The sequence below is a fragment of the Pogona vitticeps genome, chromosome Z, assembly GCF_051106095.1.
Source record: "Pogona vitticeps strain Pit_001003342236 chromosome Z, PviZW2.1, whole genome shotgun sequence".
Classification (NCBI taxonomy): domain Eukaryota; kingdom Metazoa; phylum Chordata; class Lepidosauria; order Squamata; family Agamidae; genus Pogona; species Pogona vitticeps.
This window is the reverse complement of record NC_135799.1, coordinates 1,054,251-1,126,339: the sequence shown is the minus strand read 5'-3', so window position 1 is coordinate 1,126,339 and position 72,089 is coordinate 1,054,251. Positions and strand designations below refer to the sequence as shown.

Below are 72,089 nucleotides of genomic sequence, written 5' to 3'. Positions count from 1 at the left end.
CGGGGGGGGGGACTCCTGTTCAACCCCCTCGACCCTCAGCCTGTGGAGTGTTTCAGGTTTCCATTAATTCCCCATACCATTTCACAGAGGTATGAAAACCCGGAAAGAGGCTATCCAGAAGAATGTGATGGTCCGACACCCCCCGTGTGATGATGACACACAACTTCTGTCTGCTTTTTAAGACCTTCCAGGAGGCCCTTCGCTCAGCCTCTCTGGTCCCCAAGGTCTGGCCATCCAGCTGACCACCATCCCCTGCGCCAATGAAAACAGCAAGACATAAACAAGCAAAGAGGAGAAAGGCAGGATAAAAGTAATTTTCATTGAAAGAATGACTGAATTTCCTGCCTCTAAGAAAGTCTCTTCCTGGAAACCAAGAGGAGATTCAGACAATTTTCTGAGAATATTTTTTAACCAAAATCATCATCAGCAAACCTCACACAAGACTACACACACAGAGAGAGAGAGAATTTTCCCAGTGTAGGAAATGTGCAGCCCCTTTCCCCAGGGGCTCTCCTGCCCCCATTGCTCTGGGTGGGTAGGAAGGGGGTGGGGGGGTGTTGAGGGTCTGGGTTCAGGGCAGGGCCTGGTTCGCGTTCCAGGAACTTCCCTCCGTTGCAGGCTGCCATAGAAATGAAGTATCATCCTTATCTGCCACATCCCTCCCTCCCAGCCGACCCCCTATCTACTACCCCCGCCAAGCCCCATTTCTCTGTGGACCCCTCCTATAGTCCCCCATCCCCTACTCCCACCCCTTTGCAGCCCCCTCCTCTTTTTCCCCTCAAAAAGGACCCCTTCCCCAAATCTTTCCAACAAAAGTGGTTTTGGGGGGGTTGCGTCCAGACTTTGGTTGGAGAAGGTGGGGGGGAGGAGGAGGAACAACCACCAAAGGGGGGGAGGGAGAGGCCAGCCTGAGGGGACTCTGCAAGGAACACACACAGAAAGGGGGTGTCGCGGGTACCCCAGTCAGCACCTGTCTGTCAACAGGGAACCTTGGCAGGAGAGCCAATGAGGAGGACGGAAGGCGGGAGCAGGAGAGAAGAAAGGGGGGCACAAAAGGAGGGGTCTGGACAGAGAGAGAGAGAGAGAGAGAGAGAGAGAGTTTCAAAGGGGGATTGATTGATTGAGGGAATGAGAGATCAGAGCCTGGGAAATATATTGAAGTCATAGAAGGAGTTAAATACATACAGTGGTGACTCGCTAGACGATGATAATCCTTTCCACTGAAATCGCTGTTTAGCGAAATCGTCGCCTAGCGAAAATCGGTTTGCGGAGCAGGGAGCAAAGATCGTCCAGTGGAATTCCCCCCCCATAGGAATTGCTGTTTCGCGAATTGCGATCGCAAAAAGTCATAGCATAGGCATCCTTCAGTCTCGAGACACTATGGTAACATGCTCTGAATCGAGGAGTGTCCTCTCCAGAGCATGAATCCCGGGTAGGGTAATATGGAGGAGCAGCAGATCCCCCCTCTCCACATTGCTGAAATGATCCAATGGAAAGGCAAGAGCCAATAGAGGACTCCAGCTCCGGGTTTTGCCTCAAGGTTAACCCCTGAAGCCTTTTCCATGAGTGGATAAAGCCACAAGGCAGTGGAGGCTTGAAATCGGAGTTTTCCTTCTCCGAGATGGGCTGCCTTCCAAGGCTGACGAGCCCCACCTCCCCGGCCGGCTCTTTAATAGTGCAGAAGTATGATCTGATCCTTAAAACTTTCCTGACTCCCCGGCTCATTGGATTTCCTATTTACCCTATTAAGGCTAGATATAAAATTTGCGGTCCTGGGACACGCGCTTTTAAATCAGGAAGTCCCACTCCTAGGCCCCCCCCCCAGGCCATGTGCTCAGGAGACAAAAAGAAAGCCCAGGAAAAAAACCCAAAAAGTCAATGCCTAGCGAAGACCCGGTCCTGCGAGGCACCCCTGGGCTCAGGGACCTCCCTGGGATTTGCTGCCTTCATTCCCAGCCAGCCCCTCCACCCCTCCCTGATGGAGGAACGGAAGGCGGTTCTTCACGGGTCTGTCCCTGAATCGATTTGAGGTTGAAGTGAGAGCATCTCGGGGGGGGGGGAGGGAGGTTGATGATGATGATGATGAGGAGGAGGAGGAGGAGGAGGAAGCAGCCTGCCTCTTTTGTGAGGAACCGGAAAGAAAACAAAGGCGTCAAAGACGGAGTCGCCACGGGGGGGGGGGCTGAGGGGGGGCGCCTTGGTCGGGAGGGGGGGTCCTGAGTTCCCGCCTCTCTTTCCCCCCCACAAGCCCCACGAAAGATCCCCCCTCCCGCCGAAGATTCCACGGAAAGGCCCCTCCTGCGCCCCCCCCGACCGAGTATTTTCCTCCCCTCTTTCTCTCCTGCCCCCCCAAAAAGGCCCCCAAATCGCCCCCCCACCTCCGTTGGGATCCTCAGGCGGGAAAGAGGTCGGGAGGGGGGAGGGGCGAGGGAGGAAAAGTGGGGGGAGGGGGGGAGGGAGGGGCCCCTCCTGCTCTCCCCCTCCTCTACCACTTTCGCAGCTCTACGTTCTCTCCCTTCCCCAGGATGGAGACTGAAAGTTACCGAATCTCAGCGGCGATTGGTTGGGAGGGAAGGGAGGGGGGGGGAGAACGTAGAGCTACGAAAGCCGGAGAGGAGGGGCTGCGTCCCCCCCCACCGGAACCGGAAGTGGAGGCCGTGCCCCCTCCCTCCCCCCATTTCCTCTCTCGCTGTTTCTTTCCGGCCTCTTTTCCCGCTTCAGGATCCGGACGGAGGTGGGGGGGCAATTTGGGGGCCTTTATTTTTTTGCGGGGGAGGGAGGAGGCACGAGAACAGTGGGGGTGGGGTGGGGGTCCCTAGAAGGGGGGGCCGGACCACCACATTCTTCTGCCTAGACTCTTGCCGGTTTTTCATGCCTCTGTGAAATAGTACGGGGAATTAAGGGAAACCTGAAACACTCCACAGGCTGAGGGTTGGGGGGGTTGAATAGGAATCTCCCCCCCCAGCACCCCTGCCGTTCACAGAGCGACACCACGTGAGGGAACATCCCAGAATCTGACTCCCTTTTTTTCGTCAAGTGACCACTCCTCCCCCAGACGTAAAGCCATGGTCAGGGCTGTGAAGGGCAAAGAGCAGAAGAGGGTCTCCTGCAGAGTCCAGGGGTGCCCAACTTCGGGCCTCCAGATGTTCTTGGACTGCAACTCCCAGAAGCCTTCACTTCTGCCTCTGCTGGCCAGGATTTCTGGGAGCGGAAGTACCAAGAACATCCGGAAGCCCAAGGTTGGGGGGGACCCCCTGCTGTTAGACCCTCTGGACGGCTGCCTTGTGTGTGGCCACCCTTGAGACGCCCTTTGCTCTGTCTGGCTCAGCCTCCTTTTTCCAGCTGGCAAGGCGGGCACGAGATTGTGCAGCAGTTTTGGGCTATTTCCTGGCTTTTGGAATCGTGGGCATAGAAGCACACAATCTCCACACACACACACACACACACACACACACACACACACACAATCATAAACTGGAGGGTATTTTTTGAAGAATTGAATTCTCCAGATTGTCAGAAAGACAAAGGCTTCTATGCTAAGGGAAAGCTTTTAGTTTTGTCCATCTGAGAGAGGCTCCAGAATGATTTGTGTTTTTTTTCTTTTCTCCCAAGGACGAGGTGAGGTTCAGCTGATGCTCTCCCGACTTTTCTCTGGACGAAAAAGAAACCCAAAGCCTCCCTTAAAGCAGGTAAGAGCTCTTTCATTCTTTGAGATCAGATGCGACACTGTATTTGTTTATTCATTAAACAATAACTCTATGATTAGCAGGATGCGAGACGTTTTAAAGCTTAGATCAGTATTTCAGAGAATTTTAGCCCAATTGCAGGAAGCATCTGGAGCATTTCGAGAACGCCTTCTACCAGACCTTCCATGGTGCCTGGTGAGGGCCAGAGGGGCCACCGAGATGGGGCGTGAGAGTGCAAAGGACTGAATTGGTGTGAAATGTCAGGATTTGAACTGTTCTCCCCCAAGTTCTTCAGTCCTGGTGGAACAGAACTCTCAAACAAATAGTTCCTTTCATTCGTCCATTTCCAAACATACAGACAGAGAGAGAGAGACCAACTGGCAGCCTCTCTGTCTCTGAGGAAATGGGAGCTCTCAGAGCAGTTGAGTTCAGGATGGCATAAGCTCTCAAACTGAAGCAAATGGTGCATGTCTTCCTCCTCGTTTATATCCACATCAGCACCCGACAAATTACATTACATTGTTCTCTTACACCTTCCATCGTCTGCTGATACAGGATGACTTCCCAGTTTTCTTGGTTAGTTGCACCTGCCATGCTAAGTCTGTTTCAGTTAACAAATTTGGACCCCATGACAGTATCAAAATGGTGGTGCTGTCAGTGAGATTCCAACTCTGGACAGCCTGGCATGCCCCCACCCCCATTTCTCCTTTCCTCTTTTGGGATCGAAGAGGGTGAAGTGACTCCTGCATGTCGGGATTGTTGGAGAGGGAAAGATGGAGGAGTGCCTTCTTCTTCTTCTGGCTTCTCTGCAAGAGTAGACCTTTTTTTCAATCCATGGAGTCTTTTTGGTCAGTTCCAGTTGACTAATTGACTGATTTGGGGAGCATCCGTTACAGTTTTTGCAGGACTGATGCTGTCCCAGAAGAACACCCGCCAACCTTCTTCCTGTATCTCTTTGGCCTCTTCCTGCGACGACCAAGGCAGGGTCTCCCCTGGCCGGGCGCGGAGCCTCAGCTGCCCTTGAAAGGAAGGGAAGGGAAAGCCGGAGACCCAAGGAGGAGGGAGGGGTGCGGTCTCTTCCTCAAGAAGGGCTCCTGCCGGGAGGTTCTCACACGGAAAAGGGAAGCTTTGCACAGCCTCTGGAAAGAAACAGGAGGTGGGGAGATTGCAGGGTGCGGGTGCGGGCGTTTGTGCATTTATCAGGCCCCAGGCATGGATTTTAGAGAAGGTGCCACTTTAAGCAAGTGATAGATGGAGCACGTACATACACACACATACAGATATACACACATACAAACGTACATACATAAATGTGGGTTGAGGATTACTCTCCCAAGGTTCCCACAGGTTTTTTTTTAAAAATTGCCAAGATCTTTGTCCATCCTTTCCCCAGAACTTATTGAATCTCTTGCAGAAACATCATTGAAATAATGTTTGAGGATGATGGTCTTTGGTCATAAGGAGAGGACATCGAGGGAAAATGTTTCCATTTTGAATCCCAATGTCAGATGAAGGGGTGAAAGATATACGGAGACAGAGATTATAGGATCCGATGAACCTCCATTATTGAAAAGAAAATCACAAAGAGAAAATAAAGAGAGGATACAAATTACAATACACACCATCCCATCAGCTGAAATTAACCCACGCTACTCACGTCCACCTTTCTCCACCTCTTGCCACCTTTCCCTTAGGGACTTGGTTGGGGTCAGGATGATGGTTATTTTTGCATTTTTAGCACCCTATTTCTCTCCAAAAGCACATGGCGCTTACTAGTTTTCAATATCCCTCTTCTGATTTTTATTTCACTGGTCCATTGTCATCAGTGGCCACATTCCACATTTTTCTATACCGTTCCTCAAGGTTAATTTGATAATCGCTTTTCCTGTTCCTTGCAAAGATGAGCCTTGCCATAGGCACCATTTAATAGCTAATTCCTTTTCTTCTTTCTTCCCTTGGTTATTAACCATATTCAATAAGGCAATCATGGATTCAATCGAGTTTTTTCCCTAATCTCCTATAAAACACCTCCAGCACAGAGATGATGCATTATTATTTAATATATTCAATGCCACCGGAGTTAAGTGCCATCTCCATTTTACTCTATAGCAATTTTCTTTTACCCTTATGCTTCCTAATTCTGTTATTACTGCGAAGAGTGAGATTCGCAGCTTGGGGATCTATCTGGACCAGGCGCTCACCATGGAAACACAGGTGGCGTTTGTGGTCCGCTCCACCTATTTCCATCTTTGACAGATTACCCTATCTTTATGTCGAGATTAGACCACTGTAATGCTCTCTACGTGGGGCTACCTTTGAGATTGATGCGGAAACTCCGAATGGCACGGAATGCGGTGGCCAGACTTCTTAGTGGGTTGAGGAAACACCAACACATCACTCCCACCCTGGCCGCCTTGCACTGGCTGCCCGTTTGGTTCCACGTTGGTTTCAAAGTGTTAATGATTACATACAAAGCCCTAAATTTTAATTTTTTTATTATAATTGTATACATGTTCCTGTTAGCCGCTCAGAGTGGTATAGATTTACCAGATGAGCGGCATATAAATCAAATAAATAAATAAATAAATAAATGGTTTAGTACCTCGATACTTGGCCGGACACCTCCTCCCACCTAGCTCTACTCGTATCACCCGTTCTAGTCAGGAGGGGCGCCTGAGGAGCCTAACGTCGAGGGAGGTCCAGAAAGAAAGGACGAGACACCAGGCCTTCTCGGCAGTGGCCCCTCAGCTTTGGAACAGCTTGCCATCAGAGATCCCTTTGGCCCCCTCGCTGGGCATTTTTAAAAACCAAGACCTGGTTATTCAGACAGGCCTTCCCTCCGGGCACTATTTAAATTTCTTTTTATTCTCTCCATCTTAAATTACTATCTATGTGTTGTTAATTGCTAATTTATTTCTATTGTTTTACTTTGTGTTCTGTGAGCCGCTCAGAGTAGACTATGTCTAGATGGGTGGCATAGAAATTCAATAAATAAATACGTAAATAAATAATAAAATAAATATTCCATGTTTTACTCCAATCTTTCCCTTCAGATTCTTTAACCATGTCTTCCTTTTAACACCTGGGGGTTTATATCCTGCCTCTTCTCTCGGTTTGCACATTTCACTTACAATCTCCTTTCTATTTTTCATTGCTTCTAACTTCAGTCTTTTTTTTCAATAGTTTCCTCAAATTTCACATTTTTTCTACTTTCTTCCTTTTCCATTCTTTTGCCCATTTTCCTAACTAAACTATTTTTAGTCATGAAATCCTCCCTTCTCCCACCAGCTTCCCTATTTGATTGCTATCTTGTATCCGTTTCATCCAATCTTTTATACACCCATTTAAGAATTTATGGAAAATGTCTCAACCACTTTGGTCAGAGGGGTTAATCATCACTTGCCATTCTTTTAACTACATGCCAGTAATCTTTATTGGTAACATCCAGAATAGGAAATTTAATTTAAGGATCTGTTTCCTTTTAAGTAATGCAACAGCTTGGGCCCAGGCTCCCTGAAGGACGGTATCTCCCTATATGCGCCATCTCGGGGATTAAGATCAGGAGAGGGGGCCCTCCTCTCAGCCCCATTGCCAGGCCAAGGACAGCTGATGGGGACATGGGAGAGGAGGGCCTTCTCGGTGGCAGCCCTCAGGCCATGGCACGCTCTCCCTCGGGAGATCAGGAAAGGAACCTTCCCTGTTTATCTTTCTGAAAAAAGCTAAAGACCCATCTCTTCAGGCATGCTTTTAACAATTATAAATCCCTGCACCCCATTTAAGAAGATAATACTAATTTTTCCTATTTTAATATTTTAATTATATTTTAAATCATATATTTATTTATTTATTTATTTATTTATTTATTTATTTATTTATTTATTTATTTGATTCGATTCGATTCGATTCGATTCGATTTGTACCCCGCCTATCTGGTCTACTCGACCACTCTAGGCGGCTTCCAGTATAGGATAATACAATAAAACACAAAAACATTACATAATCATTTGATACAGTTAAAATAAAATTGAGTGAGAATAAAATAAGAAGGAATAGATAATAAATGAGGTATTGACTGGAGGGAAGGCCTGGATGTACAACCATATTTTTAATTGGGTTTTAAAGATTCCCAGCATAGGGGACGCACGAATCTCTGAAGGGATGTTGTTCCAGAGGCGAGGAGCCACCGCCGAGAAGGCCCGGTTTCGTGTCTTTTCCTTCCAGGCCTCTCTCAGTGTCAGGCTCCTCAGCCTCACCTCCTGACTCATGCGGGTGATCCGCGTAGACCTTGGTGGGAGCAGGCGTTCCACCAAATATTGAGGTCCTAAACCGTTTAGGGCCTTGCAAGTAAAGCATTAAGACTTTGAAGTCGACGCGGAAACGAATGGGCAGCCAATGCAATGCAGCCAGAGTTGGAGAAATATGTTGGTATTTTCTCACTCCAGTGAGGAGTCTGGCCGCCGCATTCTGCACCACCTGAAGTTTCCGCATCAGCCTCAAAGGCAGCCCCACATAAAGCACGTTACAGTGGTCTAATCTTAAAATTACGAGCGCATGCACCAAGGTAGTGAGTGCCCCCATGTTGATATAGGGCCGCAGCTGAGCGATCCGCCACAGATGGAAAAAGGCGGTGCAGACTACCGATGCCACCTGCGTTTCAATGGTGAGTGTCAGGTCCAGATGTACGCCCAGGCTGCGGACCCCACTTTTCGTGGCCAGGGTCACCCCCACAAATGTAAGAGAGTCACTAAAGCTGCCAACCACAGGGCCACCCACCCTCAGAACCTCCGTCTTGTCCGGATTCAGCCTCAGCCCATTTTCCTGCATCCATTTCAGTACGGCTCCCAGGCAGCGCTGTAGGGACAGGACGGCATCACCTGCAGTTGGTGAAAAGGAAATATATAGCTGGGTGTCATCAGCATATTGATGACACGAAGCCCCACAGACCCCTGATGACCCCTCCCAGCGGCCTAATGTAGATGTTAAACAGCATTGGGGAGATAATCGAACCCCACAATTGAGACTCCACGGGGCCGAGACCCTCTCCCCAAGTTGCACTCTCTGGGGACGGTCCCCCAAGAAGGAACGGAACCAGGCGAGTGCCAAGCCACCAATTCCCAACTCGGAGAGCCTACCCAGGAGGATAGTGTGGTCGACCGTATCAAAGGCCGCTGAGATGTCGAGGAGGACCAGCAGAGACATTTTATCCCTGTCGGCCTCCCTCAACAGGTCATCACACAGGGCAACCAATGCCGTCTCTGTACCGTGGTGCGGCCTGAAGCCCGACTGGAATGGATCCAGGGCATCTGTTTCATCCAAGTGAGCCTGAAGCTGATCAGCCACCACCCTCTCGACCACTTTGCTCATGAAAGAAACATTGGCGACGGCCCTGTAGTTGCCAATTTCGTCCAATAATTTGTATTCTAATATTTAACCTACAGTGTTTTTAACTGTGTGACTTAATGTTCTGAGCTGCTTTGGGTCCCTTCTTGGGAGAAATGCGGTGTATACATTAAGATAACAATAACAACAACATAAATAATAATAGTAACAGTAATAAACTGTGGAATTCCAGCCTGGTGTGTAAGCTTTGGAGACCTCCAGAGCTGTTCATCAGCCTCAGTAGTGCTTATGTCGGAGTGGCACAGTTTTTTTAGCAGCGCCTGTTGCTGAAGCTCCTTGTTTCACTCCCAGCAGTCAAGAAAATCAGTCAGAGAGACTAGACTTCTAGCAACTAAGTCTATTGCCATTTATAAACAGCAGCAACGGCGTAAAAGTCCACAACCCTCTCCATGAGCCAAGAGAAAGAAGTCATGACCCAGTGGCCATATAGACTATCCCACACTGTCCAGTCGGTGGTCAGAGACCTGACATCATCATCTTCACCCTTAAGTTGTGTATTCCAGTGTCCTTGTTGGACACACCTGCTGACACTGTGTACATGGTCTCTGTACCGAATGTTCATGGCTGTAAAATTCAGGTTCTGTTGTATTTGGCTTATTTTATATAACCTGACAGTCTGAATGTGGGATATTGTACTTCTGTAGCCACAATTTTTTAAAAATATGATCCAGTGTGTTGCCAGCAGGAGAAAAAGTTGCCAGGCTCCCCATAGGAAAAGGCAGCCTGAATATTAGGAGCAGGACTGGGAGCAGTGAAGATGGTCTACCCAGGACACCCTCTCTTCTGCTCCCTGCCATCCACACTTGCTGAAAAACAGCCCTGACCTTTGCCTTCAGTTTGGAAGAGAAGCGGTGGATTGTCGCACTGTCAGCTTCTGGGATTTCCTCTTGTGGGATTTCGCTCTGTGAACGGTAGTGGTGCTGGGTGAGTCCTGCTCCACCTCTTCACCTCTTGGCCTCTGGAGTGTCTCTGGGTTCCATGGTTTCCCCTGCTATTTCACACCGTTACAAGACGGGGGATACCTTGGTCAGAAGTACTAGGAGCGAGAAGGACCTTGGAATCGTTTTAGATCACGTCAAAGATGAGCCAAAAGTGTGATGTGGCTGCAAAAAAGGCCAGTGCTATTTAGGCTGCATTAAGAGAGGGAGAGACTCCAAATCCCATGAGGTGCTAGTTCCCCACTCCTTGGTCAACCTAATCCTCCTAGTTTCTGGTATTAATACCAGTACTTTTTATTAATCCTTGCTTTTTCATCACTATTTCAAAATCTGTTAATTATGTTTTGCCAGTCTGTCAAATCTTCCTTTATTGGTTTCATCCTAAAGAAAAAATAATTTTAGGTAGTAACCCTGTGTTACACATTACATAGTACATCAAATTAGGCTTTCCTTACTACGCTCTCTTACGAATTATTCTCCATATTTCCGTCATATCTTTCTCCGTTTTGTCTAATATATGTTTATGTTGTAAAATGTCAAGAACACTTTTGATATGTGGACACAAAGAAAATCCTTGGTGGAAGCGTAGATGTTCCCCCTCTGGAGGGAATGAGAAGAGAGCTGACAGAAACTCCGTGCTTTGTCTTTCTCTCTGGATGCAAAACCCTATGACAGGCAAACGTAATTATAAAAATACTTTGTATTTAAACATCTAATTTAAGGAAGTACAAAGATTGATACTATGGTGTAAAGAAAATCATCTCACACTTAACATCAAAAAAACTAAAGAACTCATAATTGATTTTAGGAGGAAGAGAAATGTACATTTACCACTGTACATAAACGGTGAGGAAGTGGAGAGAGTTGGTAGTTTTAAATTTCTGGGTACTTACATCTCAGAGGACCTCTCATGGACTATAAATGCCAACATGCTAATAAAGAAGGCACAGAAGAGGCTGTATTTCCTGAGAATGCTCGGGAAGTTAAATTTATCACAGCATTTACTTCTGTCCTACTACCGTAGCACCATTGAGAGTGTCCTAACCTATGGCATTCTGGCATGGTTTGGGAGTAGCTCTGTAGCGGACAAAAAAGCTCTACAGAGAACCATTAAAACTGCCCAGAATATCATCGGGCTCCAGCTACCAACCCTGGATGACATCTTCACATCCCGCTGTCTGAGGAAGTCACACAGCATCCTGAGAGACTCTTCCCATCCTGCTTATAACTTTTTTGAACTGTTACCGTCTGGCAGAAGATATAGAACAATTAAGACTCGGACCACACGTTTTCTAAATAGCTTTTATCCTAGAGCTATAATTGCAATTAATAATGAGCTTAAAGACCACCAGTAGTGAACAATTAGTTGGACTGTGTTACTTGGCCTGAGGTGTAGATGTTTGTATTTTTAGTGGGGGACTTCTAGTGGGTGGGGAGTGTTTGGGGAATGTTATGTGTGTGCATGTGTCTGGTCTCTGGATGTCTGTGAATTTCGTTGTATGGTATACTGTGTATATACTTACAATGACAATAAATTATATTATTATTATTATTATTATTATTATTATTATTATTATTATTATTATTATTATTATTATTATTATTATTATTATTATTATTATTAAATAGCTTAACTTCAGCATAACAGTGTGTACAGAACATATAATGACTTTTTTGCTCACGATCCCACTGTCAGCCTGACCGCCCTTAAGCAAAGGTGCAGCAACGAATGCTCTTACCTGAGCTGCTTTCATACAAACTTCAGCCCCCAGAATCCCAGGCGCCTACCCGTGGCTACGGCAGCCTCAAACTTTCCCAATGAATCACCTTCGGGATCTGGCTGACCTACACACACTTTGTTTCTTCGGCTTTCCTATTGATTGATTGATTGATTGATTGATTGTATTTCTACCCTGCCTACCTGATCAAACGTACATTCCTATGTGAGTATGTTGAAGACCTAAATTTACTGTATTTCTCAGTGACCTGATCTGTACGAATATTTTGACATAAAATTCCTGTACGTAACCTCCACCTCCTAGCTTCTTTATAATCACATGTACTCTTAAAATCCATATTCACCAGTGTGTGATCTGCTACTTTTATTAACCCTGTGTCTGTTTTACAAACTTTAAATCACAATCACTAGATGCATACATATATAATATCTCCTAAACTAACTTTTATATGCTGATGAATAAAAAGTTTAAATATCTGGTTGCAGAACCAGAGGTTCCCTGCTGTGTCTCCCACGGATAAGGTCAGCTTGTGTGGCCCTCGGGAAAATGCAAGGTCCCAGAAACAGGGAATGGGGAACAACTTTTGAGTATTCTCTACCTAGAAACCCTCCAAAAAAGGGTAGCCATCAGTCAGAATTGACTTGATGGCCCATGTTTAATAATATTTTGGTTAATATTAATCAACTATATTTTGCCATCACTGGCCCTTTGGGAAGTATCAATTCAGGCAAGGGGAGTCCATGATGTTTTCACAATATGGCTAATTTTTCAAATGTTGCCAGTAAAGTCTTCAGGAGACATATGCCTTTCAAAGGAGTCAAAGACAGAGCAAACTCTTTGGTTTAACCTCCAGTTAGATTCTGCTCTGTGCTATATTCTCAAGACATCTTTTTTTTCTCTATCAGGTAACAAACATGATGGCCAGAATTATACAGAGTCTCTTCTTCTGTCCCTGAAAAGAGTCAAGTGTGAAGCTGGGAAGAAAAGCTTAGAAAAAACCCATGAGCTAAAGGAGAAACGGATTAAATGCCTGAAGTGTGAAGACAGCTTCAGAGCAGTGCCGCTAGTTTAGTTTGAAGAACTCATCCTGGGGAGAAATCATACAAAAACATGGAATGTGAAAAGGGTTTCAGCGAGAGAAGAAATCTGCCTTCACATCAAAGGACCCACACTGGGGAGAAACCACATAAATGCATCGAATGTGGAAAGAGCTTTAGTAACAGTGGTAACCTTAGGTTACATCAAAGGACCCACACTGGGGAGAAACCACATAAATGCATGGAATGTGGAAAGAGCTTTAGTCGCAATAGTCATCTTAGGGTACATCAAAGGACTCACACTGGGGAGAAACCACATAAATGCATGGAATGTGAAAAGAGCTTTAGTCAGAGTGGTCAGCTTAGGTTACATCAAAGGACCCACACTGGGGAGAAACCACATAAATGCATGGAATGTGGAAAGAGCTTTAGTTGGAATGGTGCCCTTAGGTCACATCAAAGGATCCACACGGGGGAGAAACCACATAAATGCATGGAATGTGGAAAGAGCTTTAGTCAGCGTGGTGCCCTTAAGTTACATCAAAGGACCCACACTCGGGAGAAACCACATAAATGCATACAATGTGGAAAGAGCTTTAGTCAGAGTGGTGACCTTAGGTCACATCAAAGGACCCACACTGGGGAGGAACCACATAAATGCATGGAATGTGGAAAGAGCTTTACTCTCAGTGGTCAGCTTAGGGTACATCAAAGAACCCACACTGGGGAGAAACCACATAAATGCATGGAATGTGGAAAGAGCTTTAGTCAGAGTGGTGCCCTTAAGTTACATCAAAGGACCCACACTGGGGAGAAACCACATAAATGCATGGAATGTGGAAAGAGCTTTACTCTCAGTGGTCAGCTTAGGGTACATCAAAGGACCCACACTGGGGAGAAACCACATAAATGCATGGAATGTGGAAAGAGCTTTACTCTCAGTGGTCAGCTTAGGGTACATCAAAGGACCCACACTGGGGAGAAACCACATAAATGCATGGAATGTGGAAAGAGCTTTAGTCAGAGTGGTGACCTGAGTAGACATCAAAGGACCCACACTGGGGAGAAACTACATAAATGCATGGAATGTGGAAAGAGCTTTACTCTCAGTGGTCAGCTTAGGGTACATCAAAGGACCCACACTGGGGAGAAACCACATAAATGCATGGAATGTGGAAAGAGCTTTAGTCAGAGTGGTGCCCTTAAGTTACATCAAAGGACCCACACTGGGGAGAAACCACATAAATGCATGGAATGTGGAAAGACATTTAGTCAGAGTGGTGACCTTAAGTTACATCAAAGGACCCACACTGGGGAGAAACCACATAAATGCATGGAATGTGGAAAGAGCTTTACTCTCAGTGGTCAGCTTAGGGTACATCAAAGGACCCACACTGGGGAGAAACCACATAAATGCATGGAATGTGGAAAGAGCTTTCTTTCAAGTGGTCAGCTTAGGGTACATCAAAGGACCCACACTGGGGAGAAACCACATAAATGCATGGAATGTGGAAAGAGCTTTAGACAGAGTGGTGCCCTTAAGTTACATCAAGGGACCCACACTGGGGAGAAACCACATAAATGCATGGAATGTGAAAAGAGCTTTAGTCAGAGTGGTCAGCTTAGGTTACATCAAAGGACCCACACTGGGGAGAAACCACATAAATGCATGTAATGTGAAAAGAGCTTTAGTCGCAGTGATGCCCTTAGGTCACATCAAAGGACCCACACTGGGGAGAAACCACATAAATGCATGGAATGTGGAAAGAGCTTTAGTCGCAGTGATGCCCTTAAGTTACATCAAAGGACCCACACTGGGGAGAAACCACATAAATGCATGGAATGTGGAAAGAGCTTTCTTTCAAGTGGTCAGCTTAGGGTACATCAAAGGACCCACACTGGGGAGAAACCACATAAATGCATGGAATGTGGAAAGAGCTTTAGTTGCAGTGATGCCCTTAGGTCACATCAAAGGACCCACACTGGGGAGAAACCACATAAATGCATGGAATGTGGAAAGAGCTTTCTTTCAAGTGATCAGCTTAGGGTACATCAAAGGACCCACACTGGGGAGAAACCACATAAATGCATGGAATGTGGAAAGAGCTTTAGTCAGAGTGGTGCCCTTAGGTCACATCAAAGGACCCATGCTGGGGAGAAACCACATAAATGCATGGAATGTTGAAAGAGCTTTCTTTCAAGTGGTCAGCTTAGGGTCCATCAAAGAACTCACAGTGTGGAGAAACCATAGAAATTTATGGAATGTGGAAAGAGCTTTATTCAGAGCTCCTGATAAGGCAGAAGGAGCTCATTCAGTTTTGTGCTGATTTCTACTGGAAAAAATAAGCAATAAAATGACGTAATGCAAAACAGAGAGAAAAGATAAGTGCAGTGCATTGTGAAGTGCCACTTTTTTACTTTCATCGTTAATTAAAAGATATCACAAAATAGATGTGGAACCTTGTGCTAAAAAAATGGAAATAAGTATATATTGTGCAATAGACGGTTTTACAAAATTAGTGTAAATAGAGAATGGGATGGATGTTCTAAGGCTAACTGATGAAAGAAAAGCAAGTAATGAAGAGAGAGAAGCTGTCCTTTGTTTTATAAGGATTTACCCTCAAAAATAATAATCGTAATTGAGTTTTAAAGAGGCTACCAATGAACCTATTCTCTCTTTTTTATGAACACACACACACGTATATATATAATGCATGAAGAACCAGGCATTTCTATGCTACTGTATTGAGAGTATACTGCTTTGTAATGGCAGGGATTGTTGGAAGGAGTGGAAATTTTGGTTTTTCAAGCTCTGCTCTCTTTGGGCCCTGGACTGCACTGGGCCGGAGGTGACCAAATCCTTTGATCCTTAACATCTGAGCTTCTCGGAGGCTGGGAAATCTAAGCCTTGGGAAGATTTGGTTTTGCTGACTTATGCAGAATAAAGGAATATAAATATTGGGAGAAATCTCACACAAAGTGTTATTAGAAAGGAATGGAGAAACATAGGTGTTTGGTTTCATGATGCCGGGTGAAATTCCTTGGAAGAACGGAAAGATAACAGTGTGGAAGTGACAGCCACCAATGGATTTTAGAAACAACTGGGAGAGAACAAAATTGTCTGTTAACAACACATTTACAGCCAAATTGTGCTTTTTTACTTTGTATATATTTCTTTTTTAACTGTAAATACTTTTGCATGTTTGTTGTGGGGTTTTTTCGACTCTTTAGCCCTTTTCTGAAGGTTGTTCTTCCTAACGTTTCGCCAGTCTCTGTGGCCGGCATCTTCAGAGGACAGGAGTCGGTATTGCACCAGTGCAAAGAGTTTTGATTCCTATCCTCTGAAGATGCTGGTTACAGAGACTGGCGAAACGATAGGAAGAACAACCTTCAGAACATGGCTAAAGGGCCCGAAAAACCCACAACAACTACCAACATGAATCTGACCCAACTCCGGGAGGCAGTGGAAGACAGGAGGGCCTGGCGTGCTCTGGTCCATGGGGTCAAGAAGAGTCGGAAACAACTTAACGACTAAACAACAACATCTACAGTATGATATATGCAGGAAATGGGGAAACCAAGAGGAGATTCAGACTATTTCCTGAGAATATTTTTGAACCCAAAATCAGCAGCAGCAAACCTCACACAAGACTACACACACACACTGAGAGAGAGAGAGAGACAAACTTCTCCTAGTGTAGAAAATGGACAGGCCCTCTCCCCAGGGTCTCTCCTGCCCCCATTGCTGTGGGTGGGAAGAGCGGGGGGTTTGAGGTTCAGCTTTGGCTGCCAGATGGGTGGCATAGAAATGCAGTATCATCATCATCATCCACATTCCCAGCTATCTTCCAACTTACATATTCCTGCGTTTCCCTCCGACTTGACTCACAACTGTCGCACGAGCTGCGAATGATGAAGGTGGTGGGGTCTTGCGGCTGGCTCCCTCCCTCCTATCGTGATGCCTGGGTTGGTCTGGAATGGATGCTTCAGAGCCATTGGCTTTACAAAAGGCCTGCCTCCCACCCACCCCCAGATGCAAAGGCTGAAATGATCCCTGTGAGGAGGGACTCTTTCTGTGTTGCATTTCTCTTTTTATTTTCTCCAGCCCTCCATCTAGGAGGGGCGAGTCTTCTTCTTCTGTCTCTTCCCAAAGCCCCCTCCGTCCGTCTGTCAAGAGGAGCCTCCAAAATCAGAGGCCGCCGGAGAGGTGGTTCGTCTTTGGAAACGAGGAGCCGGCCTTTGGGAAACGGGCTGGCCCTGGAGGGGGCCTTTGGGACCTGACCCCCGGAAAGGGCTCTTCCTGGGCAGCCAGGAGAAAACTTTCCAGCAGAGATCTCCTTTCTTGGGGGGGAGCAGAGGAACTGGCCGGCAGGATCTACCCCTCCAGTGCTGGCCAGAGGGGGGAGGGGGAAAGGGGGCAGAGGCCACCTGGCCGGAGGGCAGACTAAGGGGCCTGGATCTAGCCTCCCTCACTCCTAGCCAACCCCCTATATTCTCCCCACCTCCAAGCCCCATTTCTCTGGGGCCCCTCCTATGCTCCCACCCCCTCCACAGGAACTTCACCTGAGGATCCAGACGGAGGTGGGCGATGGTCGGGGGGGAGAGGAGAGAGCAGTGGGGGGGGTGTCCCTAGAAAGATATCCCCCCAATGGGGAGAAATATAGCCCCTGCCCCCATCTCACCCCCCACTCCTCGGGGGGCTGGAGGGGCCTCTCCGTTCCTCATCTCCTGCTGGGGGAAGGGGGATCTTTACTGGGGCTTGTTTGTGTGTGTGTGTCTAGCCCTGGAGGGGTAGACAGGAGGGGGGAGCCCAGCTGCAACACCCCACAACCTGCATCCCTGGAACTGACATCAGCTGATGCTCCAGAAACCGACTGGGACACACCTCATTGGAGGTGGAGACTGCAGGCTCAGAAGCCACAGGGACTCCTAATGTCCGAGCATTCTGAGCCCAGAGGCTAAATACTCAAAGCTAAGTTTTCATAATTTTGGGGTTAGAAAAGAGTCTGTGTGGGTCTTCTAAAGAAAGGTGTCTTATAAATGGAAAAATATTGTATTTTTTGAGAACAGCTTTATCAATCTTCTTAACCTCTTCTCCAATGTTTTCTTTGAAGAATGTTTTTTTCCAAAATTCCCTCCCTTCCATGCATTTCTAAACATTTTCATATTAAATCCTTATTGTTCGTTATAATACCTGAAATACATACATACATACATATAAACTTTATTGTTTCTGGCCATAGACCTTTACAATATTGTTTCTACTGTAGCATATAAAATCCAAATAAAGCAGGTAATCACCTTAAAACCATTAAAACCATTAATTACCTTAAAACCATTAAAACCATTAAAACCATTAAAAACCAATAAAACCCAGTCTAAAAATATTGTCATAATGTAAAACGTCAATCCACTAGATACAGCATTTATGTGGCATTATGATCCCTGACAAATCGAAGCCTCAGCTTCTTAGCTGCTAGTGCAAATTGTGCTACAGTATATGTAATGTACAACTGTGCATCAGCAAGCAAACCTACTACTGTTTCAGTGGTATTACAGTTAAAATACATCTGAATGATGGGTGACAGAAATCTTTCTCTAGGATTTTTATGGAGAGGACAGAACAGTAGGTAATGAGTTAGATCCTCAATTTGGTTGCAGCCGAAGACACATTTCTGTTTCTCGACTGGGATTCCTTTATATCTCCCTTCGAGGTATGCTGAGGCCATCTGTCCAAATCTAAGTTCTGTGAAAGCTCTGCGAATCTGGGGAAAAGTCAATGATTCAAAATATTTTGGCTTTGCATGATTCACCTGAAGTTGAGGATACCAGGTAAAAAAACGGGACCCAACAATAGCTGCCCTATCCTGGCTAGCATCAAGATCAAAGATCCAGTTCCTAAGATCGCGAGAGCTTAAACTAAGGAACTTTTCCATCAAAAGGTTATAGACCTTTAATTTTTGGTGACATTGTTGTGCCCATCCACCAGACTTTAGTTGTTCTAACCAACAGCACTTTGTCAGGAAGGAGTCCTCCAAACTCTTCAGTCTATGCCAATATCTAAGATAAGCCAGATCAATTCTAGCGGCAATTGAGGGTAGGCTTAACTCAGCTCTGAGGTGAGCTGAGGGAGTTCCTGGGGGGAGACCCAGTATCAGCCTCATAAATTTGTTCTGTAAGATTTCTAGTTTGGGCTTGGCTGCCTCTCCCCATAGTTCTGTCCCATAGAGCATCTGTGCTATAATTTTAACAACGAACACCTTGAGAACGGGATTTACCAACTGGCCTCCTCTGCTGTAGAAAAACCTTTTTAATTGCCCTATTGATCTGGTACTCAGTAAGATTGTAGCATTTAAATGCTGTCTTCAGGAGAGTTTCTCAGAAAATTGAATGCCCAAGTATTTAAATGAGTGTATCTGCTCTATAGTATGCCCATCCAGAGACCAGTTATGCTTAGGGGCTCTCTTCCCACAGACCATAATTTTTGTTTTGGTATAATTGATTGTTAACCGTTCCTCTTTACAGAGCTGCCCAAATTTGGCCAGCATTCTTTTAAGACCAATTTTATTCAAGGATAGCAGAACCAGGTCATCAGCGTAAAGCAGTATTGAAATCTTCCTACAGCCAATGGCTGGAGGGAAGAATGTGGGGGAAGCCATTTGAGGGATAAGGCTGTTTATATAAAAGTTGAAAAGAAAAGGTGCTAAAATACAACCTTGTTTCACCCCTCGTGTAATGCTGACCTGTTGTGACAGAGTTCCCTGTAAGCCTATACGCACTTGCATCGTATTTTCTTTATGTAGTAGCTGTATGAGCCACAGGAGTCTCTTATCAATGTTTGTTTTTTCCAGTTTATACCAAAGGCGTTCTCTATCTATCAGGTCAAAGGCTGATGAAAAATCCACAAAGGCAGCGTAAAGATATTTGTTTGGAGGTTTGGTGTATTTACTAATTACATGGTGTAGAACAAAGGCTTGGTCTATTGTGCTTCTGCCTTTTCTGAAGCCTGCCTGTTCTTCGAAGATGATAGAATGTTTGTTGTCCCAATCTAGGAGCCTATTCAAGAGGTATCTGGCATAAAGCTTAGAGGCCACATTGAGGAGACTGATGGGTCTAAAGTTACAAGGGTCTAAAGGATCTCCTTTCTTAAAAATTGGCACAACAATGCTAGTTTGCCAACCTGCAGGAAGGTTGCCTGTACTATTGATGTAGGTGAATAGACTGGCTAGAATGGGAGACCACCACTGAATGTCAATAGCAAAGACCTCAGCGGGGATCATATCTTCACCAGGCGCCTTGCCATTCCGGAGAGTTTGAATCAGGTCCCCAACTTCTTTGGGGGAAACAGGTGGCCATTCAGGGGAATTAGAGAGGGTCTCATGAGTAATATTTCTATGAATACTACCCCCAAAAATGCGGCTGAAGTGGGAGACCCATAACTCTGGCGTGATGGAGTTGGCAATCTCAAAGGCTTTCTGTGAGAAGCCTCTTTCTATCTGCTTCCAGAATTTGGGGTCATTACCCTCAATGAGGGCCTGGCCCAAAGATTTCCAATTCTCTAAATAGAAAGCCTTCTTTTTTCCTCTAAGCAGAGATTTATATTCTTTCCGTAGATGTAGCATGGAAGCTGTAGCTTCGTCAATGCCAATATGTCTCGCCTGTCTTGTTGCTCTGCTCAGCTCTTTTTTCTTGGTCTTACATTCCCTGTCGAACCAGGACCATTGAGCTTCAGACATTCTTTCTGGGTGTGTAACAGTTAGGTGTGGTTTAAGTGCGAGAATTATGTCCTGGTAGACCTTGCAAATATTCTGGGTCCCCAGAAGAGCATGTTGTCGTAGCTCTTGGAGTTTACTGGTGCTCAGCATCTGCCTTATACTGTCATCAGTTTTAATAGACCATTTAAGCCTTTTCTCACCTAGAACGTGGCCTGGCATTTTATGGTCTGTTAATACCCCTGACTGGTTTTGTTGGAATCTTAAGGGCACTCTGAGAGGGAGGTGGTCACTTTCTGACCTGTCATCGATTGCTAGAGAGTATACATAAGGGAGGACAGCAGAAGATCCTATAACATAGTCTACCACACTAGCACCCTTATCTGTTAGAAAAGTGTAGTAGCCATTTGAGGTGTCCAGGTAAGAGCCATTTAGGCATACAAGATGGAGTTTGTAGATCAATTGAAAGAGGAATTTGCCATAGTTGTTGATTACCTTGTCTTGGGAGGTTCGGGCGGTGCTTTTATCCATATCAAGCTCCAAGCCAAGGGCTTTTCCCATCATATAAACACTGTTTCCCATTCTAGCATTAAACTCACCACAAATTAGAAGAAGATAGTTGGGATATTCAGAAAGTAATGTATCAAGAATGTCCTCCAATTTAGCCCAAACCTCTGAGGCAGTACCAATTATTCTCGGTGGGAGATAGACGTTGACACAGATCAAAGGACATGGTTTGCAGCCATGTATTGTTAGAACTTGCCAGTGGCTAGAGTTCAGTTCAGCTATCTCTGTTGCTATCAAGCCAGTAGTGGAGGAAATTGAAATAGCCAAGCCCCCACTTCTTCGTCCTGAAGCTGAATTTTTTTGAGCTGGGAATTCCCATGTCCTATATCCCTGTAAATTTAAAGAGTCTTTCTCCAGAAGCCAAGTCTCTTGCAGGCAAAGTATGTCAAATGTCTGGAGGTACTGTATGAAACTCCTTCATGGATTGCTGCCTTGTCGTGGCGAAGGGGCTTGAGTAACTCAGAGAAGCTATGGGCTATGCCGTGCAGGGACACCCAAGACAGACAGGTCATAGTGCAGAGTTCTGACTAAACTCAATCCACCTGGAGTAGGAAATGGCAAGCCACTCCAGTATCTTTGCCAAGAACGCCCCATGATCAGAAACAAAAGGCTAAAAGATATGACGCTGGAAGATGGGCCCCTCAGGTCGGAAGGCGTCCAATATGCTACTGAGGAAGAGTGGAGGGCAAGTACAAGTAGCTCCAGAGCTAATGAAGTGGTTGGGCCAAAGCCGAAAGGACGCTCAGCTGTGGACGTGCCTGGAAATGAAAGGAAAGTCCAATGCTGTAAAGAAAAATACTGCATAGGAACCTGGAATGTAAGATCTATGAACCTTGGGAAGCTGGAGGTGGTCAAACAGGAGATGGCAAGAATAAACATTGACATCCTGGCCATCAGTGAACTAAAATGGACAGGAATGGGCGAATTCAGCTCAGATGATTATCATATCTACTACTGTGGGCAAGAATCCCGTAGAAGGAATGGAGTAGCCCTCATAGTCAACAAAAGAGTGGGAAAAGCTGTAATGGGATACAATCTCAAAAATGATAGAATGATGTCAATACGAATCCAAGGCAGACCATTCAACATCACAATAATCCAAGTTTATGCACCAACCAGCATTGCTGAGGAGACTGAAATTGAACCATTCTATGAAGATTTACAACACCTTCTAGAACTGACACCAAAGAAAGATGTTCTTCTCATTCTAGGGGACTGGAATGCTAAAGTAGGGAGCCAAGAGATAAAAGGAACAACAGGGAAGTTTGGCCTTGGAGTTCAGAACGAAGCAGGACAAAGGCTAATAGAGTTTTGTCAAGAGAATAAGCTGGTCATCACAAACACTCTTTTCCAACAACACAAGAGGCGACTCTACACATGGAAATCACCAGATGGGCAATATCGAAATCAGATTGATTATATTCTCTGCAGCCAAAATGGAGAAGCTCTATACAGTCAGCAAAAACAAGACCTGGAGCTGACTGCGGTTCTGATCATCAGCTCCTCATAGCAAAATTCAAGCTTAGACTGAAGAGAGTAGGAAAAACCACTGGGCCACTCAGGTATAACCTAAACCAAATCCCTTATGAATACACAGTGGAAGTAAAGAACAGATTTAAGGAACTAGATTTGGTGGACAGAGTGCCTGAAGAACTTTGGATAGAGGCTCGTAACATTGTCCAGGAGGCAGCAACGAAAATCATCCCAAAGAAAAGGAAATGCAAGAAAGCAAAGTGGCTGTCCAACAAGGCCTTAGAAATAGCAGAGAGGAGAAGGGAAGCAAAATGCAAGGGAGATAGGGAAAGCTAAAGAAAATTGAATGCAGACTTCCAAAGAATAGCAAGGAGAGACAAGAGGGCCTTCTTAAATGAACAATGCAAAGAAATAGAGGAAGATAACAGAAAAGGAAAGACCAAAGATCTGTTCAGGAAAATTGGAGATATTAGAGGAACATTTTGCGCAAAGATGAACATGATAAAAGACAAAAATGGAAGGGACCTAACAGAAGCAGAAGACATCAAGAAGAGGTGGCAAGAATACACAGAGGAATTATATAGGAAAGATTTGGATATCCCGGACAACGCAGACAATGTAGTTGCTGACCTTGAGCCAGACATCCTGGAGAGCGAAGTCAAGTGGGCCTTAGAAAGCCTGGCTAACAACAAGGCCAGTGGAGGTGATGGCATTCCAGTTGAACTATTTAAAATCTTGAAAGATGATGCTGTTAAGGTGCTACATTCAATATGCCAGCAAGTTTGGAAAACTCAACAGTGGCCAGAGGATTGGAAAAGATCAGTCTACATCCCAATCCCAAAGAAAGGCAGTGCCAAAGAATGCTCCAACTACCGTACAATTGCACTCATTTCACACGCTAGCAAGGTTATGCTCAAAATCCTGCAAGGTAGGCTTCAGCAGTATGTGGACCGAGAACTCCCAGAAGTACAAGCTGGATTCCGAAGGGGCAGAGGAACTCGAGACCAAATTGCTAACTTGCGCTGGATTATGGACAAAGCCAGAGAGTTCCAGAAAAATATCTACTTCTGCTTCATTGACTATGCGAAAGCCTTTGACTGTGTGGACCACAGCAAACTATGGCAAGTTCTTAAAGAAATGGGAGTGCCTGACCACTTTATCTGTCTCCTGAGAAACCTATATGCGGGACAGGAAGCAACAGTTAGAACTGCTCATGGAACAACTGAGTGGTTCAAAATTGGGAAAGGAGTACGGCAAGGCTGTATATTGTCCCCCAGCTTATTTAACTTATATGCAGAATACATCATGCGGAAGGCTGGACTGGAAGAAACCCAAGCCGGAATTAAGATTGCCGGAAGAAATATCAACAACCTCCGATATGCAGATGATACCACTCTGATGGCAGAAAGTGAGGAGGAATTAAAGAACCTTGTAATGAGAGTGAAAGAGGAGAGTGCAAAAAACGGTCTGAAACTCAACATCAAAAAAACTAAGATCATGGCCACTGGTCCCATCACCTCCTGGGAAATAGAAGGGGAAGATATGGAGGCAGTGTCAAATTTTATCTTCCTGGGCTCCATGATCACTGCAGATGGAGATAGCAGCCACGAAATTAAAAGACACCTTCTTCTTAGGAGGAAAGCGATGACAAATCTTGACAGCATCTTGAAAAGCAGAGACATCACCTTGCCAACAAAAGTCCGAATAGTCAAAGCTATGGTTTTTCCTGTCGTTATGTATGGAAGTGAGAGCTGGACCATAAAGAAAGCTGACCGCCGAAGAATTGATGCCTTTGAATTGTGGTGCTGGAGGAGGCTCTTGAGAATCCCCTGGACTGCAAGGAGAACAAACCTATCAGTTCTAAAGGAAATCAACCCTGAGTGCTCACTGGAAGGACAGATCCTGAAGCTGAGGCTCCAGTACTCTGGCCATCTCATGAGAAGAAAAGAGTCCTTGGAAAAAACCTTGATGTTAGGAAGGTGTGATGGCAAGAGGAGAAGGGGACGACCGAGGATGAGATGGCTGGACAGTGTCTGCGAAGCAACCAACATGAACCTGACACAACTCCGGGAGGCAGTAGAAGACAGGAGGGCCTGGCGTGCTCTGGTCCATGGGGTCACGAAGAGTCAGACACGACTAAACGACTAAACACACACACACACTGTATGAAATCTGAGTCAGCCAATTTATTCTTCCATCCTGCAATATTCCAAGATAGCAGATTCAGAGGCTGGCATTGTATCTTATCTGGTGTTAGTCGATCTTGGGAGAGGGCAGCTAGAGGGGCATATCTGTTGTCCAGGTGCCAATCAGACCTACTGGAAGTTCTGAGGTGACTGGGTAGGTGGCTCTTCCCCTTGGAGGCTTGATACATTCTGTGACTACTGGGAGACTTATTCACACCAATCCTTGGAGCCTCTCTTTTTCGTATTCTCTGGCTGTTACGTATATTTGTGAAACCACGGGGTTGATTGATCAAGATATTATTGGGGGCAGATACAAAAGGTGGACATGCGTCTTTCCCTCTGTAGTTTAAGTTAGGCTCAGGGGGTGTAGCACCAGCATGGGTGGGGGCATTTCTCCTGTGCCTGGAGTACTCATAATTAAAAGAGGGCTCAGCAGTTCTTTCTGATTTTCCATAAGGTGTTGGAATCCTTTTAGAATTTACATTGAGTCCAGATTCATCAACCATTACCCTCCCATCAAAAGTACCCCTGTGATTCTCATCATACTGCTATCTGTTTGTTTTGAATGGTCTTTGCAAGTTTTGTTTTGCAGTTAACTTAAAATTTGGCTTACGGTGTATTATATGCGTTCCCCATTTGAAAGATATCGGTATGTCTTCAAACTTACATAATAAGCTCCAAAAATGATAAGCATGTCCATTTTCTTTCAATGACAGATGCACTCTCCCCCTCCACATCTTAGGCTTTCTAGGATATATACAGGAGCAACGCATATACATTAAGGGACCCCAATCTTTACCCAGAATGTCCAAGATATCCCGTGTTACATCGGTGTTAGTTTTCCACGTATTATTGGACCTTTTTAGAGGCCAGTTGTATATAGTAATGTGACTCACAGTGTTAGTCGGTGAGACTGTAGTCTGTGGCTTCTCTGTTCCGGAGTTTACTTTCGTAAGAAGTCGTAGGTAGGTATTGTCTGGCTGTGTGTTGTCCCTATCTGTAGGGGCTATAAATGAGGACTGTGGGCCATTTACGTCTGGGGTAGCATCTTGCCATTCATCCATTACTATGAAGCCTGCATTTGAAAGGGTTAAGTTCAGGTCCTCAGTAGCTTTGCTTGCATTGCAATTCTCAGCCTGAGTCTCTGGAACCTTTTCAGAGTTTACGGCCAACTCTGTGTCCACCAACCTCTGAATAAGATGCTCTTCTTTTTGAGTTAGGCAGGGATTATTCTTGTTTATTTCTAGTATATGAGTCCCACTTCCTGAGTGATGGAAGTCTGAATCTGGATCAGGGAATGTCCGGGGGGTGCTGCTGTCAAAATCCCCGTTTCTATCAGGGTGGCTATGAGTTGGAGAGTTGCTTTCAGGTCAAGTATGTCTTGATGCAGTGCATGAAGTTTATCGAAGATGCTCTGAGTTGATTTTGCAGAAAAGAAGCACTGGTCCCGCAACTGATTGTAGATAATTTTGATGTCCTCATTCTCAAGCCCACAAGATTTGTCGATCTGTTCTTCTATAGATACATTCCTTGGCTCGGTGTCTGATAAATTTGGATTTTTCTCAGGCAGGTCTGTTGATAAAATTGATGACCTTTCCTGCAATCCTGGGTCCACTGACCAATTACCAATCAAGTAGCCAAAAGGGTCTTCAGCCACCTCATTTCTTTGGGAATCTCTGATGGTCATGTTCAAATTTTGATTGTTTGAGATAGATAGATGGGGTACTTGAGACATATTCCCTTGAAAACCTTTGCCCCGTGGAACTGGAAAAGTCCTGTTGATTAATGGAGGCACACAGAAGTCTAGTACAGCTCTTTGACTTTTGCTTCTGGGAGCATTGTTACTTCCAGCACGAGCTTTCTGGGCTGTAGTAACAACCATTGATAGTGATTTTATGTGCTGTTGAATCTCAGCTGCAGCCAGAAAAGTTAGAGCCGTCTGCGAAACCTAGCACAAGTCCTAGTGTGGTTTCTTTATTTCTTTATTACCTTGCCTTCTGTGGTGTCTCCTTATCAGATAGCTCAGGCAACTCCCAATATTTGACTTCAAAGTTTCTTTAAACAACTCACAGTATTGCAGCGTAGTTCCTGCCCGGCCTTGAATTTTCCTTGAAAGAGTCTCAGTCCTTTCCAAACATTGTGTTGCTGATAAACTCCCCCGGGAGACTCAACGCTTCTTGCTCTCTTTGGCTCCAGGCACCACCGGTAAGCAAAGTTCTTTAATAAAACAACTTGAGCAGTTGAATACTTTGTAGGTATTAAAAATAAAGATTAAAGATTAAAAAGGGAGCAGAGCTTGATATCAACGCTGTTCCTCCCTCGTGTACCCTATTTAATTAACTTGCTGCCTTCAGGTACAACCAAGTGGAGGGAGGTGGAGGCATCTATTTTTCTCTTGTGCTTCCTCATCTTCCTCCTTGGGGGGGAGTAAATTTGGAGGGGGGCAGATGGGAAGTCTGGGAGGGGTCTTGATCCCCCCCTCCCCCCTGAGCAAGACACCAGGGTCCTTTCTCTGTGCATGTCCTGGGTCCTCCTTGGCTTTCATGCGAGGAGACCCCCTTCTTTCCCCAGATCCTGCAGGGGTGGCAAAGGCGGAAAGAAGGGAGCGTCACTTGGAGCTCTTTCCCTCCCCCCCAATTTCTCCTTCCTCAAAGTAAGCCCCCTCCAGCCTCACCCCCAGGTGGGAAGCAGGCTATGCTGTGCAGGGGGAAGGAGGGAGGGAGGGATAGAGGAGGCTGCAAATGGGGTACACCGGGGGGTCCCAGAAAATGGGGCTTTGGGGAAGATGGGGTCAGCTGGGTGTGACAGGGATTCCTCCCCCCCATGCCTGGCCTGCCATCCTGAGTCTCTTTGGGATCCCCCTTCCCCTCTACCTTTCTCCCCTCTTGATGCCTATGTTTGTAATTACTTCACAAACCACTGTAACTATGTCCAATTTTTACTTATGCCAATAAAGGATCTATCTATCTATCTATCTATCTATCTATCTATCTATCTATCTATCTATCTATCTATCTATCTATCTATCTATCTATCTATCTATCTATCTATCTATCATCATAACTCCTATGAGGCCGGATGGAGAAAGGACTATTAGATCTGCCCATTATTTAAAGAAAACTATTGTTCTCCTATAAAGATTTCTTTAACAAAAATATACTCGTGCCTGGTGGATTTAGAAACAGGCCTGCCTGTAAGGACGGACTGGGTGTGGTGAGGGAACACAAATGGGGCGTTGAGATCTGGAAGCGGGACTGGTCCAACATAGTTCAAAAGGATCCTTTGAAGGGGGCGTCAGTCTGGTGGAAATGAAAGAACTTGCCTGGGAAATAAAGTGCTGGAGAGCGAACGGAGCCTCCATGAGAGGGGCTGGAGTTGATGATCCAGAGGTTCCTTCCTGCTCGGCCATTCTGGATGGGTAGACTCCAGAAGTGACATCTCGCACCAGTGAAGTTATGATTTCTAACGCACCTCTCTAGTGGAAAAAAAAGGTTAGTTTCAGGATTTCTGAAGGCTCTGGAAGAAACCTGAGGTATTTTGGGACATTTAATGAAACCGGAATGATTGCTAGGCAATCCGTAATCAAATCTCCAGAGTTAGCCTTACAAATCACTTTACAGAAGGGCTCAGGCAAATCTACTTTATACACCTTTTATTAGCTACGTGTTAGATGGCCAGAATATCACACTAGAGGAAAAATTAACAAAAAAACTTCAGGCAGCCAAAGGAATAAAAGCTCCCCAGCTACCCCCCCCTTTAATTTATTTATTGAGGAGGGAGAACCTTTCATAGTCATTGAGGAGTAGCAAAGCTAATATCAGCCTCTGAGGCTCTTATATTTGGGAGCATTGAGAGCCAGGTTGAAATGTGGACATTTTAAGAGCATGTTTCGAAGCTCTTATATCCCATGTCTGCAATGGGACAAAGCGTGGGGTGGGAGGAGGAAGTAAGTACAGTGGTGCCTCGCTTAACGATTGCCTCATTTAGCGATGAATTTGCATAACGATGTGTTTTTTTAGAAAATAATATGCACCGTATAACGATGTTTCCTATGGGCGATTTTCGCTTAGCGAAGTTTGGGACCATGCTTCGCATAACGAATGCGATTTTAGGTCCCCTGCTTCACTTAACGATGTTTCTTTTTTCAATTAAAAAAGTGTCTTAGAAGGGTCAAAAACAGTTCTAAATGCTTGGATTCGTTAGAAGACCCCTTAAGTCATGTGCAAACCTGATTTGGCTTTGATCTGACTTTTCGTTAATTTATGGTTATTTTTTTTTCTGGCCAATAGGAACCAATGGACCTGTCAAAATCTGACAGCTCCATGCTTTCCTATGGGGGAAGAAAAAATTCACAAACAATTAACGAAAGTTCAAATGAAAGCCAAATCAGGTTTGCACATGACTTAGGGGGTCCTCTAACGACCAAGCATTTAGAACAGTTGCTGAGTCTTCGCTAATTTTTTCTGAATTTTTTCTTCCCCCATAGGAAATAATGGAGCTGTCAGATTTTGACAGCTGTCAAAAGTTGGGGGGGGGGAAATTCACCATAAATTAACGAAAAGTCAGATCAAAGCCAAATTAACTTTTGCATCCGTTTTAGAGGGTGCAGAAGCTAATCCAAGCATTTAAAAGAATTTTTGACCCTTTTATGACACACTTAATTTTGCAAAAATTGACTTCGAAAAGCCATCGAAATGTATTGAGTCAGCTTCAATACATTCCAATGGAGGAAACATTGTTTCGATTAGCGATGTTTCCTATGGGTTTTTTTCGCTTAACAACGGCAATCCGTTCCAATTGGAACGGATTAACCGGTTTCCAATGCATTCCTATGGGAAATGGTGTTTCGCATAGCGATGGTTTCACATAGCAATGTTTTTTTTGGAACGAATTAACATCGCTATGTGAGGCACCACTGTAGTGGGAATGGCTATTGCATTGTGTATGTACTAGACATTTTTTTAAAAAATAAAGTTACCTGGAGAGATGTTGTTCCCAGAAATCTCCAGCAGGAGGTCCTCGCGCAGAGATCTTAAGCCTCGATCCAGAAGATCCCACGCTCTGTTGGGGTCAATACGGGGTCACCTCCTCAAAGGCCACTGGAAGCGGGAAGGAGAAAAGAGTCTTACTAGGTGGAAAAGGTCCCACAAAGTCCCAACTCTGTTTAAAAGGTTTAAAAATAACAGGCATGCTCTGAAGTTCAGCTTCAGTAACCTGAGTCACACATCCAGTTTTCTGACAAAGAGGACAGCTGGGACAATTACATCTGACTGATTTTGAAACACTGGGCCAGTAGAAACAAGGAGTAATTCTATGCAACGTCCTTTGGAGACGAAGGTGGCCAGAAAAAGCAGCATCACTGGGGAGGAAGGATTTAGGAATTCTCATTCGTAGCCCCCCTTTTTCTCCTGGTCAGAGGGCCTCAGGCCGCCCAGAATGTTAAAAACAGTCCTATGGGTTTTAAAAGGCAAATGGGCAGAGTGTGTGGAAATGCTGGTTTAAAAAGGAGAAAACAGCATCTCCCGCGCAAAAGAGCCACAGAGCAGACGGGCGTTGGAGAAATCAGCTTTCCCGAGGATGACCTCCCTTTCCTTCATCCTTTCCTTCATCCGGCCTAAAGGCTGACAGAAACAGGCAGCGACTCGGGTTCAGCAATGAATGGCCGCGGCTTCCCTTGAGCTACAGAAATCATCCTGTCAGAATGCAAAATGAACAACTCTGGTGACGTGGAAGGGTATCTCTTCCCCAGAATAGCCTCGTTCTGTCATTTCTCCCCCCAAAAATGTGCTAGCCGGTTGCAGAAAGAGTCGCCACCCGAAACGCACCGACTCTCACAGGCGCCGAAGCCTTGCAGACCCTGAGGGAGGTTGAAAGAACTCGTTACCCCCCTCACACGAAAACACGAAAAGGCTTGTTTCAAAGAGCCTTTCCTGACACGTCTCAACCGCCCGGTTCCTCTTATGTCCTGTCATGATCTCCCCCTGACACACACACACCCCAGGCTGGACACTGCCTCGGCCCCCCCCTCCACCCATCGGACATGTTTGGGGGGGGATTTGTCATCTGGGTTCCTTTTCTCTTTTCTTTAAGGGAAATGACTTGGAGGAGAAGAAGGAGAAGGCGGGAAGAGACTCGCCTTTTTGGCCTTCCTGGCAGGCAGAGCGGGAGGGAGGCCCTTTTGTGGGTGTGTGTGTGTGTGTGTGTGTCCCTTGCACAAACTGACCGGGGGGCCCCCACCACCACCTTTTTGCAAGCAGGAAGGCTCGTCGCCATCTTTCAACTTGCCCAGAGAGAGAGCGAGAGAGAGACGGAGCTTCCTTCCTTCCTTCCTTCCTTCCTTCCTTCCCCCCCTCCTCGCCCCCCCCCCCGTCCAGGCCAGGCTCTACCTTGAAGGGACGTTTTAAGCCTCCCGCTCCTCCTAGAAAAACCCCTTGCCCGCGATTCTGAAACCTGTTGGGGAAAACTCAGACCCCCCCACCCCCCCACCCCCAACTCTCCCAGGGACGCGGGGGGGGATGTTTCTAAAACTGCCTCTAAAACCCCCCCAACGGCCTTCTCTGAGGGGAGACGTTCTGGCCGCCTTCTCCACTGCGCAGGCGCCACAGGTCCCCCCCACCTCATGCCCCCTCTGTGGCCAAGAGGAGCGCATGCGCAGTAGGGAGAGCGAGCCAGGGAGGGGATCTCGCGCGTGCGCAGAGACGAGCAGTGGGTGGGCTTGGAGGGCAGCCCGTCAGTCACTCGAGAGGGAAGAAAGGGGGGTTCTTGCCCAGCCAGCCTTCCAGAGGGAGGCGCTTCTGCCCGGAGACAGGTGACGCGTAAGGAGCAGGAGGAGGAGCGAGCTCTCATTGGGTCTCCATTGTCTTCTGGATGGAGCCAAAACCTCTCACCTGAGCGTCACCGGGTTGCCAGGCAACCCCCTCATAGACGCCATTATTAGACGCCCTGGAGGGCTTCTGCCCAGCAACGGGTGACGTGCAGGAGGAGCGAGTTCTCATTGGGTTCTCATTGGGGGGGACTTCCATGGAGGAGGTGACTTCTCCATCACCACCTGAGGCTTCCCCAAATCTTCCTCTTGGAGGGTCGCCCCAACCCCTTTTTGGGTAACAGGGAGTATTATTTATTTATTTTTTTATTTATTCAATTTATATCCCGCCTATCTAGTCGATTAAGACCACTCTGTTAGCTAGTTTCCTGGTTTCATGAAAGAGGCTGAAGCAAATAGGGACCCACCATTTTGGGGTGTGTGCTAAGGAGGCCGACCTCCTTCCTACAGTCATGGCAAAGCGAGCTCGTTTCCTTTCTTCTGCAGAAGCCCCTTTGGGACCAGACTGGGTCCCCCCTCCCCCTTGGAAGGCCAGGTCGAGCCCCCTCCCCGCCCGGGTGGAAAGCCCCCTGTCCCAGTCCAGACACACACACCCTCGATCGATCGATCTGGGGAAGCTTCTCCGTCCTCCAGGTGAGGTTCTCGGGGCCTTGTCCTGATTCAGTGGAGAAGACACCCAGTGGCCAGACCTCAACTGCCCGATCCACACAGCACACAACACACATACACACCGTAAAGTTTCCTGAGCCAAACAGGACAGGCAGGGCCGACGAGGACTGTGAAGGAAGAGAGACGGTCAAAGTTTTGAGACTGCCATGCGGTTGGGATTTATTAACGAAAAGAGATGGAATTAACGAGGACTAATTGAAGAGTCTGGCTGTTGGGGAGGGAGATGATGGAAGAAGCTGATGGAACAACCATTTCTCTCCTCGTCTCTATCCCTTTTATTGCCTCTTTGATTGACTGAGAACCATAGATTTTTGGTTTCAAGGAGTACAACAGACGACGGAACTGATGCCGGGTGAAAGTCCTTGGAAGAGTGCGAATATAGCCACGTGGCAGCGACAGCCAGCAATGGATTTTACACACAGCTGGGTGAGAACAAAATGTTCTCTTTGTTAACACACTTACAGCCAAATAGTGCTTTTTTACTTTGTATATATATTTTAAATAGTTTAAATACTTTTGCATGTTTGTTGTGGGTTTTTCAGGCTCATTGGCCCTGTTCTGAAGGTTCTTCTTCCTAACGTTGCGCCAGTCTCTGTGGCCGGCATCTTCAGAGGACAGGAGTCGGAATTGCACCAGAGCGAAGAGTTTTGATTCCTGTCCTCTGAAGATGCCGGCCACAGAGACTGGTGAAATGTTCTTGGACTTCCGCTCCCAGAAATCCTGGCCAGCAGAGGGGGTGGTGAAGGCTTCTGGGAGTTGCAGTTACCCTTCACAGCCCTGACCATGGCTTTGTGTCTGGGGGAGGAGTGGTCATTTGACAAAAAGGGGAGTCAGATTCTGGGATGTTCCCTCACATGGTGTCACTCTGTGAATGGCAGTGGTGCTGGGGCGGGGGGGGGGACTCCTGTTCAACCCCCTCCACCCTCAGCCTGTGGAGTGTTTCAGGTTTCCATTAATTCCCCATACCATTTCACAGAGGTATGAAAACCCGGAAAGAGGCTATCCAGAAGAATGTGATGGTCCGACACCCCCCGTGTGATGATGACACACAACTTCTGTCTGCTTTTTAAGACCTTCCAGGAGGCCCTTCGCTCAGCCTCTCCGGCCCCCAAGGTCTGGCCATCCAGCCGACCACCATCCCCTGCGCCAATGAAAACAGCAAGACATAAACAAGCAAAGAGGAGAAAGGCAGGATAAAAGTAATTTTCATTGAAAGAATGACTGAATTTCCTGCCTCTAAGAAAGTCTCTTCCTGGAAACCAAGAGGAGATTCAGACAATTTTCTGAGAATATTTTTTAACCAAAATCATCATCAGCAAACCTCACACAAGACTACACACACACACAGAGAGAGAGAATTTTCCCAGTGTAGGAAATGTGCAGCCCCTTTCCCCAGGGGCTCTCCTGCCCCCATTGCTCTGGGTGGGTAGGAAGGGGGTGGGGGGGTGTTGAGGGTCTGGGTTCAGGGCAGGGCCTGGTTCGCGTTCCAGGAACTTCCCTCCGTTGCAGGCTGCCATAGAAATGAAGTATCATCCTTATCTGCCACATCCCTCCCTCCCAGCCGACCCCCTATCTACTCCCCCCCGCCAAGCCCCATTTCTCTGTGGACCCCTCCTATAGTCCCCCATCCCCTACTCCCACCCCTTTGCAGCCCCCTCCTCTTTTTCCCCTCAAAAAGGACCCCTTCCCCAAATCTTTCCAACAAAAGTGGTTTTGGGGGGGTTGCGTCCAGACTTTGGTTGGAGAAGGTGGGGGGGAGGAGGAGGAACAACCACCAAAGGGGGGGAGGGAGAGGCCAGCCTGAGGGGACTCTGCAAGGAACACACACAGAAAGGGGGTGTCGCGGGTACCCCAGTCAGCACCTGTCTGTCAACAGGGAACCTTGGCAGGAGAGCCAATGAGGAGGACGGAAGGCGGGAGCAGGAGAGAAGAAAGGGGGGCACAAAAGGAGGGGTCTGGACAGAGAGAGAGAGAGAGAGAGAGAGAGAGAGAGAGAGAGAGTTTCAAAGGGGGATTGATTGATTGAGGGAATGAGAGATCAGAGACTGGGAAATATATTGAAGTCATAGAAGGAGTTAAATACATACAGTGGTGACTCGCTAGACGATGATAATCCTTTCCACTGAAATCGCTGTTTAGCGAAATCGTCGCCTAGCGAAAATCGGTTTGCGGAGCAAAGATTGTCCAGTGGAATTCCCCCCCCCCATAGGAATCGCTGTTTCGCGAATTGCTATAGCGATCGCAAAAAGTCATAGCATAGGCATCCTTCAGTCTTGAGACACTATGGTAACATGCTCTGAATCGAGGAGTGTCCTCTCCAGAGCATGAATCCCAGGTAGGGTAATATGGAGGAGCAGCAGATCCCCCCTCTCCACATTGCTGAAATGATCCAATGGAAAGGCAAGAGCCAATAGAGGACTCCAGCTCCGGGTTTTGCCTCGAGGTTATCTCCTGAAGCCTTTTCCATGAGTGGATAAAGCCACAAGGCAGTGGAGGCTTGAAATCGGAGTTTTCCTTCTCCGAGATGGGCTGCCTTCCAAGGCTGACGAGCCCCACCTCCCCGGCCGGCTCTTTAATAGTGCAGAAGTATGATCTGATCCTTAAAACTTTCCTGACTTCCCGGCTTATGCAAATCTCATTGGATTTCCTATTTGCCCTATTAAGGCTAGATATAAAATTTGCGGTCCTGGGACACGCGCTTTTAAATCAGGAAGTCCCACTCCTAGGCCCCCCCCAGGCCATGTGCTCAGGAGACAAAAAGAAAGCCCAGGAAAAAACCTCAAAAAGTCAATGCCTAGCGAAGACCCGGTCATGCGAGGCACCCCTGGGCTCAGGGACCTCCCTGGGATTTGCTGCCTTCATTCCCAGCCAGCCCCTCCACCCCTCCCTGAGGGATGAACGGGAGGCGTTTCTTCACGGGTCTGTCCCTGAATCGATTTGAGGTTGAAGTGAGAGCATCTCGAGGGGGGGGGAGGGAGGTTGATGATGAGGAGGAGGAGGAGGAGGAGGAGGAGGAAGCAGCCTGCCTCTTTTGTGAGGAACCGGCAAGAAAACAAAGGCGTCAAAGACGGAGTCGCCACAGGGGGGGGCTGAGGGGGGGCGCCTTGGTCGGGAGGGGGGGTCCTGAGTTCCCGCCTCTCTTTCCCCCCCCACAAGTGCCACGAAAGATCCCCCCTCCCGCCGAAGATTCCACGGAAAGGCCCCTCCTGCGCCCCCCCCGACCGAGTATTTTCCTCCCCTCTTTCTCTCCTGCCCCCCAAAAAGGCCCCCAAATCGCCCCCCCACCTCCGTTGGGATCCTCAGGCGGGAAAGAGGTCGGGAGGGGGGAGGGGCGAGGGAGGAAAAGTGGGGGGAGGGGGGGAGGGGCCCCTCCTGCTCTCCCCCTCCTCTACCACTTTCGCAGCTCTACGTTCTCTCCCTTCCCGAGGATGGAGACTGAAAGTTACCGAATCTCAGCGGCGATTGGTTGGGAGGGAAGGGAGGGGGGAGAACGTAGAGCTACGAAAGCCGGAGAGGAGGGGCTGCGTCCCCCCCCACCGGAACCGGAAGTGGAGGCCGTGCCCCCTCCCTCCCCCCTTTTCCTCTCTCGCTGTTTCTTTCCGGCCTCTTTTCCCGCTTCAGGATCCGGACGGAGGTGGGGGGGCAATTTGGGGGCCTTTATTTTTTTGCGGGGGAGGGAGGAGGCACGAGAACAGTGGGGGTGGGGTGGGGGTCCCTAGAAGGGGGGGCCGGACCACCACATTCTTCTGGATAGCCTCTTTCCGGTTCTTCATGCCTCTGTGAAAGAGTACGGGGAATTAATGGAAACCTGAAACACTCCACAGGCTGAGGGTCGGGGGGGGATTGTATAGGAGTCTGTCCCCCCAGCACCCCTGCCGTTCCCAGAGTGACACCACGCGAGGGAACATCCCAGAATCTGACTCCCCTTTTCATCAAGTGACCACTCCTCCCCCAGACACAAAGCCATGGTCAGGGCTGTGAAGGGCAAAGAGCAGAAGAGGGTCTCCCGCAGAGTCCAGGGGTGCCCAACTTCGGGCCTCCAGAGGTTCTTGGACTGCAACTCCCAGAAGCCTTCACTTCTGCCTCTGCTGGCCAGGATTTCTGGGAGCGGAAGTCCAAGAACATCCGGAGGCCCAAGGTTGGGGGGACCCCCTGTTACCCCTGAAAATGGGTTCTTTATCTCCGGCGAAGAACACAGACCAAGATGCAAAGACCAGCTGTCTATTATGCCAATTTATTAAAATACACAGCCAGGGCCCAACCTCTTAAAGGCAGAGATGGACCCTGAACAATAGAAGCATAAACATTATATAGGTTTTGAGATACAGCATTGGGGATATAGGGGTTTTGACCTGATTGGTTCTTTGGGTCTTTGACATAGGATCTTCCTGATTATTGGCCAAAGAAGTTCCAGAGGTTATTCTAATTGGTCGGACTACAATGTCCATGTTATGCCCTCGTGTCCAGTTGACCTAGGATTGAGATGTTCTTTTGAGGAGTCAGGATGTCTGCAAGGAGTGCATCTGAATTACTTTTATCTCCCTTCCCCATGTTGATGTTACTTTCTTTGTATATGTAAAATAACCCAAGTTGCTAGATTTAGTGGTGTTTTGTTTTCCTCTCCTCACACATTAGAGTCAACTATCTAGGGTATTTGTCTTCATAAATGTCCTTGATGACTCTGCCTCTGGGTCAGATGGCCCCTCTGTTGTTGTTTTGGGGAGGAAGATAGCTGAGGATATGGCCTTATATTACTCTTATTGTTTCCTCTTGTAGTCTGGCTTATCTCACAAGTGAAGCATGTTGTAGCTTTTGAAGTGTAAACTATCCCCTTCTCCTTCTACTCTGTTTGTTTCTCTGGTCAATCCTCAGGATATGCATTTCAAGAATAAAATGTTACATTTCTGTTGCAATGATCAAAAGTAAAGTATTACATTGCTTACAAGGTATATGCATCAAAAGTTAGCATTACATACATATTAGCAAAAGGCAATACAGAGGATTCTGGGATGTACACGATGTGCAGGAATGCATTTAGATATATTTGTAGCCTCTGAGCATGTTAAATATATTATGTCTGTCGGTCTACTAACACTCCCCCCTTTTTAAATTCTGACAGCAATAAGATGGCTGAATTTAAACTTTCCCGTTGAAGGGACCTGGACCGAGTCCGGGTGCGTGGGATAGAAGGACACAGGGCAGTGGCCATAGCAATAAGCTTAGCAAGGATACCAATGAATAAAGCAACCGCAATGAGCAAAACAATTCCAAGAATAGTACTCTTAAGGGTGGAAAAATCAGGTAACCATGAGGTGAGCTTGCTCCAATCCCAATTCTCCCAATTCTCGGCGTTAAGCGCCGTATATGTACGTGTACGATCAGATTGATGTTTGCGAATCAGGGCAGAGAGGTTATCATGATCTAAAATCAAACCTTGTTGTTCGTCATGGAAAATACAACAAGTTTCATTAATATATGCACAAATCCCACCTTGTTGCAAAAGAACCATGTCCAGCGCAAGGCGGTGTTGCAGAACCATGTTTTTGACAGAGATAATTTCATTCTGGAGGCGTGTTTGAACATCCGCCGTAATGTTTTCAAGAATTTCTAGGGCCACTGAGGTATTATAGACAAAGTCTGCCAGGAGGTAGATATCCTTGTAGTTCTCTGCCACCCCTACAGAGGGGAGGAAGGCCCGTCCCAGGAGGGTGCCGACAGACCACTTCCATGGTTTTGAGAGGGAACGGGGAGAACGATGTATGGAGCGAGATGAATAATTAATCTCAGAGACAGCACGAGGATGCATGCCTCCTGGCCATAGCCACCCAATTGTGCATGTGCCCTCCCAGTCTGGTGGCAACACTTTGAGAGCTTTTAGGCCACAGAACCACCAGAACCCGGAGTCTAAGCGCAGAGGCGTAGGATGTTGCAAGGCATGTAGAGCATTAATAATGAGGGGTTTAGGAGCACGGGACCTTGCTGGATGTTGTAGGAAAAGTGTGTAAAGAGTATATTTAGTGCTGTTGTGTGAATGATTGAGAAATGGAACAGAGGCACCCTCTAGCATCCAAGTCATCCCATCCCAATAAAAGGTTAGTGAACAATTGGCCCAGACTCCCAAGAGGGGTTTGTGACTTATGGTCTTATTGAAACAGATAGCGGCAGGGCGCTGGGGTCCCCGTAATGTGAATGGGGGAACGTCTGAAAGGCCTACCTCGATGGCATCAATGGACTTGTTGTACCAGTCCGAAAGTTCCAGGGGGACCGGCCACGAGGGGAGACCAAGACGGCCATGGGAAGGGAAGAAAGAGCAAATCCAACAATCAGGCAAAGCTGCGTGGCGAACCACCTCTTGGTGTAGACGAACCATAGTATTCTCCTCGAAGGAAACCCCCCTTTGGGTGAAAAACAGCATCAGAATACCGAGCAACCGAATCATTATTGTCCAGAGCAAGCAAATGTCCTTAGATCGTGGGGTTTTGGTGTTGTCGCCGGAACAGAAATTTGAGACCGTCTACCCCTTTCACCGCCCAGCGGTCTCGCGGTACACGACGGAGATCTCGGGGATCAGGAGGGGGAGGCACCGGAGGAGGGATGAAGTCCTGTGGCGGGGGCGCGGCTTTCAACCGGGTGTAGTGTATCCAGGCGGCTTGCCCTTCGACTTTGACACAAGAGGGTGTGGTGAGCAATATCTGGAACGGACCCTTCCACCGCGGGGCGAACTGCGAGGCAGGGAGAGATTTCGTATAGACCCAATCTCCCGGGGAGAAGGGATGAAGGGGGTCGTCAAGCGTCACAAGATGCTTTTCCAGTAACCGGCTGTGATTTTCCTGCAAAAGTCGGGATATACCCAAAAGATAGTTACGCAAGTCGTCCCCCCCTTTCCCAGGCAGCTGGGACCTCTCGTCTGGGATGGAGCTGATTACAAACGGGCGGCCATACATGGCTTCATAGGGGCTGATGGCAAGTTTTCCTCTGGGGAGGACCCGGATGCGGAGGAGGGCTTGGGGTAGGAGGTCAACCCACCCGAGTCCTGTTTCCTGCATCATTTTCCTAAGGTGAGATTTTAGGGTCTGGTTGAGGCGTTCCACCTGGCCAGCACTTTGGGGCCGATGTGCGGCATGGAGTTTCCACTCTATATCTAGATAGGTGGACACCTGTTGAACAACGTCCGCAATGAAATGGGGGCCGTTATCCGATGATATGCCCTCCCAAGGGATGCCATGGCGTGGGATAATGTCATACAATAGGGATCGTACTACTTCCCTGGCTTTTTCAGTCCTGGTAGGGAATGCCTCGGGCCACCCTGTAAGGGAATCTACAAAAACGAGGCAGTATTTGTATCCCCGGTGTGGTTTCATTTCAGTGAAATCTACCTGCCAGCGAGCTCCTGGCCACAATCCCTTTGGTTGGGTTCCCAGGGGTCCCCTTCTCAGCCTTGTGTTTGGGTTATTGACGCAACAGATTTCACAGGCATCTGCCACTTCCTGAGCTAGAGTTGACAAGCCGTGGCCGTGAGCCCAGGGACGAACGCTATCCAACATAACTTGGGGGCTAGCGTGTGTGCGTCTGTGAAGTTCCCACATGAAGTGCCTCGTGAGTTGTCTGGGCAATACAAGTTTTCCATCTTCTGTATACATCCACCCATTTTCCCTCACAGTGCCTTTCTTCTCTAGCATTTCCTTACGCTCCTTCTTTGAGTATCGCGGTGATTCCGGTAAAGGAACCACGGGGGCGGGGAGGACGGCCAAAGCCTGATGCATTCTTTTTGATTCCTCCGCCGCCCGCTTCGCTGCCTCATCTGCCAGTCTGTTGCCTTCCCTTAGTCTGGCATCAGCTTCCTTCCCGTGCCCTTTTACATGTATTACGGCCACCTTATAAGGCAACTGAACGGCAGTGAGTAGTGATTGAACTTCCACTAAGTTCTTAATCTCTTCCCCTTCAGCAGTCTTATACCCTCTGTTTCTCCAAAGCCCGCCAAACGCGTGTAACACACCAAAGGCGTACCGGGAATCTGTGAAGATGTTTACCTTTTTACATGCTGCCAGCTCTAGGGCCCTTGTAAGAGCCGTAAGTTCCGCTTTTTGAGCGGAGGTGCCCGGTGGGAGAGGCCGAGCCTCTATGACGGAGGACTCGGTTACAACAGCATACCCTGCCATCCGGACACCGTCCCGAACCATGCTACTCCCATCTACAAAATATTCGAGTTGGGGGTAGGGGAGGGGAGAATCAGAGAGATCCTTGCGGCTGGAATATTCAGTTTCAATGGTATGTAGGCAGTCATGTATGACAGGTGATACCTCGGTAGAGGGAAGGGGGAGCAAGGTGGCTGGGTTTAAGCATGAACTGGTGACGATGCGCAGGTCAGGGCTATCGAGGAGCAGCGCCTGATATTTACTGATGCGCGCATTCGAGAGCCAAAGGCCTCCCTTCTGCTCCAATACTGTTGTCACCGCGTGCGGGACATGAATGGTAACCAGGGCGCCTAGAGAGAATTTTTGAGACTCTTTTGCTAAGAGGACTGTTGCCGCTACCGCTCGGAGACACGACGGCCACCCTTTGGTCACGTTGTCCAACAGCTTAGACAGGTATGCAACCGGCCTTCGCCAGCTGCCAATCTGTTGTGTGAGGACTCCCAGTGCCATACCTTGCCGCTCGTGTACAAATAGCTGGAACGGTTTCTCTGGGTCCGGCAGCCCTAAAGCTGGGGCGGAAAGGAGCCTTTGTTTAATCTCTTCGAAAGCTTTTTGCATCTCAGGAGTATTATCCACCTTTTCGGCCCCCTCCTTCAGAGCCTCAAACAGAGGCTTTGCCAAGATTGAAAAATTTGGGATCCAGATTTTACAGAATCCCGCCATGCCTAAAAAGGTGCGCCACTCACGCTTGGTGGTTGGAAGAGGGACTGCACATATAGTGCTTACTCTATCCTTCGTCAACTTTCTTTGTCCTTTCGAAATGAGGAAGCCCAAGTAATTTACTTCTTCCCTCGCTACCTGGGCCTTGTCCTGCGATACCTTGAATCCCTCATACCCCAGAAAATTGAGAAGATCTATTGTGGCGTGAACACAGTCATCCTGAGTGACCGCTGACAACAATAGGTCGTCAACATATTGGACAACCCGACACACCACTGTGGGGACCCACAGACGCAATATTTTGCTAAGGGCTTCTCCGAATAAAGTGGGGCTGTTTTTCCACCCTTGCACCAGAACGTTCCAGGAGTACTGGCCGGAAGGGATTCCCGGGGACCCGGGGGGGTCTTCCCATGTGAACGCAAAAATATGGGAGGACCCAGGGTGGAGGGGAATGGTAAAGAAGGCATCTTTTAGATCTAGACATGTGAAGAAAGCATGGGATCCTGGGATCAGGGTGACTAAGGTGTAGGGGTTAGGGACCACCGGTGATATGTCACAAGTTACCTCGTTTACTGCCCGGAGGTCTTGGACAAGGCGATACTTCCCGTCCTTCTTTGGTACCCCCATGATGGGGGTATTGAATGCTGAGTGACAAGGAGAGATGAGACCAGCCTCGAGGAGTGTCTTAAGGACCTTTTGCAGCCCTAACTTAGTTTCCAATTTCAAAGGGTATTGCCTGACTCGTGCTGGTTTCCGATTTGGCTTTAGTTCAATTATGACGGGTTCTGCCCTTTTCGCCCTGCCTGGAGTGCCATCTGCCCATACCCAAGGGACCACTTGGCTAATCACTTGTTGTAAAAGGGGGTCAGGAACCCCTGGTGTAAGTCGTGGATTCTTGAGAGTGAGCAGGAACGCGTTCGCGACTGCATTTCCCAATACTAATCTACAGCCTTCAGAATCAAATTCAAGCTTCGCTCCAAGTCTCATTAGTAAATCCCGCCCTAAAAGGCTGACTGGGCAATTTTCGATGAAGAGGAACTCATGATCCAGGGTAGCTTCTCCTGCTTGCACTTGCATAGGGGGGAGGAGGGGAACCTTTTGTACCCTTCCGGAGGCATCTACAACATTCCGGACGCCCCTCCCCATTGTTGGTCCTATCCCCTGGGGCCGGGTGGCGAGGACGGAATGGGTCGCCCCCGTATCAACTAGGAATGGGATCACCTGTTGGCCCACCGTTAAATCCACCATGGGGTCTCCTGGTGGGAGGTGGAATACCCCGGGGCCCCGTCATTGTTGTCCCGCACCTGTCTCAAGAGCATAGGCAGTACCCTGGGGAAGGGGGTGCGGGAATTGTCCCTGTCCCTGTTGGCTAGACCTGTAGGGGCAGGCATCCGCCCAGTGGTTGGGGTCCCCGCAAATGTGGCAGGTGGATCGGTTTGGATTTTGGGGGCAAGATCGAGCCCAGTGCGTGTGGTCCCCGCAAATGCGGCATCCCTCCCCCCCCGGATAAGGCCCTGCATGTGGGGGCTGGGGTCCTACGATTGGGAACTGAGGTTGGGAACCAGTCCCCCCCCTGGCTCCCCTCCCTCTGCCTGGCATTCCCCTACGTGTAGGTCTGTGCCCATGTTGCCCCCTTCTGGGGAACCCTGTCCCTTGGGCCGAGGCTAGAAGTATCTTCTGGGCTTCCTTTTGGGCTTCCTTGGCTTCTTCAGCCGCTCGATTATTAAAAACTTTAAATGCTATTTCTACCAGCTGTTGAACAGGGACCGATAGGTGCCCGTCCACTTTGTTCAGCTTCCGCTTTATGTCTTCGTAAGCGTTGTTAATGTAAACCGAATTCAGGAATGTGCGAGCACTCTCAGCCTCTGGATCCAGCTCAGTGTACTGCCGGAAGGCTCTGACTAACCTCTCCAGATACTCTGCTGGGTTCTCCTCTTTCTTTTGGAATACCTCATGAACCTTATGACTTGCAATTTGCTTGGGAAAGCCCTTCATGAGTCCAGCTACAATTGATTCCCGGAACCGTTCAAGGCTTGTCATGTGTTCATCGGTCTGGCCCTGGTCCCACGCGGGGCGGGCTTCAGGCACTACGTCCGTAGGGGACAAGTAGGTCTGATTGGTGTTATCCCTCCATTTTTCTGTGGCGTATTTACGTGCCGATTCCCACACCAGCTTACGTTCTGCTTCTGTCAGTAATACGTTAAGCAAGTGCATCATATCTCCCCACGTCGGGTTATGTGATAACACTATTCCTCTAATAAGCTCAGCCAATTTTTCTGGGTCTTCTGAATATTTGGGATAGTTACTCTTCCAATTAAACAGATCGGCAGTGGAGAACGGCACGTAAACACAGGCCCTTCGAATCCCTCCGTCTGGCTGTACGACAATTTGTTCCCGTAGGGGGAAGATGCCATCAGCCTTCTGATTGCTACTATCTACTTGTCCTGCCCGAGCCCTCGTGATGACCGGGGAGCGTGTGGGTTCCGTGTGTCGTGAAGTCTGTCTTGCATCTGGGCGGGAGCCCGACGCACCATCCCCTTCTACGTCACTAGAGTCTGGGGACACCCTTTCTGGGTCCCTTCGCGGGGATGCCTGAGGTTGCTGGACTATGACCTGAAGGTGGGGTTGAGGTGTCCCTAGAGGGAATTGTGGGACTACAAACTGTGGTTGCGGGTATTGGAAAACAACTGCTGGCGCAGGCGGCGAAGCAACTGCTGCCTGTGCCTGTGGTTGTTCCTGTAGTTCTTCCCTTTCCTCCTGATTCCCGGGCAGGGGGTTTTCTGGGAGTACCGGAGGGGCCGTGGGATAGACAGGGGGCGGGGTATACTCACCGGAGGCGTCTTCTAGTAGTCTCTTGGTTTGTACCTTTTTGATGACTGCTTCTTGTCCTTCCTTGAGATCCTGGATCGCAGCCAGCAAAGTCTTATAGTATTCCTCCTTTTCAGGAGCGAATTCCTCCACAGGGGGAGGAGGAGGTGGTAAGGGGGGCTCTGGAGAGGGAGGAGGAGCAATATAGTTGTCGGATTCATGATGACAACGTAAGGGTTGTAAAGTGATTGCTCCATCATACAGACTGGGGTCCTTGGCGATGGTCAGAAAGCATGAGGCATATCGAACATTATCTTGCTCCCCCTTCTTAAGCTCTTCCTCCGCCCATCTTGCCAGCGCCTTAAGGGCATCCGGCGAGAAGCTTCCAGTTTCCGGCAAAGGTGGGTTCACTGGAAGTGCGGAGGGCCATACCTCGGTGCATAATTTGATGATGCACCTTTTCTTAAGCCCCGATCTTTTGCCCACAAGCCCTCTCCAATTGTTTAGCACGCAGGCCAAGGGCGTCCCCTTATCGCCTGATGCCTTACTGGTGCAACGGCCCATAACTGGTCCTTGCCCAGCAAGTTTTACTCCGCCCGGCCGGGTCTTCCTTCTAAAGAGCGTCTAGGACACAAGCACTCCCAAACCCTGATGAGTTTGGCCCAGATGAGCACACTCACAACCCGCCAATCGTATCACACTCAGGTCCTGTTCACTACACACTTGCGTTCACCTCAAAGCGACACAGGCACAGCCTCAGCAATGAAGTGGGGCGTCTTTGTAGTGAAGGGTCTCCTTCAAGCACTTCCCCAGACCTCTTGGGATTACCGTCTTTCAGGAATCTCCCTTATCCTATAGTTCACGAAGAGCACCTACTCCTGGTACTCACCGTGGAGAGCGGGTGGCAGGCCGAAGGCCGGGGCTAGGTAGTCTGCGTCTTCCTTTGAGGAAGCCTCAGCTTCACCGGAAGGCCTTCCCGGCCAACGCACCAGAAATGTTACCCCTGAAAATGGGTTCTTTATCTCCGGCGAAGAACACAGACCAAGATGCAAAGACCAGCTGTCTATTATGCCAATTTATTAAAATACACAGCCAGGGCCCAACCTCTTAAAGGCAGAGATGGACCCTGAACAATAGAAGCATAAACATTATATAGGTTTTGAGATACAGCATTGGGGATATAGGGGTTTTGACCTGATTGGTTCTTTGGGTCTTTGACATAGGATCTTCCTGATTATTGGCCAAAGAAGTTCCAGAGGTTATTCTAATTGGTCGGACTACAATGTCCATGTTATGCCCTCGTGTCCAGTTGACCTAGGATTGAGATGTTCTTTTGAGGAGTCAGGATGTCTGCAAGGAGTGCATCTGAATTACTTTTATCTCCCTTCCCCATGTTGATGTTACTTTCTTTGTATATGTAAAATAACCCAAGTTGCTAGATTTAGTGGTGTTTTGTTTTCCTCTCCTCACACATTAGAGTCAACTATCTAGGGTATTTGTCTTCATAAATGTCCTTGATGACTCTGCCTCTGGGTCAGATGGCCCCTCTGTTGTTGTTTTGGGGAGGAAGATAGCTGAGGATATGGCCTTATATTACTCTTATTGTTTCCTCTTGTAGTCTGGCTTATCTCACAAGTGAAGCATGTTGTAGCTTTTGAAGTGTAAACTATCCCCTTCTCCTTCTACTCTGTTTGTTTCTCTGGTCAATCCTCAGGATATGCATTTCAAGAATAAAATGTTACATTTCTGTTGCAATGATCAAAAGTAAAGTATTACATTGCTTACAAGGTATATGCATCAAAAGTTAGCATTACATACATATTAGCAAAAGGCAATACAGAGGATTCTGGGATGTACACGATGTGCAGGAATGCATTTAGATATATTTGTAGCCTCTGAGCATGTTAAATATATTATGTCTGTCGGTCTACTAACACCCCTGCTGTAGACCCCCTGGACGGCTGCCTTGTGTGTGGCCACCCTTGAGACGCCCTTTGCTCTGTCTGGTTCGGCCTCCTTTTTCCAGCTGGCAAGGCGGGCACGAGATTGTGAAGCAGTTTTGGGCTATTTCCTGGCTTTTGGAATCGTGGGTATAGAAGCACACAATCTCCCCACACACACACACACACACACACACACACACATTCATAAACTGGAGGGTATTTTTTGAAGAATTGAATTCTCCAGATTGTCAGAAAGACAAAGGCTTCTATGCTAAGGGAAAGCTTTTAGTTTTGTCCATCTGAGAGAGGCTCCAGAATGATTTGTGTTTTTTTTCTTTTCTCCCAAGGACGGGGTGAGGTTCAGCTGATGCTCTCCCGACTTTTCTCTGGACGAAAAGAGAAATCCAAAGCCTCCCTTAAAGCAGGTAAGGGCTCTTTCATTCTTTGAGATCAGATGCGACACTGTATTTGTTTATTCATTAAACAATAACTCTATGATTAGCAGGATGAGAGACGTTTTAAAGCTTAGATCAGTATTTCAGAGAATTTTAGCCCAATTGCAGGAAGCATCGGGAGCATTTGGAGAACGCCTTCTACCAGACCTTCCGTGGTGCCTGGTGAGGGCCAGAGGGGCCACCGAGATGGGGCGTGAGAGTGCAAAGGACTGAATTGGTGTGAAATGTCAGGATTTGAACTGTTCTCCCCCAGGTTCTTCAGTCCTGGTGGAACAGAACTCTCAAACAAATAGTTCCTTTCATTCGTCCATTTCCAAACATACAGACAGAGAGAGAGAGAGAGACCAACTGGCAGCCTCTCTGTCTCTGAGGAAATATGAGCTCTCAGAGCAGTTGAGTTCAGGATAGCATAAGCTCTCAAACTGAACCAAATGGTGCATGTCTTCCTCCTCGTTTATATCCACATCAGCACCCGACAAATTACATTACATTGTTCTCTTACACCTTCCATCGTCTGCTGATACAGGATGACTTCCCAGTTTTCTTGATTAGTTGCACCTGCCATGCTAAGTCTGTTTCAGTTAACAAATTTGGACCCCATGACAGTATCAAAATGGTGGTGCTGTCAGTGAGATTCCAACTCTGGACAGCCTGGCATGCCCCCCCCCCCATTTCTCCTTTCCTCTTTTGGGATCGAAGAGGGTGAAGTGACTCCTGCATGTCGGGATTGTTGGAGAGGGAAAGATGGAGGAGTGCCTTCTTCTTCTTCTGGCTTCTCTGCAAGAGTAGACCTTTTTTTCAATCCATGGAGGCTTTTTGGTCAGTTCCAGTTGACTAATTGACTGATTTGGGGAGCATCCGTTACAGTTTTTGCAGGACTGATGCTGTCCCAGAAGAACACCCGCCAACCTTCTTCCTGTCTCTCTTTGGCTTCTTCCTGCAATGACCAAGGCAGGGTCTCCCCTGGCCGGGCGCGGAGCCTCAGCTGCCCTTGAGAGGAAGGGAAGGGAAAGCCGGAGACCCAAGGAGGAGGGAGGGGTGCCGTCGCTTCCTCAAGAAGGGCTCCTGCCAGGAGGTTCTGACAGGGAAGAGGGAAGCCTTGCACAGCCTCTGGAAAGAAACAGGAGGTGGGAAGATTGCAGGGTGCGGGTGTGGGCGTTTGTGCATTTATCGGGCCCCAGGCATGGATTTTAGAGAAGGTGCCATTTTAAGCAAGTGATAGATGGAGCACGTACATACACACACATACAGATATACACACATACAAACGTACATACATAAATGTGGGTTGAGGATTACTCTCCCAAGGTTCCCACAGGTTTTTTTTTAAAAATTGCCAAGATCTTTGTCCATCATTTCCCCAGAACTTATTGAATCTCTTGCAGAAACATCATTGAAATAATGTTTGAGGATGATGGTCTTTGGTCATAAGGAGAGGACATCGAGGGAAAATGTTTCCATTTTGAATCCCAACGCTAGGTGAAGGGGCAAAAGATACACGGAGACAGAGATTATAGGATCCGATGATCCTCCATTATTGAAAAGAAAATCACAAAGAGAAAATAAAGAGAGGATACAAATTACAATACACACCATCCCATCAGCTGAAATTAACCCACGCTACTCACGTCCACCTTTCTCCACCTCTTGCCACCTTTCCCTTAGGGACTTGGTTGGGGTCAGGATGATGGTTATTTTTGCATTTTTAGCACCCTATTTCTCTCCAAAAGCACATGGCTCTTACTAGTTTTCAATATCCCTCTTCGGATTTTTATTTCACTGGTCCATTGTCATCAGTGGCCACATTCCACATTTTTCTATACCGTTCCTCTAGGTTAATTTGATAATCGCTTTTCCTGTTCCTTGCAAAGATGAGCCTTGCCATAGGCACCATTTAATAGCTAATTCCTTTTCTTCTTTCTTCCCTTGGTTATTAACCATATTCAATAAGGCAATCATGGATTCAATCGAGTTTTTTCCCTAATCTCCTATAAAACACCTCCAGCACAGAGATGATGCATTATTATTTAATATATTCAATGCCACCGGAATTAAGTGCCATCTCCATTTTACTCTATAGCAATTTTCTTTTACCCTTATGCTTCATTATTCTGTTATTACTGCGAAGAGTGAGATTCGCAGCTTGGGGATCTATCTGGACCAGGCGCTCACCATGGAAACATATGTGGCATCTGTGGTCCGCTCCACCTATTTCCATCTTTGACAGATTACCCAGCTGCGTCCCTATCTTTATGTCGAGATTAGACCACTGTAATGCTCTCTACGTGTGGCTACCTTTGAGATTGATGCGGAAACTCCAAATGGCACAGAATGCGGTGGCCAGACTTCTTAGTGGGGTGAGGAAACACCAACACATCACTCCCACCCTGGCCGCCTTGCACTGGCTGCCCGTTCGGTTCCACATTGATTTCAAAGTGTTAATGATTACATACAAAGTCCTAAATTTTAATTTTTTTTATTATAATTGTATACATGTTCACTGTTAGCCGCTCAGAGTGGTATAGATTTACCAGATGAGCGGCATATAAATCAAATAAATAAATAAATAAATAAATGGTTTAGGACCTTGATACTTGGCCGGAGACCTCCTCCCACCTAGCTCTACTCGTGTCACCCGTTCTAGTCAGGAGGGGCGACTGAGGAGCCTAACGCCGAGGGAGGACCAGAAAGAAAAGACGAGACACCAGGCCTTCTCAGCAGTGGCCCCTCGACTTTGGAACAGCTTGCCATCAGAGATCCCTTTGGCCCCCTCGCTGGGCATTTTTAAAAACCAACTTGGAAGACCTGGTTATTCAGACAGGCCTTCCCTCCGGGCACTATTTAAATTTCTTTTTATTCTCTCCATCTTAAATTACTATCTATGTGTTGTTAATTGCTAATTTATTTCTATTGTTTTACTTTGTGTTCTGTGAGCCGCTCAGAGTAGACTATGTCTAGATGGGTGGCATAGAAATTCAATAAATAAATACGTAAATAAATAATAAAATAAATATTCCATGTTTTACTCCAATCTTTCCCTTCAGATTCTTTAACCATGTCTTCCTTTTAACACCTGGGGGTTTATATCCTGCCTCTTCTCTCGGTTTGCACATTTCACTTACAATCTCCTTTCTATTTTTCATTGCTTCTAACTTCAGTCTTTTTTTTCAATAGTTTCCTCAAATTTCACATTTTTTCTACTTTCTTCCTTTTCCATTCTTTTGCCCATTTTCCTAACTGAACTACTTTTAGTCATGAAATCCTCCCTTCTCCCACCAGCTTCCCTATTTGATTGCTATCTTGTATCCGCTTCATCCAATCTTTTATACACCCATTTAAGAATTTATGGAAAATGTCTCAACCACTTTGGTCAGAGGGGTTAATCATCACTTGCCATTCTTGTCAGTAATCTTTATTGGTAACATCCAGAATAGGAAATTTAATTTAAGGATCTGTTTCCTTTTAAGTAATGCAACAGCTTGGGCCCAGGTTTCTTGAAGGACGGTATCTCCCTATATGCACCTTCTTGGGGATTAAGATCAGGAGAGGGGGCCCTCCTCTCAGCCCCATTGCCAGGCCAAGGACAGCTGATGGGGACATGGGAGAGGAGGGCCTTCTCGGTGGCAGCCCTCAGGCCATGGCACGCTCTCCCTCGGGAGATCAGGAAAGGGACCTTCCCTGTTTATCTTTCTGAAAAAAGCTAAAGACCCATCTCTTCAGGCAGGCTTTTAACAATTATAAATCCCTGCACCCCATTTAAGAAGATAATACTAATTTTTCCTATTTTAATATTTTAATTATATTTTAAATCATATATTTATTTATTTATTTATTTATTTATTTATTTATTTATTTATTTATTTGATTCGATTCGATTCGATTCGATTCGATTCGATTCGATTCGATTCGATTTGATTTGATTTGTACCCCGCCTATCTGGTCTACTCGACCACTCTAGGCGGCTTCCAGTATAGGATAATACAATAAAACACAAAAACATTACATAATCATTTGATACAGTTAAAATAAAATTGAGTGAGAATAAAATAAGAAGGAATAGACAATAAATGAGGTATTGACTGGAGGGAAGGCCTGGATGTACAACCATATTTTTAATTGGGTTTTAAAGATTCCCAGCATAGGGGACGCACGAATCTCTGAAGGGATGTTGTTCCAGAGGCGAGGAGCCACCGCCGAGAAGGCCCGGTTTCGTGTCTTTTCCTTCCGGGCCTCTCTCAGTGTCAGGCTCCTCAGCCTCACCTCCTGACTCGTGCGGGTGATCCGGGTAGACGGTGGGAGCAGGCGTTCCACCAAATATCGAGGTCCTAAACCGTTTAGGGCCTTGCAAGTAAAGCATTAAGACTTTGAAGTCGACGCGGAAACGAATGGGCAGCCAATGCAATGCAGCCAGAGTTGGAGAAATATGTTGGTATTTTCTCACTCCAGTGAGGAGTCTGGCCGCCGCATTCTGCACCACCTGAAGTTTCCGCATCAGCCTCAAAGGCAGCCCCACATAAAGCACGTTACAGTGGTCTAATCTTAAAATTACGAGCGCATGCACCAAGGTAGTGAGTGCCCCCATGTTGATGTAGGGCCGCAGCTGAGCGATCCGCCACAGATGGAAAAAGGCGGTGCAGACTACCGATGCCACCTGCGTTTCAATGGTGAGTGTCAGGTCCAGATGTACGCCCAGGCTGCGGACCCCACTTTTCGTGGCCAGGGTCACCCCCCCAAATGTAAGAGAGTCACTAAAGCTGCCAACCACAGGGCCACCCACCCTCAGAACCTCCGTCTTGTCCGGATTCAGCCTCAGCCCATTTTCCTGCATCCATTTCAGTACGGCTCCCAGGCAGCGCTGTAGGGACAGGACGGCATCACCTGCAGTTGGTGAAAAGGAAATATATAGCTGGGTGTCATCAGCATATTGATGACATGAAGCCCCACAGACCCCTGATGACCCCTCCCAGCGGCCTAATGTAGATGTTAAACAGCATTGGGGAGATAATCGACCCCTGTGGAACCCCACAATTGAGACTCCACGGGGCCGAGACCCTCTCCCCAAGTTGCACTCTCTGGGGACGGTCCCCCAAGAAGGAACGGAACCAGGCGAGTGCCAAGCCACCAATTCCCAACTCGGAGAGCCTACCCAGGAGGATAGTGTGGTCGACGGTATCAAAGGCCACTGAGATGTCGAGGAGGACCAGCAGAGACATTTTATCCCTGTCGGCCTCCCTCAACAGGTCATCACACAGGGCGACCAATGCCGTCTCTGTACCGTGGTGTGGCCTGAAGCCCGACTGGAATGGATCCAGGGCATCTGTTTCATCCAAGTGAGCCTGAAGCTGATCAGCCACCACCCTCTCGACCACTTTGCTCATGAAAGAAACATTGGCGACGGCCCTGTAGTTGCCAATTTCGTCCAATAATTTGTATTCTAATTTTTAACCTACAGTGTTTTTAACTGTGTGACTTAATGTTCTGAGCTGCTTTGGGTCCCTTCTTGGGAGAAATGCGGTGTATACATTAAGATAACAATAACAACAACAAAAATAATAATAGTAACAGTAATAAACTGTGGAATTCCAGCCTGGTGTGTAAGCTTTGGAGACCTCCAGAGCTGTTCATCAGCCTCAGTAGTGCTTATGTCGGAGTGGCACAGTTTTTTTAGCAGCGCCTGTTGCTGAAGCTCCTTGTTCCAGTCCCACCAGTCAAGAAAATCAGGCAGAGGTGCTAGACTTCTAGCAACTAAGTCTATTGCCATTTATAAACAGCAGCAACGGCGTAAAAGTCCACAACCCTCTCCATGAGCCAAGAGAAAGAAGTCATGACCCAGTGGCCATATAGACTATCCCACACTGTCCAGTCGGTGGTCAGAGACCTGACATCATCATCTTCACCCTTAAGTTGTGTATTCCAGTGTCCTTGTTGGACACACCTGCTGACACTGTGTACATGGTCTCTGTACCGAATGTTCATGGCTGTAAAATTCAGGTTCTGTTGTATTTGGCTTATTTTATATAACCTGACAGTCTGAATGTGGGATATTGTACTTCTGTAGCCACAATTTTTTAAAAATATGATCCAGTGTGTTGCCAGCAGGAGAAAAAGTTGCCAGGCTCCCCATAGGAAAAGGCAGCCTGAATATTAGGAGCAGGACTGGGAGCAGTGAAGATGGTCTGTGCAGGACACTCTCTCTTCTGCTCCCTGCCATCCACACTTGCTGAAAAACAGCCCTGACCTTTGCCTTCAGTTTGGAAGAGAAGCGGTGGATTGTCGCACTGTCAGCTTCTGGGATTTCCCCTTGTGGGATGTCGCTCTGTGAACGGTAGTGGTGCTGGGTGAGCCCTGCTCCACCTCTTCACCTCTTGGCCTCTGGAGTGTCTCTGGGTTCCATGGTTTCCCCTGCTATTTCACACTGTTACAAGACGGGGGATACCTTGGTCAGAAGTACTAGGAGCGAGAAGGACCTTGGAATCGTTTTAGATCACGTCAAAGATGAGCCAAAAGTGTGATGTGGCTGCAAAAAAGGCCAGTGCTATTTAGGCTGCATTAAGAGAGGGAGAGACTCCAAATCCCATGAGGTGCTAGTTCCCCACTCCTTGGTCAACCTAATCCTCCTAGTTTCTGGTATTAATACCAGTACTTTTTATTAATCCTTGCTTTTTCATCACTATTTCAAAATCTGTTAATTATGTTTTGCCAGTCTGTCAAATCTTCCTTCATTGGTTTCATCCTAAAGAAAAAATAATTTTAGGTAGTAACCCTTTGTTACACATTACATAGTACATCAAATTAGGCTTTCCTTACTACGCTCTCTTACGAATTATCTTCCATATTTCCGTCATATCTTTCTCCGTTTTGTCTAATATATGTTTATGTTGTAAAATGTCAAGAAAACCTTTGATATGTGGACACAAACAGTGGCCTTGGTGGAAGCGTAGATGTTGCCCCTCTGGAGGGAATGAGAAGAGAGCTGACAGAAACTCCGTGCTTTGTCTTTCTCTCTGGATGCAAAACCCTATGACAGGCAAACGTAATTATAAAAATACTTTGTATTTAAACATCTAATTTAAGGAAGTACAAAGATTGATACTATGGTGTAAAGAAAATCATCTCACACTTAACATCAAAAAAACTAAAGAACTCATAATTGATTTTAGGAGGAAGAGAAATGTACATTTACCACTGTACATAAACGGTGAGGAAGTGGAGAGAGTTGGTAGTTTTAAATTTCTGGGTACTTACATCTCAGAGGACCTCTCATGGACTATAAATGCCAACATGCTAATAAAGAAGGCACAGAAGAGGCTGTATTTCCTGAGAATGCTCGGGAAGTTAAATTTATCACAGCATTTACTTCTGTCCTACTACCGTAGCACCATTGAGAGTGTCCTAACCTATGGCATTCTGGCATGGTTTGGGAGTAGCTCTGTAGCGGACAAAAAAGCTCTACAGAGAATCATTAAAATTGCCCAGAATATCATCGGGCTCCAGCTACCAACCCTGGATGACATCTTCAAATCCCGCTGTCTGAGGAAGTCACACAGCATCCTGAGAGACTCTTCCCATCCTGCTTATAACTTTTTTGAACTGTTACCGTCTGGCAGAAGATATAGAACAATTAAGACTCGGACCACACGTTTTCTAAATAGCTTTTATCCTAGAGCTATAATTGCAATTAATAATGAGCTTAAAGACCACCAGTAGTGAACAATTAGTTGGACTGTGTTACTTGGCCTGAGGTGTAGATGTTTGTATTTTTAGTGGGGGACTTCTAGTGGGTGGGGAGTGTTTGGGGAATGTTATGTGTGTGCATGTGTCTGGTCTCTGGATGTCTGTGAATTTCGTTGTATGGTATACTGTGTATATACTTACAATGACAATAAATTTTATTATTATTATTATTATTATTATTATTATTATTATTATTATTATTATTATTATTATTATTATTATTATTATTATTATTATTATTATTATTATTATTATTATTATTATTAAATAGCTTAACTTCAGCATAACAGTGTGTACAGAACATATAATGACTTTTTTGCTCACGATCCCACTGTCAGCCTGACTGCCCGTCAGCAAAGGTGCAGCAACGAATGCTCTTACCTGAGCTGCTTTCATACAAACTTCAGCCCCCAGAATCCCAGGCGCCTACCCGTGGCTACGGCAGCCTCAAACTTTCCCAATGAATCACCTTCGGGATCTGGCTGACCTACACACACTTTGTTTCTTCGGCTTTCCTATTGATTGATTGATTGTTTGATTGATTGTATTTCTACCCTGCCTACCTGATCAAACGTACATTCCTATGTGAGTATGTTGAAGACCTAAATTTACTGTATTTCTCAGTGACCTGATCTGTACGAATATTTTGACATAAAATTCCTGTACGTAACCTCCACCTCCTAGCTTCTTTATAATCACATGTACTCTTAAAATCCATATTCACCAGTGTGTGATCTGCTACTTTTATTAACCCTGTGTCTGTTTTACAAACTTTAAATCACAATCACTAGATGCATACATATATAATATCTCCTAAACTAACTTTTATATGCTGATGAATAAAAAGTTTAAATATCTGGTTGCAGAACCAGAGGTTCACTGCTGTGTCTCCCACGGATAAGGTCAGCTTGTGTGGCCCTCGGGAAAATGCAAGGTCCCAGAAACAGGGAATGGGGAACAACTTTTGAGTATTCTCTACCTAGAAACCCTTCAAAAAAGGGTAGCCATCAATCAGAATTGACTTGATGGCCCATGTTTAATAATATTTTGGTTAATATTAATCAACTATATTTTGCCATCACTGGCCCTTTGGGAAGTATCAATTCAGGCAAGGGGAGTCCATGATGTTTTCACAATATGGCTAATTTTTCAAATGTTGCCAGTAAAGTCTTCAGGAGACATATGCCTTTCAAAGGAGTCAAAGACAGAGCAAACTCTTTGGTTTAACCTCCAGTTAGATTCTGCTCTGTGCTATATTCTCAAGACATCTTTTTTTTCTCTATCAGGTAACAAACATGATGGCCAGAATTATACAGAGTCTCTTCTTCTGTCCCTGAAAAGAGTCAAGTGTGAAGCTGGGAAGAAAAGCTTAGAAAAAACCCATGAGCTAAAGGAGAAACGGATTAAATGCCTGAAGTGTGAAGACAGCTTCAGAGCAGTGCCGCTAGTTTAGTTTGAAGAACTCATCCTGGGGAGAAATCATACAAAAACATGGAATGTGAAAAGGGTTTCAGTGAGAGAAGAAATCTGCCTTCACATCAAAGGACCCACACTGGGGAGAAACCACATAAATGCATGGAATGTGAAAAGAGCTTTAGTCAGAGTGGTCAGCTTAGGTTACATCAAAGGACCCACACTGCGGAGAAACCACATAAATGCATGGAATGTGAAAAGAGCTTTACTCGCAGTGATGCCCTTAGGTCACATCAAAGGACCCACACTGGGGAGAAACCACATAAATGCATGGAATGTGGAAAGAGCTTTAGTTGGAATGGTGCCCTTAGGTCACATCAAAGGATCCACACGGGGGAGAAACCACATAAATGCATGGAATGTGGAAAGAGCTTTAGTCAGCGTGGTGCCCTTAAGTTACATCAAAGGACCCACACTGGGGAGAAACCACATAAATGCATACAATGTGGAAAGAGCTTTAGTCAGAGTGGTGACCTTAGGTCACATCAAAGGACCCACACTGGGGAGGAACCACATAAATGCATGGAATGTGGAAAGAGCTTTACTCTCAGTGGTCAGCTTAGGGTACATCATAGGACCCACACTGGGGAGAAACCACATAAATGCATGGAATGTGGAAAGAGCTTTAGTCAGAGTGGTGCCCTTAAGTTACATCAAAGGACCCACACTGGGGAGAAACCACATAAATGCATGGAATGTGGAAAGAGCTTTACTCTCAGTGGTCAGCTTAGGGTACATCATAGGACCCACACTGGGGAGAAACCACATAAATGCATGGAATGTGGAAAGAGCTTTAGTCAGAGTGGTGACCTGAGTAGACATCAAAGAACCCACACTGGGGAGAAACCACATAAATGCATGGAATGTGGAAAGAGCTTTAGTCAGAGTGGTGACCTGAGTAGACATCAAACGACCCACACTGGGGAGAAACTACATAAATGCATGGAATGTGGAAAGAGCTTTACTCTCAGTGGTCAGCTTAGGGTACATCATAGGACCCACACTGGGGAGAAACCACATAAATGCATGGAATGTGGAAAGAGCTTTAGTCAGAGTGGTGCCCTTAAGTTACATCAAAGGACCCACACTGGGGAGAAACCACATAAATGCATGGAATGTGGAAAGACCTTTAGTCAGAGTGGTGACCTTAAGTTACATCAAAGGACCCACACTGGAGAGAAACCACATAAATGCATGGAATGTGGAAAGAGCTTTAGTCAGAGTGGTGCCCTTAAGTTACATCAAAGGACCCACACTGGGGAGAAACCACATAAATGCATGGAATGTGGAAAGAGCTTTAGTCAGAGTGGTGCCCTTAAGTTACATCATAGGACCCACACTGGAGAGAAACCACATAAATGCATGGAATGTGGAAAGAGCTTTACTCTCAGTGGTCAGCTTAGGGTACATCAAAGGACCCACACTGGGGAGAAACCACATAAATGCATGGAATGTGGAAAGAGCTTTCTTTCAAGTGGTCAGCTTAGGGTACATCAAAGGACCCACACTGGGGAGAAACCACATAAATGCATGGAATGTGGAAAGAGCTTTAGACAGAGTGGTGCCCTTAAGTTACATCAAGGGACCCACACTGGGGAGAAACCACATAAATGCATGGAATGTGAAAAGAGCTTTAGTCAGAGTGGTCAGCTTAGGTTAGATCAAAGGAACCACACTGGGGAGAAACCACATAAATGCATGTAATGTGAAAAGAGCTTTAGTCGCAGTGATGCCCTTAGGTCACATCAAAGGACCCACACTGGGGAGAAACCACATAAATGCATGGAATGTGGAAAGAGCTTTAGACAGAGTGGTGCCCTTAAGTTACATCAAGGGACCCACACTGGGGAGAAACCACATAAATGCATGGAATGTGAAAAGAGCTTTAGTCAGAGTGGTCAGCTTAGTTTACATCAAAGGACCCACACTGGGGAGAAACCACATAAATGCATGTAATGTGAAAAGAGCTTTAGTCGCAGTGATGCCCTTAGGTCACATCAAAGGACCCACACTGGGGAGAAACCACATAAATGCATGGAATGTGGAAAGAGCTTTAGTCAGAGTGGTGCCCTTAAGTTACATCAAAGGACCCACACTGGGGAGAAACCATATAAATGCATGGAATGTGGAAAGAGCTTTCTTTCAAGTGGTCAGCTTAGGGTACATCAAAGGACCCACACTGGGGAGAAACCACATAAATGCATGGAATGTGGAAAGAGCTTTAGTTGCAGTGATGCCCTTAGGTCACATCAAAGGACCCACACTGGGGAGAAACCACATAAATGCATGGAATGTGGAAAGAGCTTTCTTTCAAGTGATCAGCTTAGGGTACATCAAAGGACCCACACTGGGGAGAAACCACATAAATGCATGGAATGTGGAAAGAGCTTTAGTCGCAGTGATGCCCTTAGGTCACATCAAAGGACCCACACTGGGGAGAAACCACATAAATGCATGGAATGTGGAAAGAGCTTTAGTCGCAGTGAGGCCCTTAGGTCACATCAAAGGACCCACACTGGGGAGAAACCACATAAATGCATGGAATGTGGAAAGAGCTTTAGACAGAGTGGTGCCCTTAAGTTACATCAAGGGACCCACACTGGGGAGAAACCACATAAATGCATGGAATGTGAAAAGAGCTTTAGTCAGAGTGGTCAGCTTAGGTTACATCAAAGGACCCACACTGGGGAGAAACCACATAAATGCATGTAATGTGAAAAGAGCTTTAGTCGCAGTGATGCCCTTAGGTCACATCAAAGGACCCACACTGGGGAGAAACCACATAAATGCATGGAATGTGGAAAGAGCTTTAGTCAGAGTGGTGCCCTTAAGTTACATCAAAGGACCCACACTGGGGAGAAACCATATAAATGCATGGAATGTGGAAAGAGCTTTCTTTCAAGTGGTCAGCTTAGGGTACATCAAAGGACCCACACTGGGGAGAAACCACATAAATGCATGGAATGTGGAAAGAGCTTTAGTTGCAGTGATGCCCTTAGGTCACATCAAAGGACCCACACTGGGGAGAAACCACATAAATGCATGGAATGTGGAAAGAGCTTTCTTTCAAGTGATCAGCTTAGGGTACATCAAAGGACCCACACTGGGGAGAAACCACATAAATGCATGGAATGTGGAAAGAGCTTTAGTCGCAGTGATGCCCTTAGGTCACATCAAAGGACCCACACTGGGGAGAAACCACATAAATGCATGGAATGTGGAAAGAGCTTTAGTTGCAGTGATGCCCTTAGGTCACATCAAAGGACCCACACTGGGGAGAAACCACATAAATGCATGGAATGTGGAAAGAGCTTTCTTTCAAGTGATCAGCTTAGGTTACATCAAAGGACCCACACTGGGGAGAAACCACATAAATGCATGTAATGTGAAAAGAGCTTTAGTCGCAGTGATGCCCTTAGGTCACATCAAAGGACCCACACTGGGGAGAAACCACATAAATGCATGGAATGTGGAAAGAGCTTTAGTCAGAGTGGTGCCCTTAGGTCACATCAAAGGACCCATGCTGGGGAGAAACCACATAAATGCATGGAATGTTGAAAGAGCTTTCTTTCAAGTGGTCAGCTTAGGGTCCATCAAAGAACTCACAGTGTGGAGAAACCATAGAAATTTATGGAATGTGGAAAGAGCTTTATTCAGAGCTCCTGATAAGGCAGAAGGAGCTCATTCAGTTTTGTGCTGATTTCTACTGGAAAAAATAAGCAATAAAATGACGTAGTGCAAAACAGAGAGAAAAGATAAGTGCAGTGCATTGTGAAGTGCCACTTCTGATTTTTTTACTTTCATCGTTAATTAAAAGATATCACAAAATAGATGTGGAACCTTGTGCTAAAAAAATGGAAATAAGTATATATTGTGCAATAGACGGTTTTACAAAATTAGTGTAAATAGAGAATGGGATGGATGTTCTAAGGCTAACTGATGAAAGAAAAGCAAGTAATGAAGAGAGAGAAGCTGTCCTTTGTTTTATAAGGATTTACCCTCAAAAATAATAATCGTAATTGAGTTTTAAAGAGGCTACCAATGAACCTATTCTCTCTTTTTTATGAACACACACACATATATATATGATGCATGAAGAACCAGGCATTTCTATGCTACTGTATTGAGAGTATACTGCTTTGTAATGGCAGGGATTACACTGGAAGGAGTGGAAATTTTGGTTTTTCAAGCTCTGCTCTCTTTGGGCCCTGGACTGCACTGGACCGGAGGTGACCAAATCCTTTGATCCTTAACATCTGAGCTTCTCGGAGGCTGGGAAATCTAAGCCTTGGGAAGATTTGGTTTTGCTGACTTATGCAGAATAAAGGAATATAAATATTGGGAGAAATCTCACACAAAGTGTTATTAGAAAGGAATGGAGAAACATAGGTGTTTGGTTTCATGATGCCGGGTGAAAGTCCTTGGAAGAACGGAAAGATAACAGTGTGGAAGTGACAGCCACCAATGGATTTTAGAAACAACTGGGAGAGAACAAAATTGTCTGTTAACAACACATTTACAGCCAAATTGTGCTTTTTTACTTTGTATATATTTCTTTTTTAACTGTAAATACTTTTGCATGTTTGTTGTGGGGTTTTTTCGACTCTTTAGCCCTTTTCTGAAGGTTGTTCTTCCTAACGTTTCGCCAGTCTCTGTGGCCGGCATCTTCAGAGGACAGGAGTCGGTATTGCACCAGTGCAAAGAGTTTTGATTCCTATCCTCTGAAGATGCTGGTTACAGAGACTGGCGAAACGATAGGAAGAACAACCTTCAGAACATGGCTAAAGGGCCCGAAAAACCCACAACAACTACCAACATGAATCTGACCCAACTCCGGGAGGCAGTGGAAGACAGGAGGGCCTGGCGTGCTCTGGTCCATGGGGTCAAGAAGAGTCGGAAACAACTTAACGACTAAACAACAACATCTACAGTATGATATATGCAGGAAATGGGGAAACCAAGAGGAGATTCAGACTATTTCCTGAGAATATTTTTGAACCCAAAATCAGCAGCAGCAAACCTCACACAAGACTACACACACACACTGAGAGAGAGAGAGAGACAAACTTCTCCAAGTGTAGAAAATGGACAGGCCCTCTCCCCAGGGTCTCTCCTGCCCCCATTGCTGTGGGTGGGAAGAGCGGGGGGTTTGAGGTTCAGCTTTGGCTGCCAGATGGGTGGCATAGAAATGCAGTATCATCATCATCATCCACATTCCCAGCTATCTTCCAACTTACATATTCCTGCGTTTCCCTCCGACTTGACTCACAACTGTCGCACGAGCTGCGAAAGATGAAGGTGGTGGGGTCTTGCGGCTGGCTCCCTCCCTCCTATCGTGATGCCTGGGTTGGTCTGGAATGGATGCTTCAGAGCCATTGGCTTTACAAAAGGCCTGCCTCCCACCCACCCCCAGATGCAAAGGCTGAAATGATCCCTGTGAGGAGGGACTCTTTCTGGGTTGCATTTCTCTGTTTATTTTATTTTCTCCAGCCCTCCACCTAGGAGGGGCGAGTCTTCTTCTTCTGACTCTTCCCAAAGCCCCCTCCGTCCGTCTGTCAAGAGGAGCCTCCAAAATCAGAGGCCGCCGGAGAGGTGGTTCGTCTTTGGAAACGAGGAGCCGGCCTTTGGGAAACGGGCTGGCCCTGGAGGGGGCCTTTGGGACCTGACCCCCGGAAAGGGCTCTTCCTGGGCAGCCAGGAGAAAACTTTCCAGCAGAGATCTCCTTTCTTGGGGGGAGCAGAGGAACTGGCCGGCAGGATCTACCCCTCCAGTGCTGGCCAGAGGGGGGAGGGGGAAAGGGGGCAGAGGCCACCTGGCCGGAGGGCAGACTAAGGGGCCTGGATCTAGCCTCCCTCACTCCTAGCCAACCCCCTATATTCTCCCCACCTCCAAGCCCCATTTCTCTGGGGCCCCTCCTATGCCCCCACCCCTTCCACAGGAACTTCACCTGAGGATCCAGACGGAGGTGGGCGATGGTCGGGGGGGAGAGGAGAGAGCAGTGGGGGGGGTGTCCCTAGAAAGATATCCCCCCAATGGGGAGAAATATAGCCCCTGCCCCCATCTCACCCCCCACTCCTCGGGGGGCTGGAGGGGCCTCTCCGTTCCTCATCTCCTGCTGGGGGAAGGGGGATCTTTACTGGGGCTTGTTTGTGTGTGTGTGTCTAGCCCTGGAGGGGTAGACAGGAGGGGGGAGCCCAGCTGCAACACCCCACAACCTGCATCCCTGGAACTGACATCAGCTGATGCTCCAGAAACCGACTGGGACACACCTCATTGGAGGTGGAGACTGCAGGCTCAGAAGCCACAGGGACTCCTAATGTCCGAGCATTCTGAGCCCAGAGGCTAAATACTCAAAGCTAAGTTTTCATAATTTTGGGGTTAGAAAAGAGTCTGTGTGGGTCTTCTAAAGAAAGGTGTCTTATAAATGGAAAAATATTGTATTTTTTGAGAACAGCTTTATCAATCTTCTTAACCTCTTCTCCAATGTTTTCTTTGAAGAATGTTTTTTTCCAAAATTCCCTCCCTTCCATGCATTTCTAAACATTTTCATATTAAATCCTTATTGTTCGTTATAATACCTGAAATACATACATACATACATATAAACTTTATTGTTTCTGGCCATAGACCTTTACAATATTGTTTCTACTGTAGCATATAAAATCCAAATAAAGCAGGTAATCACCTTAAAACCATTAAAACCATTAATTACCTTAAAACCATTAAAACCATTAAAACCATTAAAAACCAATAAAACCCAGTCTAAAAATATTGTCATAATGTAAAACGTCAATCCACTAGATACAGCATTTATGTGGCATTATGATCCCTGACAAATCGAAGCCTCAGCTTCTTAGCTGCTAGTGCAAATTGTGCTACAGTATATGTAATGTACAACTGTGCATCAGCAAGCAAACCTACTACTGTTTCAGTGGTATTACAGTTAAAATACATCTGAATGATGGGTGACAGAAATCTTTCTCTAGGATTTTTATGGAGAGGACAGAACAGTAGGTAATGAGTTAGATCCTCAATTTGGTTGCAGCCGAAGACACATTTCCGTTCCTCGACTGGGATTCCTTTATATCTCCCTTCGAGGTATGCTGAGGCCATCTGTCCAAATCTAAGTTCTGTGAAAGCTCTGCGAATCTGGGGAAAAGTCAATGATTCAAAATATTTTGGCTTTGCATGATTCACCTGAAGTTGAGGATACCAGGTAAAAAAACGGGACCCAACAATAGCTGCCCTATCCTGGCTAGCATCAAGATCAAAGATCCAGTTCCTAAGATCGCGAGAGCTTAAACTAAGGAACTTTTCCATCAAAAGGTTATAGACCTTTAATTTTTGGTGACATTGTTGTGCCCATCCACCAGACTTTAGTTGTTCTAACCAACAGCACTTTGTCAGGAAGGAGTCCTCCAAACTCTTCAGTCTATGCCAATATCTAAGATAAGCCAGATCAATTCTAGCGGCAATTGAGGGCAGGCTTAACTCAGCTCTGAGGTGAGCTGAGGGAGTTCCTGGGGGGAGACCCAGTATCAGCCTCATAAATTTGTTCTGTAAGATTTCTAGTTTGGGCTTGGCTGCCTCTCCCCATAGTTCTGTCCCATAGAGCATCTGTGCTATAATTTTAACAACGAACACCTTGAGAACGGGATTTACCAACTGGCCTCCTCTGCTGTAGAAAAACCTTTTTAATTGCCCTATTGATCTGGTACTCAGTAAGATTGTAGCATTTAAATGCTGTCTCCAGGAGAGTTTCTCAGAAAATTGAATGCCCAAGTATTTAAATGAGTGTATCTGCTCTATAGTATGCCCATCCAGAGACCAGTTATGCTTAGGGGCTCTCTTCCCACAGACCATAATTTTTGTTTTGGTATAATTGATTGTTAACCGTTCCTCTTTACAGAGCTGCCCAAATTTGGCCAGCATTCTTTTAAGACCAATTTTATTCAAGGATAGCAGAACCAGGTCATCAGCGTAAAGCAGTATTGAAATCTTCCTACAGCCAATGGCTGGAGGGAAGAATGTGGGGGAAGCCATTTGAGGGATAAGGCTGTTTATATAAAAGTTGAAAAGAAAAGGTGCTAAAATACAACCTTGTTTCACCCCTCGTGTAATGCTGACCTGTTGTGACAGAGTTCCCTGTAAGCCTATACGCACTTGCATCGTATTTTCTTTATGTAGTAGCTGTATGAGCCACAGGAGTCTCTTATCAATGTTTGTTTTTTCCAGTTTATACCAAAGGCGTTCTCTATCTATCAGGTCAAAGGCTGATGAAAAATCCACAAAGGCAGCGTAAAGATATTTGTTTGGAGGTTTGGTGTATTTACTAATTACATGGTGTAGAACAAAGGCTTGGTCTATTGTGCTTCTGCCTTTTCTGAAGCCTGCCTGTTCTTCGAAGATGATAGAATGTTTGTTGTCCCAATCTAGGAGCCTATTCAAGAGGTATCTGGCGTAAAGCTTAGAGGCCACATTGAGGAGACTGATGGGTCTAAAGTTACAAGGGTCTAAAGGATCTCCTTTCTTAAAAATTGGCACAACAATGCTAGTTTGCCAACCTGCAGGAAGGTTGCCTGTACTATTGATGTAGGTGAATAGACTGGCTAGAATGGGAGACCACCACTGAATGTCAATAGCAAAGACCTCAGCGGGGATCATATCTTCACCAGGCGCCTTGCCATTCCGGAGAGTTTGAATCAGGTCCCCAACTTCTTTGGGGGAAACAGGTGGCCATTCAGGGGAATTAGAGAGGGTCTCATGAGTAATATTTCTATGAATACTACCCCCAAAAATGCGGCTGAAGTGGGAGACCCATAACTCTGGCGTGATGGAGTTGGCAATCTCAAAGGCTTTCTGTGAGAAGCCTCTTTCTATCTGCTTCCAGAATTTGGGGTCATTACCCTCAATGAGGGCCTGGCCCAAAGATTTCCAATTCTCTAAATAGAAAGCCTTCTTTTTTCCTCTAAGCAGAGATTTATATTCTTTCCGTAGATGTAGCATGGAAGCTGTAGCTTCGTCAATGCCAATGTCTCGCCTGTCTTGTTGCTCTGCTCAGCTCTTTTTTCTTGGTCTTACATTCCCTGTCGAACCAGGACCATTGAGCTTCAGACATTCTTTCTGGGTGTGTAACAGTTAGGTGTGGTTTAAGTGCGAGAATTATGTCCTGGTAGACCTTGCAAATATTCTGGGTCCCCAGAAGAGCATGTTGTCGTAGCTCTTGGAGTTTACTGGTGCTCAGCATCTGCCTTATACTGTCATCAGTTTTAATAGACCATTTAAGCCTTTTCTCACCTAGAACGTGGCCTGGCATTTTATGGTTTGTTAATACCCCTGACTGGTTTTGTTGGAATCTTAAGGACACTCTGAGAGGGAGGTGGTCACTTTCTGACCTGTCATCGATTGCTAGAGAGTATACATAAGGGAGGACAGCAGAAGATCCTGTAACATAGTCTACCACACTAGCACCCTTATCTGTTAGAAAAGTGTAGTAGCCATTTGAGGTGTCCAGGTAAGAGCCATTTAGGCATACAAGATGGAGTTTGTAGATCAATTGAAAGAGGAATTTGCCATAGTTGTTGATTACCTTGTCTTGGGAGGTTCGGGCGGTGCTTTTATCCATATCAAGCTCCAAGCCAAGGGCTTTTCCCATCATATAAACACTGTTTCCCATTCTAGCATTAAACTCACCACAAATTAGAAGAAGATAGTTGGGATATTCAGAAAGTAATGTATCAAGAATGTCCTCCAATTTAGCCCAAACCTCTGAGGCAGTACCAATTATTCTCGGTGGGAGATAGACGTTGACACAGATCAAAGGACATGGTTTGCAGCCATGTATTGTTAGAACTTGCCAGTGGCTAGAGTTCAGTTCAGCTATCTCTGTTGCTATCAAGCCAGTAGTGGAGGAAATTGAAATAGCCAAGCCCCCACTTCTTCGTCCTGAAGCTGAATTTTTTTGAGCTGGGAATTCCCATGTCCTATATCCCTGTAAATTTAAAGAGTCTTTCTCCAGAAGCCAAGTCTCTTGCAGGCAAAGTATGTCAAATGTCTGGAGGTACTGTATGAAACTCCTTCATGGATTGCTGCCTTGTCGTGGCGAAGGGGCTTGAGTAACTCAGAGAAGCTATGGGCTATGCCGTGCAGGGACACCCAAGACAGACAGGTCATAGTGCAGAGTTCTGACTAAACGCAATCCACCTGGAGTAGGAAATGGCAAGCCACTCCAGTATCTTTGCCAAGAACGCCCCATGATCAGAAACAAAAGGCTAAAAGATATGACGCTGGAAGATGGGCCCCTCAGGTCGGAAGGCATCCAATATGCTACTGAGGAAGAGTGGAGGGCAAGTACAAGTAGCTCCAGAGCTAATGAAGTGGTTGGGCCAAAGCCGAAAGGACGCTCAGCTGTGGACGTGCCTGGAAATGAAAGGAAAGTCCAATGCTGTAAAGAAAAATACTGCATAGGAACCTGCAATGTAAGATCTATGAACCTTGGGAAGCTGGAGGTGGTCAAACAGGAGATGGCAAGAATAAACATTGACATCCTGGCCATCAGTGAACTAAAATGGACAGGAATGGGCGAATTCAGCTCAGATGATTATCATATCTACTACTGTGGGCAAGAATCCCGTAGAAGGAATGGAGTAGCCCTCATAGTCAACAAAAGAGTGGGAAAAGCTGTAATGGGATACAATCTCAAAAATGATAGAATGATGTCAATACGAATCCAAGGCAGACCATTCAACATCACAATAATCCAAGTTTATGCACCAACCAGCATTGCTGAGGAGACTGAAATTGAACCATTCTATGAAGATTTACAACACCTTCTAGAACTGACACCAAAGAAAGATGTTCTTCTCATTCTAGGGGACTGGAATGCTAAAGTAGGGAGCCAAGAGATAAAAGGAACAACAGGGAAGTTTGGCCTTGGAGTTCAGAACGAAGCAGGACAAAGGCTAATAGAGTTTTGTCAAGAGAATAAGCTGGTCATCACAAACACTCTTTTCCAACAACACAAGAGGCGACTCTACACATGGAAATCACCAGATGGGCAATATCGAAATCAGATTGATTATATTCTCTGCAGCCAAAGATGGAGAAGCTCTATACAGTCAGCAAAAACAAGACCTGGAGCTGACTGCGGTTCTGATCATCAGCTCCTCATAGCAAAATTCAAGCTTAGACTGAAGAGAGTAGGAAAAACCACTGGGCCACTCAGGTATAACCTAAACCAAATCCCTTATGAATACACAGTGGAAGTAAAGAACAGATTTAAGGAACTAGATTTGGTGGACAGAGTGCCTGAAGAACTTTGGATAGAGGCTCGTAACATTGTCCAGGAGGCAGCAACGAAAACCATCCCAAAGAAAAGGAAATGCAAGAAAGCAAAGTGGCTGTCCAACAAGGCCTTAAAATAGCAGAGAGGAGAAGGGAAGCAAAATGCAAGGGAGATAGGGAAAGCTACAGAAAATTGAATGCAGACTTCCAAAGAATAGCAAGGAGAGACAAGAGGGCCTTCTTAAATGAACAATGCAAAGAAATAGAGGAAGATAACAGAAAAGGAAAGACCAAAGATCTGTTCAGGAAAATTGGAGATATTAGAGGAACATTTTGCGCAAAGATGACCATGATAAAAGACAAAAATGGAAGGGACCTAACAGAAGCAGAAGACATCAAGAAGAGGTGGCAAGAATACACAGAGGAATTATATAGGAAAGATTTGGATATCCCGGACAACGCAGACAATGTAGTTGCTGACCTTGAGCCAGACATCCTGGAGAGCGAAGTCAAGTGGGCCTTAGAAAGCCTGGCTAACAACAAGGCCAGTGGAGGTGATGGCATTCCAGTTGAACTATTTAAAATCTTGAAAGATGATGCTGTTAAGGTGCTACATTCAATATGCCAGCAAGTTTGGAAAACTCAACAGTGGCCAGAGGATTGGAAAAGATCAGTCTACATCCCAATCCCAAAGAAAGGCAGTGCCAAAGAATGCTCCAACTACCGTACAATTGCACTCATTTCACACGCTAGCAAGGTTATGCTCAAAATCCTGCAAGGTAGGCTTCAGCAGTATGTGGACCGAGAACTCCCAGAAGTACAAGCTGGATTCCGAAGGGGCAGAGGAACTCGAGACCAAATTGCTAACTTGCGCTGGATTATGGACAAAGCCAGAGAGTTCCAGAAAAATATCTACTTCTGCTTCATTGACTATGCGAAAGCCTTTGACTGTGTGGACCACAGCAAACTATGGCAAGTTCTTAAAGAAATGGGAGTGCCTGACCACTTTATCTGTCTCCTGAGAAACCTATATGCGGGACAGGAAGCAACAGTTAGAACTGCTCATGGAACAACTGAGTGGTTCAAAATTGGGAAAGGAGTACGGCAAGGCTGTATATTGTCCCCCAGCTTATTTAACTTATATGCAGAATACATCATGCAGAAGGCTGGACTGGAAGAAACCCAAGCCGGAATTAAGATTGCCGGAAGAAATATCAACAACCTCCGATATGCAGATGATACCACTCTGATGGCAGAAAGTGAGGAGGAATTAAAGAACCTTGTAATGAGAGTGAAAGAGGAGAGTGCAAAAAACGGTCTGAAACTCAACATCAAAAAAACTAAGATCATGGCCACTGGTCCCATCACCTCCTGGGAAATAGAAGGGGAAGATATGGAGGCAGTGTCAAATTTTATCTTCCTGGGCTCCATGATCACTGCAGATGGAGATAGCAGCCACAAAATTAAAAGACACCTTCTTCTTGGGAGGAAAACGATGACAAATCTTGACAGCATCTTGAAAAGCAGAGACATCACCTTGCCAACAAAAGTCCGAATAGTCAAAGCTACGGTTTTTCCTGTCGTGATGTATGGAAGTGAGAGCTGGACCATAAAGAAAGCTGACCGCCGAAGAATTGATGCCTTTGAATTGTGGTGCTGGAGGAGGCTCTTGAGAATCCCCTGGACTGCAAGGAGAACAAACCTATCAGTTCTAAAGGAAATCAACCCTGAGTGCTCACTGGAAGGACAGATCCTGAAGCTGAGGCTCCAGTACTCTGGCCATCTCAGGAGAAGAAAAGAGTCCTTGGAAAAAACCTTGATGTTAGGAAGGTGTGATGGCAAGAGGAGAAGGGGACGACCGAGGATGAGATGGCTGGACAGTGTCTGCGAAGCAACCAACATGAACCTGACACAACTCCGGGAGGCAGTAGAAGACAGGAGGGCCTGGCGTGCTCTGGTCCATGGGGTCACGAAGAGTCAGACACGACTAAACGACTAAACACACACACACACTGTATGAAATCTGAGTCAGCCAATTTATTCTTCCATCCTGCAATATTCCAAGATAGCAGATTCAGAGGCTGGCATTGTATCTTATCTGGTGTTAGTCGATCTTGGGAGAGGGCAGCTAGAGGGGCATATCTGTTGTCCAGGTGCCAATCAGACCTACTGGAAGTTCTGAGGTGACTGGGTAGGTGGCTCTTCCCCTTGGAGGCTTGATACATTCTGTGACTACTGGGAGACTTATTCACACCAATCCTTGGGGCCTCTCTTTTTCGTATTCTCTGGCTGTTACGTATATTTGTGAAGCCACGGGGTTGATTGATCAAGATATTATTGGGGGCAGATACAAAAGGTGGACATGCGTCTTTCCCTCTGTAGTTTAAGTTAGGCTCAGGGGGTGTAGCGCCAGCATGGGTGGGGGCATTTCTCCTGTGCCTGGAGTACTCATAATTAAAAGAGGGCTCAGCAGTTCTTTCTGATTTTCCATAAGGTGTTGGAATCCTTTTAGAATTTACATTGAGTCCAGATTCATCAACCATTACCCTCCCATCAAAAGTACCCCTGTGATTCTCATCATACTGCTGTCTGTTTGTTTTGAATGGTCTTTGCAAGTTTTGTTTTGCAGTTAACTTAAAATTTGGCTTACGGTGTATTATATGCGTTCCCCATTTGAAAGATATCGGTATGTCTTCAAACTTATATAATAAGCTCCAAAAATGATAAGCATGTCCATTTTCTTTCAATGACAGATGCACTCTCCCCCTCCACATCTTAGGCTTTCTAGGATATATACAGGAGCAACGCATATACATTAAGGGACCCCAATCTTTACCCAGAATGTCCAAGATATCCCGTGTTACATCGGTGTTAGTTTTCCACGTATTATTGGACCTTTTTAGAGGCCAGTTGTATATAGTAATGTGACTCACAGTGTTAGTCGGTGAGACTGTAGTCTGTGGCTTCTCTGTTCCGGAGTTTACTTTCGTAAGAAGTCGTAGGTAGGTATTGTCCGGCTGTGTGTTGTCCCTATCTGTAGGGGCTATAAATGAGGACTGTGGGCCATTTACGTCTGGGGTAGCATCTTGCCATTCATCCATTACTATGAAGTCTGCATTTGAAAGGGTTAAGTTCAGGTCCTCAGTAGCTTTGCTTGCATTGCAATTCTCAGCCTGAGTCTCTGGAACCTTTTCAGAGTTTACGGCCAACTCTGTGTCCACCAACCTCTGAATAAGATGCTCTTCTTTTTGAGTTAGGCAGGGATTATTCTTGTTTATTTCTAGTATATGAGTCCCACTTCCTGAGTGATGGAAGTCTGAATCTGGATCAGGGAATGTCCGGGGGGTGCTGCTGTCAAAATCCCCGTTTCTATCAGGGTGGCTATGAGTTGGAGAGTTGCTTTCAGGTCAAGTATGTCTTGATGCAGTGCATGAAGTTTATCGAAGATGCTCTGAGTTGATTTTGCAGAAAAGAAGCACTGGTCCCGCAACTGATTGTAGATAATTTTGATGTCCTCATTCTCAAGCCCACAAGATTTGTCGATCTGTTCTTCTATAGATACATTCCTTGGCTCGGTGTCTGATAAATTTGGATTTTTCTCAGGCAGGTCTGTTGATAAAATTGATGACCTTTCCTGCAATCCTGGGTCCACTGACCAATTACCAATCAAGTAGCCAAAAGGGTCTTCAGCCACCTCATTTCTTTGGGAACCTCTGATGGTCATGTTCAAATTTTGATTGTTTGAGATAGATAGATGGGGTACTTGAGACATATTCCCTTGAAAACCTTTGCCCCGTGGAACTGGAAAAGTCCTGTTGATTAATGGAGGCACACAGAAGTCTAGTACAGCTCTTTGACTTTTGCTTCTGGGAGCATTGTTACTTCCAGCACGAGCTTTCTGGGCTCTATCAATCACTCATTGATAGTGATTTTATGTGCTGTTGAATCTCAGCTGCAGCCAGAAAAGTTAGAGCCGTCTGCAAAACCTAGCACAAGTCCTAGTGTGGTTTCTTTATTTCTTTATTACCTTGCCTTCTGTGGTGTCTCCTTATCAGATAGCTCAGGCAACTCCCAATATTTGACTTCAAAGTTTCTTTAAACAACTCACAGTATTGCAGCGTAGTTCCTGCCCGGCCTTGAATTTTCCTTGAAAGAGTCTCAGTCCTTTCCAAACATTGTGTTGCTGATAAACTCCCCCGGGAGACTCAACGCTTCTTGCTCTCTTTGGCTCCAGGCACCACCGGTAAGCAAAGTTCTTTAATAAAACAACTTGAGCAGTTGAATACTTTGTAGGTATTAAAAATAAAGATTAAAGATTAAAAAGGGAGCAGAGCTTGATATCAACGCTGTTCCTCCCTCGTGTACCCTATTTAATTAACTTGCTGCCTTCAGGTACAACCAAGTGGAGGGAGGTGGAGGCATCTATTTTTCTCTTGTGCTTCCTCATCTTCCTCCTTGGGGGGGAGTAAATTTGGAGGGGGGCAGATGGGGTCTGGGAGGGGTCTTGATCCCCCCTTCCCCCCTGAGTAAGACACCAGGGTCCTTTCTCTGTGCATGTCCTGGGTCCTCCTTGGCTTTCATGCGAGGAGACCCCCTTCTTTCCCCAGATCCTGCAGGGGTGGCAAAGGCGGAAAGAAGGGAGCGTCACTTGGAGCTCTTTCCCTCCCCCCCCAATTTCTCCTTCCTCAAAGTAAGCCCCCTCCAGCCTCACCCCCAGGTGGGAAGCAGGCTATGCTGTGCAGGGGGAAGGAGGGAGGGAGGGATAGAGGAGGCTGCAAATGGGGTACACCGGGGGTCCCAGAAAATGGGGCTTTGGGGAAGATGGGGTCAGCTGGGTGTGACAGGGATTCCTCCCCCCCATGCCTGGCCTGCCATCCTGAGTCTCTTTGGGATCCCCCTTCCCCTCTACCTTTCTCCCCTCTTGATGCCTATGTTTGTAATTACTTCACAAACCACTGTAACTATGTCCAATTTTTACTTATGCCAATAAAGGATCGATCGATCGATCGATCGATCGATCGATCGATCGATCGATCGATCGATCGATCTATCTATCTATCTATCTATCTATCTATCTATCTATCTATCTATCTATCTATCTATCTATCTATCTATCTATCTATCTATCTATCTATCTATCTATCTATCTATCATCATAACTCCTATGAGGCCGGATGGAGAAAGGACTATTAGATCTGCCCATTATTTAAAGAAAACTATTGTTCTCCTATAAAGATTTCTTTAACAAAAATATACTCGTGCCTGGTGGATTTAGAAACAGGCCTGCCTGTAAGGACGGACTGGGTGT

At 46.4% G+C, this 72,089-nt stretch overlaps 1 protein-coding gene, 1 long non-coding RNA gene and 1 pseudogene across 3 annotated transcripts in view; 2 read left to right on the top strand and 1 right to left on the bottom strand.

Annotated features, from left to right (window-relative positions):
* The first annotated feature begins 1,881 nt into the window (after positions 1-1,881).
* On the top strand, positions 1,882-15,181 carry LOC144585058 (uncharacterized; annotated as a pseudogene). Its single transcript, XR_013539538.1, has 3 exons — positions 1,882-2,007; positions 3,613-3,689; positions 12,669-15,181. The product of XR_013539538.1 is annotated as an uncharacterized LOC144585058 (transcript).
* A 20,603-nt stretch (positions 15,182-35,784) lies between these two features.
* On the top strand, positions 35,785-59,540 carry LOC140702924 (uncharacterized). The gene is given in 3 exon segments (XM_078382490.1): positions 35,785-35,864; positions 46,184-46,261; positions 55,312-59,540. A coding segment is annotated over 1 exon segment (3,366 nt). The 5' UTR covers positions 35,785-35,864; positions 46,184-46,261; positions 55,312-55,516; the 3' UTR covers positions 58,883-59,540.
* Positions 59,541-71,931: 12,391 nt separating this feature from the next.
* The window catches only part of LOC144585088 (uncharacterized), a 3,500-nt gene continuing 3,342 nt past the window's right edge, over positions 71,932-72,089 (bottom strand). Inside the window, exon 2 of the long non-coding RNA XR_013539578.1 lies at positions 71,932-72,089. This exon is cut by the window's right edge and continues 263 nt beyond it. This is a non-coding gene — a long non-coding RNA (uncharacterized LOC144585088).